The 72,089-nt window shown below is 40.8% G+C and overlaps 1 protein-coding gene and 1 non-coding gene across 2 annotated transcripts; one reads left to right on the top strand and one right to left on the bottom strand.

Annotated features, from left to right (window-relative positions):
• Positions 1-21,423: 21,423 nt before the first annotated feature.
• cdh6 (cadherin 6) lies at positions 21,424-51,266 on the bottom strand. The gene is made up of 12 exons (XM_017705978.2): positions 51,137-51,266; positions 38,978-39,323; positions 37,046-37,340; positions 36,650-36,769; positions 35,269-35,442; positions 34,186-34,373; positions 33,729-33,979; positions 31,369-31,505; positions 29,395-29,516; positions 27,174-27,288; positions 26,688-26,939; positions 21,424-23,798 (listed from the first exon to the last, which is right to left on the bottom strand). The coding sequence occupies exons 2-12, from the start codon at positions 39,191-39,193 to the stop codon at positions 23,287-23,289; spliced, it is 2,382 nt and encodes a 793-aa protein (XP_017561467.1). The 5' UTR covers positions 39,194-39,323; positions 51,137-51,266; the 3' UTR covers positions 21,424-23,286.
• A 14,552-nt stretch (positions 51,267-65,818) lies between these two features.
• On the top strand, positions 65,819-65,890 carry trnam-cau. The gene has a single exon. It is a non-coding gene; the product is annotated as a tRNA-Met (tRNA).
• The last annotated feature ends 6,199 nt before the right edge of the window (positions 65,891-72,089 follow it).

Below are 72,089 nucleotides of genomic sequence, written 5' to 3'. Positions count from 1 at the left end.
TAAAGCCAGTTTTTATTCAACTTGTAACTAATTTAGGAAGTAATCTTAAACCAAAAATTTGCTTGTTTGTAAAAAGTTGTTTCAGAGGGATTCGGTTCAGTATTTTGTGTCTCACAATCACATCATTTTAATAGACGTCAGCGTCACTAATTAATGACGTTCTATTAAAAGACTAGTCTACCAAGAGAGACGCTGGAGGACTTTCACCTGAAATGAGTTCATGAAGCCAGTCTTGTTATAAAAATGATAACAGGACATCAGAGCCAGAAATACTCTTTTAGTACTTTTGATACTTAAGTACATTTGAAGCCAAGTACTTTAGTACTTTTAGTAAGTTGAGGACTAGAGTAAGGACTTTTACTTTTACTGGAGGAATATTTTACCTTGGGTGTCTCTACTTTAACTCAAGTACATGATTTGTGTACTTTGTCCAGCACTGCTACTGATACACTGAAGTGCACAGCTAACCTTGTAGCATGAGTCCAGAGTTCCAGAGTTGCTTAGTAAAAAGAATAGCTGTAGTTAGAACCCATGGGTTTTGCATAGAACTATTTCATGCTTAAATGTTTTTTTACCTGGTGAAATGGTTCAGATTGATGGCAAATATGTCGCATATGGTTCTAAACAATGTTTTTCTAGCACCAAAATGGTACACGCTCGACATCGTTGCAATCCTTTTTGGTTTTATGTGGAGCCATTTTCAGTAGGTTTATAGATAGAACCATAAACAACACGCAAAAAGCAAATTCACCATGCAAGGAACCATTGAAGCATGTAATGGTTCTACATAGAACTCAGTCAAAGAGAACCATTCCCTTTACTGAAGAACCCTTAGGGTAGATCAGGAGTAGCTGTTCTTCAAGGATTTTGTGCTTAAATGGTTCTTTACATGGTGAAATGGTTCAGATTGATGGAGAATATGTTGCATATGGTTCTAAACAGAACATTTTTCTAGCACCAAAATAGCACTTCTGTTGTTACAAGCTTGACATTGTTACAATAACAGAACCCTTTTTGGTGCTATGTAGAACCATTTTCAGTAGGTTTATTTATAGAATCATATACAACACGCAAAGAGCGATTTCACCATGCAAGGAGCCATTTACGTGTGTAATGGTTCTATATAGAACTCAGTCAAAAAAAACCATTCCCTTTATTAAAGAACCCTTAATGAATAGCTACTCCTGATCTACCCTAACACACTCTAAACGTAAATGTTTTACAAGGGTTCTTTAGTAAAGGGAATGGTTCTATTCCAATGAGTTCCACATAAAACCATACACAACACGCAGAGCCATTTCACCATGCAAGGAAGCATTTAAGCGTGTTATGGTTCTATATAGAACTTATTCAAATAGAACTATTCTGTAGAACCCTTGAAGAACAGCTGCTCAAGATCTACCTTAACACGCTCTAAATGTAGGTGTTTTTGACAACTGTAGCTGCTATATTATTGCACTATGTTAAGTTGGATTAAGTTTGGTAAATTGATTACTCAGTGCAGGGATATAGCCAAGGGTGGTTTGGGTGGGTTGTTCAAAAAGACAAAGCTCCAAAAACTGCAAAAACAAACAAACAAACAAACAAACAAAACATTAAAATGAAGTTATGCTTTATCTTTACTATAAGTGCACAAACACTGTCCTACTCTACTGGGACTGAAATGGCCTTTTAATAACTCAACTAAACTTAAATAGTCGCTGTTTAGGTTATATGTTGATCACAGATATTATGGGTCATAGAGAACAACAAAAAAAGAAAAAAAAAATGAAGTGTTTAGATTTCTCTTCCCATAAAGGCGAATCTGTTAGCAGTTGAATTTTTTCAGTTCCACCATAGAAAAAGCAAGAAATGAATTAGCTATACACACTCACACACACACACACACACATCTTCTAAGCCGCTTTTCCCTCAGGGTTGCGGGGGGTGCTGGAGCCCATGCCAGCTGTTATCGGGCGCAAGGCAGGATACACCCTGGACAGGTCGCCAGTCCATCGCAGTTCTGTCTAAAATAACGTTACCACCAAATTTGCCCAAAATTAACACCCACCAAGCGCCAAATGCATGTAGACTTCCATCTAGACTAGCACTAAGCTAAGCTCAAGGCTATGGTCCTATATACTGGAACTGTGTCCTTGCAAGGCAGATGCTGCCCATTGTCAATAGCCATTCTTAGAAATGGGAAAATTTCAATTATGTTTGGATAGAAAAAGTGCTGGACACCGGGCCCAAAGAGGGTCAGGGAAAAGCACACACATGCCTTCTAAGCCACTTCTCCTGCTGGGTCGCAGGAGCCTATCCCAGTAGTCACTGGGTGGAACTAGGTCGGGCACAGCACAGACAGCTCAATCATATGATTCTGCCACGTGCCGTCCACGCCTCAGAGGAATGGCCGGATCTCTGGCTCACCTACACTGTACACTGCTCTTTGAGCTCCCCGTGGGGGAGCAGTCGTGTCTGCTAGCGGACCACCACCCTCTCTCAAATCTCCATCAATCTGCCTCCTTCCCAATGAGATTAGAGCCCAACTTTGATCTCTCGCCTCCTGAGGTTTCAGACCCACTTTGATGTGTTCCCTCCTTGTTAACGACAGAGGCGATGGTAGATGACAGCATCCCTTCTGGGCGAGAGAGAGAGAAAGAGAGAGAGATTGAGCAGAGGTGGGGGATGGTGGAGGGGGTTAGTGGTGGGTTGCAGAGGAGAGGACATGGATGAGAAATGCTCTCCGGAGTGATATAAAGCAGGCCAGCAGGACAGGACATCAGGACAGATTGATAAGTGCTCCTCTTTGCTCTCTTTGGGCACCCCCCACCCCAAAACCCCCCTGCCGTTACCTCTCCAACCCCAGGCATCTCTCTGCAGCCCTGTCCGACTGCTGAGGCATTTTCATGGCTTTTTGTGGAGATGAGAGATAGCTCCTCTCATTTATTTCATCTTCTATAGGAGATGTTTTAAGTGCTCCTCTGGGGCAAAAAGGAGCAGTGAATCCTATCTGTTTTGCCTCTTCTCTCTTTCAGGTCTCTGTACTGTCTACCTCAGATCTTTCTTGGCGTGGATATCGCTGGCTTATTAGGCAATCTGTTACCATGCTTTGTCCTCAAAATGAATATGGCTTTGGAAAAGACATATTAAAAACTATGACTTACAAGTTATTGCTTTCAAGCCAAGCAGCATCTTGTTTGCCTAGTATTAATGTTCAGATCAAGGTACTGTTTTGTTTCAAACCTTAGATCTTGTGGATTCTGAATGATTATTAAACGGATAGTTCTGGTCCTAAACTCTGATTGGCTGAGCCGTTGTAAAATCCATAATATATGCACACCTATGACTGCATCACAACAACTGAACTCTGAACGCCACATGAAAAAGTCTTGTTCTGTTAATGGAATAATCTCTGAATCTCATGCTGCTTGAATGGACTACTGAGTGTACTAACTTTTTGTTTAAATTTAGGGGCTGACAGTTTATTTTCTCAACTAGAACTAGGCTGGTCAGCTAGCTAACAGCAAACATGCTAAATAACTCCATCATTTATGCCACAGACTTGAATTAAAGTATGTACGGTACGATTAACTGTAATATGACCCTATTAAAGTCTAAAAAATGACACTTGAATGGACCACGTTTTACATGTCAGGCAGAATCCCAAACGACTCTGTATTCCCTAAATAGTGTGCTAGCTATGGAGGTTTAGACATTCTAGCCTCTACAGCCTAATAGTGCATCATTTATCGAATATGGATGTGTTTAAGTCCCAAATGCCTATTTATTAGGTATATTATGCATTGTTGGACTGCAGGAGCCAATATTTCATTTCCTACGTAGTGCACTATGTAGGGAGCAGGGAGCCGTTTGATATTCAGCTCCAGCACAAGAAGAGCGGGGAATTGGATTGGTGCTAAATAAGACTAGTGATGGTCATTTAGTGACCAAGAAGTACTTGGGTCATTAATCAGAAATGTCCACTTTAGCATTTACAGATATATTACACACAAAAAAAACAGGTTTGGGTTACAATTTATTTAGATTTTTAAATTTAACAATATGTTACACCTTCTTGAGCATCAATTTAACAATAAGGGTTTTAATCAATCATACAGAATTCCAAGCAACACTCTTATTTTGAAATAAAACTCACACAGATGACATCACTTGACTTTCTTTTACCTATTTTCTGAAGATCGATGAAGAAAAGCACGTGGTAAGTTCACTGTTTTAGTTGACGTCACTGGTGTGACTGACTGTATTTTTAACTAATTGTGAAAAAAATAGAACACAAATGGATTAAATTACTTATTTTAGTGGATATTCCATGATTGACAACATGTGGTTCGATGCTCTGTAGCAGCATGTTTCATTAAAAATGTCACGGGTGTTACCTTTGTTATGCGTAACACCAATGAGGATCGGTAACACCAGTGACACCTATGGAGAGATAGAAAAGTGGATGTTTCTGTAGAACTGCGCATTTATAAAGTGAAGCTTTTGCATTAAAAAGTGCTGTGTTATGTTCATTATATGACAAAAAGTTAAATTCATGAAATGACCACAAAAACCTCATTCAGCAGTCCACGGTTGCTTGGCGATGATGCCATACTCTAAAGGAACCACATTTATTGCTGGAATACTTATTTATGTTGATTATTATTAATATTGACTTAAATAATTTTCCAAAAGATTTTACTATTTTATGTTGGCTGTCTGGGTTCGATTCCCCTGCCGGGTGACCGGGGTGCTCTCTGTATGGAGTCTGCATGTTCTCCCCGTGTCTGCATGGGTTTCCTCCGGGTTCACTGGTTTCCTCCCACAGTCCAAAGACATGCAGTCAGGCCAATTGGACATGCTAAATTGCCCCTGGGTGTGAGTGACTGTCTGTGTCTGGACTGGCAACCTGTCCAGGGTGTGTCCTGCCTTCTGCCCAAAGACTGCTGGGATAGGCTCCAGCACCAGCTAAACCCCCTCCACCCCCCACCCCCCCGCGACCCTGACGGAGAAGCGGCTTAGAAAATGGATGGATGGATGGATGGATGTTGGCTGTGATTTTATAAAAGCAATAAGCCACGAGAGGCTGTGCGTTACTATGGTTTTACCACCAGGAGGGCAGTTTTAATCTGGTATCATGCTTCCCTGTGATAAAATTGCAGTAAAGCACAGCCTCTTGCGGCTTTATTGCTTTATTATACCATGTTTACATTTTGCCATTCTTATAAGGTTTGGACATTGATAGAAAGTGAAGCCCCAACCTGTTATTATGTAATAAGTTATCAATTATCATGTAATATTTATCTAATTATACATTTAATAGTAACACTTTATGTGCATGGTCCACTGCAGATGCTTTGTAAGTGCTCTGCATATCTAACATTCAACTAAATATCTATTACCTACACCTTGACATGAAGATCAGTGTTATTTGGATGGTCCACTGTAGATGCTTTGGAAATGCTCAGTCTGTCAACATTCAATTAAATATCTATTACATGGAACTGAACGTCAAGTTCAGTATGAAAGATTTCATTAAATCTAACCTTAAACATAACCCTAACCTTAACATTAAGGCAAAACATACACCTACTCCTAACCTTAACCCCAACCATACTGTTGTTGATACTCAACTGAATATCACTAGAAAGTTTGTTAGTAATTTATATATCTGTTGAGCATCTATAGGGGACCATCCGAATAAAGTGTGACCCATTTAACTAGCCCAACAAAATGATGGTCATAACACTTGATAATGTTTACACCACTAAAATGCCACGTGAACATATTTTGATATCTGTTGGCAGTTTCATTGATGGTATTTGATACACGGTAAATGCTCTTAGATAAAGTTAGTTTATATCAGATACATCTTGGCAGCAGGCGTCGTCATTTTCCAGTGTGCAATCCCATCAAAACAGGTGCAATTTTGTCATTTAAAAATGATCTGTGGCGCAGGGGTCATGCCGAAAGGCATCATTGCACGCTTGTAGAGCTGTGGCTATGGGTTAGCAGAGCAAACAGAGCAGATACACAGCTGCTGGCCACCTTCCCTTCACACAATATGTCTGAGTCCAACAGATGTACAGTAGGCTGGCCAAAACGACCTGCAGGAGTCCACTCTGCTACTCTGATCTTCTTTAGCATCTCTTCATTGCCCTCTGTGTAAAGCTTCAGGCTGTGTTCCTTAGTAACGAGGCTGAAATCCAGCCCATTCTCCAACATTTGTTTGTTTTTTTTTTTTTTTGGTTTTTTATGTTTATCTTCCACACAAAACGATTTCTCTGATATGTTTAATGGCATTGTTTTATCAAGGGAGTTTGCGGGTATTAGTAAAAGCATTCATTCTATCACTTTATGTAGCGTAGAGCATGCCTAATGAGGTATTTTGCCCACGGAGAGTTGGAAATTCAAATGTGGGTCTTTGCTGTAAGACAGTTTGGTGGAGAAAGTGGGACAGTAATGCCTGACAGTAGCAGGTTTTATTTTTTACTTGTCACAGTTCTTATCACACATATGTCTCAGAACACCAGTGACATTTTAAAAGCTGTTCAACTAAAGAATGGATACTTTACAAAATTCAGTGAAGCCAAAGACGTGACATGCTCTGTTTGGTTCAAGGATGAGAGGCTGGGCGGAGAAGTATTATTTCGGTGAAACAATGTCAGACTAACTTGTAAGTTATGGAGAAATCTAAGCTCCAGAAACAGAATGAAGCGAATGAATGTGGTTTCGTTCCAGAGATTGATGGGAAAATTATACATAAAAAAATAGAAGTTGGCATGGATATATTCTGGCACAAAGGCTTTGGTTAAAGTAGTCTGTTCAAGGTTTCTGCCAAACCCAGGGCAGCACAGGTGCCTTTTGCTACACATATTTTGGTGCACAAAATGCCTTTAGAGATAATTTAGTCTCAGTTAGGGTTTTTCATGTAGAAAATTTGTCCTGCACCTTTGAGTGATCTCCCATCTGCTTGGTTTGCTTTTCATTGTTAGCCCACTTAGACTAAATCCTCTGTTTTGGCAGCTTCTGGTTGGGGCTATAAACAATACCTCTTAGAGTTGCCAATTTGTCACCAAATATGGCAACTTTTGATAGTTGCTGTGGCTTTAACTAATTTTGCATCAAGGAACTGTTTTAGTTCCAGCAAAATAAATATATTTTTTTTAACATTAGGCTGAAATTGCCTGCTATAGTTTGTGCACACAACTCTTACCAGCCACATGTATGTACACACATATATATACATACAGATGTTTTTATACATGCTCATAAACATATATAGATAAGTATGTGGACACCTCTTCTAACTATTTAGTTCAAGCATTTCAGCCACACCCACTGCTAACACATAAAAAATCAAGCAGATAGCCATGCAATCTCCATAGACAAAGACTGGCAGTAGAATGGGTCTGAAGAGCTGAGTTACGTTAAACATGGCATTTTCATTGGATGCCACCTTTGCCACAAGTCACTTTGTGAAATTTCTGCCCTGCTGGGTTTCCATGGTTGAGCAGCTGCAGATCTCTACGCAGAATGCCAGATGTCACCTGGAGGGGTGTGAAGAACTCTGCCACTGGATTCTGGAGCAGTGTAAACATGTTATCTGGAGTGATGAATCATGCTTCACTATCAGAAAGTCTGATGGATGAATCTGGGCTTGGTGGCCTTTACAAACATTTGTGAAAGAATAGATCATTCTAAAGAATGACAAAAATCTATCTCTCAGTGTGATGGATGGGTCTGGGATTGACAAATCCCAGGAGGATGTCACCTGCCTGACTGCATTGTGCCAGCGGTAAAGTTTGGTGGAGGAGGGATAATGATATGGGGTTGTTTTCAAGGGCCCCCTAGTTTCAGTGAAAGAAAATCTTAATGCTTCAGCAGACCAAGATATTTTGAACAACTGTATGTTTCCAACTTTATGGTAAAAGTTTGGGCAAGACCCTTTTCTATTCCAGCATAATACAAATATTCGCAAAGCATTCCTTGATGTTGAGGCCTCGACTCTGGGGCGGACAGTCCATTGTTCTGAGAAAAACAACAGCTTCTTTGTTTGATTTCCTTTTCTCCGTAATGGTTGCTTGACAGCTAAACATGCTTTCAGACCTACAGAAGAACGCTTTCACTACTGCTTATCTACTGGTGGTCTACTAGGTATTGTAGGTAGTTGGTAGGAGTTTGATTTTCTCTGCATTTTTATTTTGGGAAATAATTAAGTGAAGTGGTCTCTGACTTCCTGCAATGTTTTGGTTCTGGAGATTTTCCATGGGAAGGTCTTGGCTACGGTGTTTTGCTTCATTTAAACCACACAGTTCGCTCTTCACATGTGACTTAGTTCATTGAGTTTTCTACATTGTCTCTTCCCCATGCTCTCAGAGCCCCTCAGAGTTTCTAAAGAGACAAAGTGATGGACTCCATGAGGTCTTACTCCGTCCCCTCCATCTGCAGATGAGATTATTAATAGGTTGCTGGCTTGGTTAGAAGAGGCTCTTCAAATGAATCAATGGAGCACTCGAAGGGCCTGCTATGCAAGTGGACCTAATGGCCAATCCCTCATCATCCATGTTAAAAGACCCCAGCTTCTGAAGTGAAACTCTGCAGATTGAGGCTATTTCGTCTTCGCAGTTTTCCGCAGTTTTTTGTCGTTTTTTTGTGGTAAAAACACGACACACGCTTTAGACATTTATAATGAGCAAAGATTTTTTTGTCCTTCTTTTTTTGAGAGAAATAAATCCGGATGTTGAATGAAACAGAACGAAACTCAAGTTTGTCCTAATGGGGTAAAAACAAACATTTCCAAGGGCATAAATGTCTGAGAAAAAGGGGCCTTCCATTTTGGGATGCTATTGCTAATGGACTTCGCTTTTAGATGCCCCCATCGGAATGCAGGTTCATCTTTACGGACACAGGGGAGACTCCACACTCACGTACGTCTCCTAAGTAGTCTGTGATCTGTACTCATCTTTTTTTCCCCCCACTGTCCATTGAATTATGGATATGGGCATCAGCTATGCTGGAGCCGGAGTGACCTCAAAGCCCATGGCCTCTCCGGGGTTGTTTCGCCGAGCAGGCCCAAGAGCCGGAAATCACATTCTACAGGTGAGGCTAGAGCACATGAATTATTCTGATCATTTTTTGAGGCGGGGGGGGCGGGGGGGGCTGAGGTGAGGTGGGTGGTTGTGGGGTAGAGAAATAAATGCAGCGGGTGAAATGAAAAGTGCAGAGTGAGAGACGCTCGAGAACTTGATAATCTTTCATTTCTCCTCATCCCGAGTAAACACAAAATCATATACTCTGAGAAAGGCAGGCGTATTAGAAAACCTGGCAACTACTTCACATTCTCAATGATAATCCACCACAAGCAATGACAGTGAGGCGGCTTGAAGTATTCCGCAACTCTGGAGTGCGTGCGTGAAGAAAGACGAAGAAAAAGTTCAGAGAGGGAAAGAAATCGATAGGCGCCTCTGTTGAGATGAACAGAATGAGAATATATCCCACGGTGAGAGACATTTTTGTGACCAAAAATAAATGTCCCTCTTGACCCTTTCATCTCAGGATGAGGGCCTGGCCCTTCTAATCTATTGGAGAACCATGTTAACACTTCCGATGTTCGTTGTTTTGGAGAAAGCTTTCATGTCTGCCCGCAGAAAGCTGTGTTTGCTTAACGAAGCTGCAAAAGTTCAAGAGTTCAAATAAAAGCCTGCATGAAGACGCCATTGATTTGAACCTTCTCTGACTCGCCCGTGAACAAAAGGCCAAAGCAGGAATCCAATGAGAGCTCACTACATGATGCCTCGTAGGATCGACGGTACCATGAGGTTTTCTCTTTGGAAGTGAAGGGTTTTTTTGGAAGTGACCTCACGTCTCCTCAGACAAAACCTCCCATGGCTGTTGTTGTGATGGGAAGGCTGTGGTCACAAGCTGAGGCACTGCAGGCCTCGCGAGACAAAACAGACATGGGGAATACTAAAGACTGTAGGTGTAAAAACGTATCGAGGTATTGATCTGAATGTAACGATTCAACTGTATCAATTCTGGAACGTGAAAACTGGTTTTCCAAATAAGGAGTCGATATTTCAATTCTAAATCTAATTGGCTGAGCCAGGTTGTAAAACACTTGATGTACAGTTGTACACAGAGGTTCTGACTGGTTGCTGCACAGGGAACAAGCTTATATATCACAGTTTTAGTGCACAATTTCTATTGATTTGCTGCCTACACACTGCAAATCAAGTATGAAACACTATATACACACTATATATATATAAACACTAAATACACCTAAAAATTAGACTTAATAATAATAATAATAATAATAATAATAATAATCAGTAAAGATTCTTAAAGATTGTAATCTACTACAAAGATATTTTTCCTTCATGCCACTCTATTCGTAAAATTACCCAAATTTTAGCAAAATACTCAAATCAGAATAAATATGATTTCAATATGAAGAAAAAAGCATGCCTATTAACAACAAACAGTACTGGTGAAAATGTTTCCAGGGCAGGTTTTGTTTCTTTCTCTTTGTCAATGAAGACAATAAACAAAACAATCTATTTTGGATGATTTAATTGGTTCTTTTGGATCTCAGCTATGCACGGCGAGCTTCACTGGAAAGAGGCCCTGAATATTCTGTTGTAACTCAAGAACCTGAACCAAAAAATACGCCACATAACTCAACGCACTACTCAATACTGTACACAACCATGCTGATGAGAAGTCGAGTGACTGAGTGCAGGGGTACGGGGGTTTGCACACAGATGCAAACGGAGGTTAAACGTCATGATGGCTGTCTGGCGCCTACCTCGTCGCTCTGACACAGGGCCATCCCAGCTTCGTAGCTTCACATACTGAGGAGCACATCGTGCGTTGTTTTGTTCAGATTGCTTCATCCTAGCGAGAGTTATTACAGAATATTTGGGGCCTCTTTCGAGTGAATCTCCCAGTACTTTTTCAAGAACTGTCCTGCAAACCCTAAAATCATCTTGCATAGTTTCAAAAAGTGCCCCTCCCCTCCCCTCCTCTCCAACCAGTGCGCATAGATAGAAAGTTATGCCAATGGTTTTTTTTTTCTTCATGCAGAAATTTTCACTTTCCTGCAACGCAGTTTTTCCGCTGCTGTTTGCTGGGAGTGATGTAGGTCTGTATTCTTGTTAGAAGGTGTAAATGGAGATGTGATGACAGGCTTTTTTCATGTCACAGAACATGAACCAAACCCGGCTCATAATGGGCGATGTCAGTTTGACAAGTTTGAGCATCAACCGCTACTGGTAGATGATTTTTTTAAATTAAGCACTGAAAATAAAAAGTAGTTGATTTGAAAGTTTAGAAGTTCTTAAAGTGAAAATATCAGATCGGTGATGGTATCACATGATATTCAATATTTCAATATTGGCATAAGAAAGGAAAAAATAATATTGTGCCACTTCTAATAATATTCAATTTGCACCGACCTGCCACCACATTAAGCAGACCTCCTTGTTTCTACACTCTTTGTTCATTTTATCACTTATATACAGTATATACTTACTGTATAGCTGCACAGTTACAGACTGTAATCCATCTGTTTCTCTGATACTCTGTTACCCTGCTCTTCAGTGGTCAGGACCCCCATAGACCCCCAAAGAGCAGGTGCTATTTGGGTGGTGGGTCATTCTCAGCACTGCAATAGCACTGACGTGGTGGTGGTGTGTTAGTATGTGTTGTGCTGGTACGAGTGGATCAGACACAGCAGTGCTGCTTTAGTTTTTAAACACCTCAGTGTCGCTGCTGGACTGAGAAAAGTCAACCAACCAAAAATATCCAGCCAACAGCGTCCTGTGGGCAGCGTCCTGTGACCACTGATGAAGGACGAGAGGATGACCAACACAATCTGTGCGGCAGCAGATGAGCTGTCGTCTCTGACTTTACACCTACAAGGTGGACTGACACGGTAGGAGTGTCTGATAGAGTGGACAGTGAGTGGACTGCTGTGTCTGATCCACTCATACTAGCACAACATACACTAACACACCATCACCACGTCAGCGTTACTGCAGTGCTGAGAATGACCCACCACCCAAATAGTACCTGCTTTGTGAGGGTCCATGGGGGTCCTGACCACAGATGGACTACAGTCTGTAACTGTAGAACTACAGAGTGCAGCTATACAGTAAGTGGGGCTGATAAGATGGACAAAGAGCGGAGAAACAAGGTAGATGTTGTTTCAGGAAAAAATATCCAGGAGATTGAAAAAAAATGTTAAAATAGAAGTTTAAATAGAAACCGTTTTGTGTTCCCCCACTCATCCTGAAATTATAACATATTCTGAAGAGTAGCTGACTTTTTCAAATTTCATAAAAATAAATACATTTTAAAAAAGTTCTATTCCAAGAATGACAACATGCCCATTTTTTGAGAAGTAAATTGCGGGGTCAGAGATTTATACCCCTGCTATGAATGTTCCTGACTGCAGCCTACCTGGATCAGTTATTATCCTTCTCAGAGCTAGTGTGGTTAATCCACCATCACTGACCACCTAGGATGAAGTGGAAAAAAAGGTACTGGAAATAAATATGAATGTTTCACAGAAAGAAAAAAAAATGTGGCAAAACCCCTGAGAGTAATTTACCTCCATCATCGTGGAGCCTGCTGGAAAAACAAATTACAAAAAAAAAAAAAAGAAAAATACAGTGAAAATGAAAATGTAGATAAAAGCCATTGAAATGAGAGGTGTATAAAATTAAGAGATAAATGTTCCAGGCCAGTAACAATGCAGGAAAAGGCGTAGTAGTCCACATTAATTAGAGTAATCCATCAAATGCGTTCACCATGACGCTGCCTAATGATTGCTTTGAGAAGTTTTAATGAGCACTAAGCACACTTACAACTTTGTTAGCTCAGAGTGTTGACGTATCACTCCAGCTGGTGCTCAGGAGCCTATTTTGAGCCAAAGCCAAATGTCCTTTATGCCGCAAAATAAATAGTCTCTTGCTTGTTAAATGAGTCAGAACTACGACAAATAAGCGAAAATGAGAGCGGCGCTAAGCGCAGTCATTCAGTGGATGAGTGGAAAATAGGATGTGACAAAATGTGTTCAGGACGGCATCGGGGACCCTTTACAAATAGAGGGGGAAAAAAAAAAAACGTTGGAGACTCTTTTGTACGTTTGCAGCTGAATGGATCTCTACGGAGGAGTCGTCAATCCCAATGCATTTTCTGTTAATAATGGCAAACGGCAAACCTTCGCCTGTCACAGACGACGTGACGGTGTGTGAAAGGAGGAAAGGAAATCGAAGCGCCAGACGAGCTTGATGGCTGCTTAGCACTGCTTCCCTGTACGACATGCCCATCGCAGATTATGGCAAAAAAGACAGCCGGAGCTAATAGAAAGTGACATAGCGTTTTCAGCATTGAGCCTTGATGAGTTTTACCTACAATCAATGGCAGAGCTGTAGAATTGACTTGATTCACGCGGCATAGACTGAACCACATGCACTCACAGCAGCGGCTCTAGACGGCGCTTAACTCTCAGTTATCTTGTGTCATTCCTTGGTATTTCGGTCAACTCCAATCACCATTATAAGGGTCCTTCTACAGAAACGTCCACTTTTGCAAGACTCATTGTACCGAAATGACCACAGAGCGCCACAGGAAGTCAGTCTTACCTGTGGTCATCAAACTCTATAACTCCTCCCTCAGTGTGTGATTCACAAAACTCAATACCAAACTGTTCATATGTGCCCTAATAATAGTGTGTAAAAACTCAGAGGGACAATATTTCAGTCATTTCAATCATTTTAACTGCTTTATACTAGATGTTTCATATTTACTATCACAGTCACCGCCACTGTACTATATTCATATGTACTTAAATCTTGTGTACATACTGCAAATTTCTCTTTATCTTTGTTTTAAATTATTAAAGTGTTCTTTTACAACTTTCTTTTAAAGTTCTTTTACATAAATGGCTGCAACTGTAACAACTGCAATTTCCCTCTGGGATCAATAAAGGATCCTGGTTCGGATTTTCTATCTGTCCATAGGAGTCACTGGTGTTACCAGTCCTAATTGGTTTTACACATGAGAAGTTTTTTAAAGAAAAACTGCATTTTACAAAATAACTGACAGAGCAGCAGACCACGTGTTGTCGGATTTATTGGAATATCCAGTACAATATGGAATTGAGTCCATTTGCGCACTGTTTTTTCACAATTACCTAAGAGTAAAGTGACGTCAACTTAACACTTCGCATGAAATTATGAGCTAAACGAGAAAATTTCTGATAACGGAAAGACACAGTGGACCCGCATTCAAGGCCTAACAACAGTATGTGCAATGCCAAGAGTTGGCTGGAGGGGAGTAAAGCATGCTGCCAATGGACTGTGTGATGGACACGTCTGGGTTTAGTAGATGCCAGGGGATTGGTACCTACTGGCATACATACTCCCAGCAGTAATGTTTGGTGGAGGAGCGATAATGGTCTGGACCCATTTTTCAGGGTTTGGGCCCCTTAGTTCCGGTGAAGGGAATGTTAATGCTACAGCAAACAAATGTTCATGTTTATGCTACTGAAAGGTCCTACTGGTCCTACTGGCTGACAATGCTGTCACATGTCCAGCACAAAAGTTCAAGCACCCTGGACAAATTATATTTTGTTGATTTTTAACATTTGATCAGTTTTCTGAACATTTTCATGCACAGTTTCTATGAATTTACTGACTAACGTATTGAGGAAAAAATGGACATATAAATAGAAATTTGAACAAGCTTCGTTTTCTGTTTTCATTTTTTCTATATGTTAAAAAAATAGAAATTGTGTGTAAAATTGTGCAGGATGTATTCACATGTTTTCAATTAAATAAACAAAACGTCAATTGACCAAAGGAGCTTGCATTTTTGCATATGACTCCAAATGCACTGTATTCATATGATGTGATCTCATGCAAACAGAAAGGCAAATACACAGCAAAATAATACAGCAACAAAAGAAGCACTAAATGTAGAGCGGTAGAGTGAACTGATAATCCATGCCATGTCATGCCTTAGAGATGGCGAATGATGCTGATCAGCACAGCAGCAGCCACCTTTAAACAGGAATGAATACAATTTATGGGAATCAATTTTTTTTAATAACGGACTGATTGTGGGGAGAAATTTGATTTATTATAATTCCAATTGAATTACTAAACCCTGCAGTTTACTAATTTGATATATTTGCGAAAAAAAACCTGCCAAAAAACATAACACGAGCCCAGAATTTGTCGACCTGCCAAAGCACGTTCTTCCCCACCCAGTGCAATTAGAATCTGCCAACTTTGGCAGGAAACTGCTCAATTTGGCAATATTTGTGTTCACCCTTAACCCTTCCTCATTTCCAACCTGAATGTGTGAAAGGGGCTTACGTCTTGATTTTTGGAACCGAGAATCTATGAAATCATTGGGCAAAATTGAATCGATCTCTTGGAATCACTTCCCACATTTTAGAATCTGAATCAACTCTGGAATTTTTGGAAGCAAACAGCGCTATTTATAGTCCTGTGCAAAAGTTTGTAAATCCCCTCTTGTGACAAGGTAATTTTCTTTAAGTTAAAATATGTTAAAACATCCTATATTAGAATATAAAATGTGCCATATCTTTTGCACAGATAACATTTTATGTTTTATTGTCCAATATGTTATATTCAGCAAACAAACAGCAACCATGCATTCAAATGGCAGGAAGTTGTGTTAATTTTTTTATTTTTTTTTATTTTTAGAAAACCGAGAAAACATCATAACTGCGGTGCCCAAACTTTTGCACATAACTGTATGTCTATATGACGCTGGAGGCCTACTCTACGTGGCAACTTAATGTAACATGTCCTTTTTATTTGAAGTATCCTGTTGCTCAAAGAGCTTGTGACATGGGTGTTCGTGATCAAGCTGCTGCATACAAGCCTAAGATGACAGTGATGTGCAATGCCAAGTGTCAGTTGAAGTAGTGTAAAGCATGCCATCACTGGACTCTAGAGCAGTGGAAACATGTTCTCTGGAGTGATGAATCGTGCTCTGCTATCTGCCAATGTGATGAACAAATCTGGGTTTAGTAGGTGCCAGGAGAAACCTACCTACTGGAAGCATACTGCCAACAGTAAAGTTTGGTGGAGGAGGTATAATGGGCTTGGGCTGTTTTTCAGGGTTTGGTAGTTCCAGTGAAACATAATGTTAATGCCACAGCATACAAAGCTAATGCTGCAGTGAGGTCCATAAACACATGATTAGATGAGTTTGGTGTGGAGGAACTCTAGTGGCCTACGCAGAACCCTGACCTCCACCCCAGTGAACACCTTTGGGATGAAATACATTGATTGCATGGAGCAGTACGTCTAACTAGATCATAATCACTGGGAAAGTGCAATAATAAGATGAAGCAATCACATGCAATGGTCCCACCTCTTTCCGCCAACAACAAAAGCCTTTTAACCCAAGCCTTTCTTTATCACCTTTCTACATACCAACTCCATCCTCCAGATAGCAACGTCCTGCAAAAGGCTTTTTTTCCCAGTTAGCCTTGTAGCACACCCATCATTGCTAGATGGCAGAGATAGTTTCACTTTAAACACTCTTGAAAATGGTTGATATTGTAGTGCTTTTGAGAAATGGACCCCAAATTCATGTTTCCTTTGCTATTCTACACCTGATTCTATTCATTAAAGGGGATTGACAGTTAGCTGCAGAAGCTGAATCAGGTGTGCTGGAGCATGGAGAGCACAAAATTGCTCAATGCTGCAGTCCTCCAGTGCCAGAGTCATAGAACCCGGCGCTGCAGCTTCATTCCCTCACTCACTTATTACTGAGGCCCAGAGTACAACTAACCTTCAATCAGCTTAGCATCACAGGGATTAACCACAGAGACATTTTTTAGCTATTGCTCTGTGGTCGCCACACTCTCATGACCATACAGCGTGGATAATCTTGTCTCTGGAGTTCACCCGTTCGCTGGCAGAATTAGATTTGATATGCTCTCGTGATCCGTAGACGTCAGGAGGGGGCGTTGAGCAAAGTTCAAAGCGAACATTATTTTACCTGCATTTCAAATTTCAACACGCGATTGGGTTGTGTGAGAACACGTGGATTGTATGGCCAAACATGAGTGGACACCCAGCCATCATATCTAACTGGGTTCGTTCGACATTCTGTTGCAAAGCCATGAACATTAATATGGATTTGGCCTCCTCTTTGCAGCTATAATAGCCTCTTCTAGGAAGGCTTTGCACAAGATTTGTGAGTGTGTCTGTGTGGAATATGCGCCAAGTCAAAAGAACATATGTGGGGTCAGGCAATGATGTTGGACGAGAAGGCCTGGCTCACAACCTCTTTTCCCAAATGTGTTCAGAGGGGTTGAGCTCAGGACTCGGTGCAGGCCACTGGACCTCCTCCACACCAAACTCTTCAAACCATGTCCTTATGTTGCTCACTTTGTGCACAGGAGCACAGTCATGCTGGAACAGGGAAGGTCCTTAAGCATTTGGTTGTCTAAAAGGTCTTTGTATGTACTGGCATTACTATTGTGTTCAGTAGAACGAAGGGGCTGAACTCAAACCCTGAAACACAGCCCCAGATCATCCACCAAACTTTACTGTTGGCACTATGCATGTCTGTAGGTTCTCCTGTCATCTACCAAACCCAGATTTCTCCATAATAGACAGACTACAGAGAACACGTCCACCACTCCAACCACCAGTCGGCATTGTGCGTAGTGATCTTAAATCTTTTTGCGCCATGGAAACCCGTTTCATGAAGCTCCTGAAACCTGGTTCTTGGGAGACTGCAAGGCTATGTGTTTGATTTTATACACCCGTTAGCAATAGGTGTGTCCGAAAGATTTGAACACAATAATTAGGATCGGGTGTCCCCATACTTTTGCCCGTATAGCAGATTTTGCGGCCTCCACTAGGGGCACTCTAGTGAAACTTCATTCAGTGTTACTGTTGCGCATTCAAAAGGAGGCCATTGGGGTTCAAGGGCCCTGAGCACCACAATGGAGTACAAGTTCAACTGGCAGGATGCATTAAAATTAAGCCCTTAATGCATTTGTACAGACAGCCAGGCGAGGGATCAGATGAGGCCACAGCGCCAGCGTGCATATTTGCTCTGTGCTCGGGGTGTCGGGGTGATTGAGTTAAAATGGGCGTTGTGTGAAATGTCACCATCTGCCTCGTGACAGCTGATCCCCAATCAATTTAAAACCGAATCCCCTTTTCCCCGTGCCTCAAATCCAGTAGCAAGCCCTGAGATCTCAATTATAGATTGGCCTAATTAGCTGACATCCTGTGACAGGCACAAGCCAGGGCAAGACTTCCAATCACAACCATAGAAATCAAGCCACAGCAATCATGTCTCGGTCATATCGAGGAATGATAGCAGGTTGACGCAGACAGTCTTTATAAATTTAAGCCGTTTTTAAGCGATACACCACGGCTCACTGTTTAAATCGTGTTACGGCCAAAGGAAAATGAATCATCCTTGCAAACCGGTCTGATGAGCTGGGGTTGTGAGAATGAACAAAACTTGCTGCGACTTTTTGCAGTTGTTGTATTTTTCTAAACTAAATTAACACTGACTGAGTACTAAGGGTGTAGTGATAACACTTTCTATGACTGTCATGTTTGTAAGCACCTACAAACACATTCATAACATGTTATAACGCGTTCATAAGGCATCATAAACATGGCTATATTTATAAAAATACACTTTATAGTCATGCTTATTATGCATTATGAATTGTTAGTATAAGACATTATAAGTACGGTTCATAACAAATTATAAGAGCTCATAAGCTGTATTTGTCCTCTCTAAGTAAAATGAAGTGTACTGGACTAAAGCCTCCTCCAGTGTTAAGACTGAGGCTTCAAGTTGAAGTATTTACTGAAGGATTTACTGAAACACTAAAACACAGTAAAGCTCATTACAGGCTTCAAATATCAGAGTTTAAACCAGAGCTGCCGTCAGTGTTTCACCCAATGTGGGAAAGTCAATGTACACCACTGTTAATGTGCACCACCGTTAGCCTGGCACTGACTTAACACTGCATATCCAATAGAATGCCAGCAGAAATGATCAGTGTTGCACTGTAGTGTAGTGTTGTGTTAGAGAGTGAAGGGTTCTAGCAGTTGACATTATAACAAGTGATTGAAATATCTACTATCTCACCTCTCCAGGCATTCACAGTATCTTCATGCTCAGTGTGATGTTCAGGTGAGGGGCTACTGGCTACTTGGTTTGCTGTGATGTAATGTAGTGTTTAAAGTGAGGCGCTGGTTTAGAAAAGCACTTTGTAGCAATGATTCTAGGCTGGATGGCCTGTTTGGAACATCTGGATATTCAGGACTGAAGCCCTGAAGATGCAGCTCTAACAGCACCAGCACTGCGGAATAAAACACTGGAAATCTCAGGGTATAAATAAACTTTCTATTTGTCTTCACTTCACACTCTCCAAGCTGGGACTGACTAATTTGGCTCTGACAGTATAACATGTTAATAACACTACTTATAATGCATTATATCAACAACTCATAATGTATAAAAAACATAGCTATAAAGTGTAATGCATTGTAATGTGTCATTTTTATATTTATGACTTATGAGTGCATTATAGCATGTTATAAATGTGTTTAAAGACGCTTACAAACGTGACAATCATAGAAAGTGTTAGAGGTGTAGTGCTGTCGATTATGGCTGCAACTCCGCTATATTAACACAATTTGCAGTATTTCTGCAGAACTAAAGTCAGAATTGATCAAAGTGGTGGTAATAGGGACCAGACATCCGAAGCCTCGAAAAATCCTTCACGAGAAAGTTTTTATCTTAAATGGTTTATCTTAAATGTGCTGCCTGTAACGCTGATTTACGAGTTTTGAAACAAGATTTTGTTGCATTCAAGGTGGAGCGGTACGTGCAGACATAGGGTGTGGTAAGGCAAAATAGTCCCTGAAGAAAACTCACTTGTTTCTCTTGTTTTACCATCATCAACATTACATATAACATCTCTGTATACCTGCGAGCATCACTGGTCATTTTTGCAAGGAAATAAAATGGCTTTATTTGCATTGTAGTCGCTACAGTGGCTACAGTTCTGGTAACACTTTATTTGAAGGCTACCTACATAAGGACTTCATGACGCATTCATAAGCACTGAATAATGTGTTTATGAAGCACTACTTGAACATTTATTAAGTGCTTATGTCGGTTCTCACAACCTGACATAAGATGTTTTATGAAATATATTACATTGTACTGACATAATATGAATAAACGTTGAACATATTTACAGCACTAAACATTTAAAACACTATACATAACTATATATGTCAGCATTCTTAAGACGTCATTGTACTGATATCAGGTTAAATATGCCTGGAAACCACCCCCTCTTCCCTCCATGGCATAGATAAGGTGATTGATGCAATTATGTATAGGGTTTAAATATGTTTAGTGCTGTAAATATGTTCAACGTTTATTCTTATTATGTCAGTACAATGTCATTTATTTCATAAAACATCTTATGTCAGGTTGCGAGAACCGACATTAGCACTTAATAAATGTTCAAGTAGTGCTTCATAAACATATTATTCAGTGCTTATGAATGCGTCATAAAGCCCTTATGTAGGTAGCCTTCAAATAAAGTGTTACCACAGTTCCTATCACCACCACTGTAAGGAAATCAGAGGTAATAAGTTCCTCTAGAACAGACATTTTCATACCAAGCCACTCTGAGTGACTCTGTTTACATGTCAACTACTGAATTATGCAGAAAGGAATTCAGCTGTAAGACAGGTTTCATTTAATATCTGAATGAAAGAAGTGTTTGTGTTATTTCTATTATTGCTTAGTTGAGCTATTGCGTAACATTTATTCAGCTTTTTATTTATGTTTCTGCTACAAGTTAATGAAAAAACATCGCTAATAATTCTTTTCATAACAAATACAGCTGGCAAATGCATGACAAGCCAGCATTTGGCCTGGTAAACAAATGTTTCAGCACAGACTGATTTCCTAAGTGTTATTCAAATGGCTTCACGTTTCAAAGGTTTTAATGACATAACTTATATATTATTAGCAAATATTTCAATACATTTTTGCTCTTTTCTGGTCTCTCATTCGCTTTCTGTTAATGATCAAACCTAGGCATCTGGGTGCAGCCTATCAGAGTGAAGTGGGCAGAGGAAAGCAAGCCTCCTGAAAACAACGGAAGCTATAAATATGGAAAACGTTGTATTATATACAGCTGCTGAGGTTATGTGTTTTTTCCTGCTTTTTTAAAATGGTTTTGGAAATGAAATCTGAAAGGTGATCTCTGACTTTCTCACAGTACTGTATAATTCTAGCTCTAGACATTTCCACGCCTTAAATATCCACAATTTCACTGAAACCTGATTTCAGAATCAGACAAAAATGAACTTGCTCATCTCAGGCTTTCTGTAAAAGAGAACATTTATTGTAATGAAAGTCATCCATCTGTACATCATACGAACTGGAACGAGTTTACTTTGAAAGTTTCACACCTCCACATTTAAAACGATACTATCGGACGTACATGTCTCAAGAATATTAGTCGTGTAATATAAATATTTGGTACAAAATGTCACAGGATTTAAAGCAAAGTAGTACATGGACATCTTCTACTCTCCCAAATCACTTCAACAATGCACTGTTTCATAGGACCACGTTTGTACAACAGTTAGCGTCGGTTTTTTTCCTTCTTTTTATTTATTCATTTCTTTATTTTAAACAGTATATCACCGACAAAGCACAGGAATATTATTGGCTGTGGAATCTGTATGCTGCGTGCACTGAAAACACAAACATTTACCTGCTACCTGCCCTTCTACTGCTTGGAGCCCAGTTCAATCATATATATATTTTAAAAATAACCTCTTTTCATCCCTTTGATAACTGAGGTGGTGAATGTAATTCCAGACTCATTTTGTGGCTGGCACAGAGGGCAAAATAGCAGGCGATGATTTATTTTAACATCCCAGTCACACTTCAACATCGGACTGCCGTGATTAGCATGTACTGAGGGAATGAATCATCTGTATTTTTATTACTTACAAAGGCTGCTGATAGTTTCTTTTTGAGAGCAGAACATCAGAGGAAAATTATATTATTAGAAAGTAGGGGTATGAATACAGCTTATAGCTTTTGACCTTATGTTTGGTAAATGAGTGTAAACAATATGCACTGATATTCATCTCTAAACTTTTTTCTTCTCCTTTTTTTTGGCTGAACATTCTGCATCTGATGTTGACATATTCCACACACATATGTTTGTAGAGTGGTAAATGTATGGAATGTTTAGTTTAAGTCATTAGGTAACTGTAAATATGTTTCTCTTGGGAGAAAATACATGTGGAGTAGTGCTAAGTTCAGGCAAACGTGTGCCAAAATGCAGCATAAATCCAAGTAAACCACATTTAGTGCCTATGACAGAGTAGATAATTGAAAGCTTCTGGCATTTTTTTCAGTGGATGATGAAAACCCGTGCCAATCATTAAACACTTCCCCTTCGGTTTCCGCTGCTTTGTCTGCTTTGAGCGCGGCGATAGATTAATGTGGTTCGTAATACATGAAGAAAAGTCAAAAAATATACATAGGTTTGACGGTAAACGACTAAACAGTGATCTCAGTCACTAACACCTGTCAATATACCATTTTATAACGAGCTGCCTTTCACACGCCAGCCTAGTGGAGAGTAGACCGAGTTGCTTTTACTTTAGTTCCAAACACATTCATGGAGAAGTTGGTGAGAAGGTTTTGGTCCTGGCTCTCCAGTTTGTGGTTCATACAGTGCTGGCTTCAAAAAAAAAAAAAAAAGCTTTTCAAGTTATGCGGATGCTCAGTGCTCCTGCTGATACGCTGCAAATGGCAGTTTATCTCAGGAAGGAAGTCTGAAACAGATAGTGCGCATTTTCCCGAAAGTACATTTTGCAGCGATACGAAAAGCAATGTGGCCAAGAAGCGTAAACATATTTCGAAAAAGAAACCCGGGATAATCCGAAAATATGCCTCGTCTTGATAACCTTCATTCCAAAGAGTTAGTAATATGCAGAAGTAAAGTCTGCGTAGACTTGCGTGTCATTTCCAGCTCCGTCTGTGCTGTCTTAATGCATCTGCCTTGCAGAGAGAGAACAGTCAGCAAACAGGCCCCATGGGGTATTTGACTGTCTGCTGGACGGAGTTGGGTGGAAAGGAGAAGGGCACTTCGTAAATAACTCCAGCTGTGTACACCACCTCAGAGGCAGCTGGTTTGCGTGGGTCCAGACGGCGTGGTGTCTGTTAGCAGTCCCAGTCGCTTTCCTCGCCCCCGTACATGTCAGCTAATTTGCGGAATCGGGGCCCCCACTCGCTGAGGTAGTTGTAGTCCTGCGCCCCTTCAGACGAGGCTGAGCCCAGCGAGCTCAGAGATTCGGCCACCGAGCCGTTGCCCTCATAGGCGTAGGTGGCCAGCGAGTCGTAAGGTGGCGCTGTTGGGCTGCCGTCATGCTCCTGCACCCGCTGGTTGATGAAGTCCCGCACGTCTGCGTTGTCCCGAGCCGATGCGGCAGTGGCCCGCCGCAGAGGGGGCGGAGGGTATAGTGGTTCTGAGGGCAGGATGTCTCGTCTCAGCTTGTTGCTCTCCTCCATGGCCTCTGGGTGGCGCAGCGCCCCGATGTCGAAGGCCTGCGTGTCCTCCTCCCCACCTCCTTCGTCATTATAGCTGACCACATTGTCCCTCACGTCCTCTTTGGAGATGATCAGAGGCTCTTTCTTCTTCTGACGCTTCAGGGCAGCAAACAGCACCACTATCACTGAAAAGAGAGAGTGAAAAATACACAGTGAGTAGAGCAGATAATGGAGAGCTGACAAGCATGTGCTACCCGAGCACTGAGACTTAATTTACAGTTTCGAGAGCTGGGCAGTGCAAGTTTTCAACCCTTTTTTTTTTCTGAAAGCTAGCTGCAGTCACTCAGTGATTTGAAGACTTAAGCACTAGATGTAGATTCGAAGGCTCTGAGAACCAGTGTTGTCAAAAAGAAAGGAATACAGGCAACAAGGGTAGAAAAATGTAGAGGGTTCCCATTAAGAGTAGATTTAATCTCTTATCACAGTTCTGGAACAGGCACGGTTTCATGCACATGTGGCGCACTTTAGCAATAACACACTCGTTGTGGTGGATGCGGTGTCACCTGCACAGGAGAACAGCTGCACACTGTGCTCGGGTAGGATCTAGCTGACTCTGACATGTGAACCAAAGCCTCTTTCATCATGTGCCTCCGCTCTGATATGGAAGAATAAAATGAAGCTAATTTAATATCACTAAGAATCATGGGGCCCAGAATCCAGAGTGCTGGAGCAAATGTACACATCAGTATTTTGAACAAATTGCTCAAATTTTGCTCTGAAATACGAAGTGATAGTTCTCTTTTGCTGAATTAATTTAAGATGGGTTTAATTAAAACTGGCCAGAAATGTATCCTTTATTATAAAATATCCTGAATTGAAAGGCTAACAACATAACGTTTATCAGTTCAACCACTGAAGCACGTCAGGGCTTTTTTTTTTTTTTTAACCCCTGTCAGTTTATTTTGCATTCAGACCAAACATGCACACTTCAGACCACCAGAAAAGTAATTAATCTAATGTTTCATCAGACAAAACCACATGCTGACAGGCAGACAGGTGAGAGAATGAAAGGAACCACTGTTTCACTGACAAACTGAAGCTGAAGGATGAGTGCTAACACTCGACACAGACAGATGGTGTGATGATCAGACTCCTGAAACTATTTATACAGTGGACTTTGACCAAGGAGGAAATGGAATTTTGATTGTGGTCCTCACAGGAGCACTTGGAAGGGTCTGATTTTTGATTACCACGGCAACAGCACACAGCATCAGGACAATCTCGTGCTACTGCAGTCTTACATAAGCAGTGGATTACAGAATACAGTCATCATGTTTTAATGTGGATTTAACTGTATTAGAAAAATTGTTAAAAGACCCACATGAAAAACTCCAATATTAAAGTTCTGTAATCTGTAGATTAAATGATGACAAATATCACCTGGCAAACTTGTTAAAGGGTCTATTTCCCAGGGGTGGGCAACATGTGATCACTATTGTGACAAATGACATTACAACAGGCCAAAATAAGCTTTTCTGAGCAGACTGTGGATATCTTCAGTGCTTAAAAACACACTCCAACTGCATGTTTGATTATAAAGAGACTACACACTCGCTGGCCACTTTATTAGGTTTATTAGGTATTGATAGTAAAAGGTTGGACCCCCTTTTGCCTTCAGAACTGCCTTAATTCTTCATGCCACACTTTCAACAAGGTGTTGGAAACGTTCCTCAGAGATTGTGGTTGGTTATTTGAGTTCCTGTTGCCTTTCTATCATCTGGAACCAGTCTGCCCATTCTCCTCTGACCTCTCACATCAACAAGGCATTTTCGTCCACACAACTGACCGCTCACTGGATATTTCCTCTTTTTCGGACCGCTCTCTGTAAACCCTAGAGATGGTTGAGTGTGAAAATCCCAGTAGATCAGCAGTTTCTGAAATACTCAGACCAGCCCGTCTGGCACCAATAACCACGCCACGTTCAAAGTCCTTTAAATCCCCTTTCTTCCCCATTCTGATGCTCAGCCTGCACTTCAGCAGGTTGTCTTGACCACCTCTACATGCCTAAATGCATTGAGTTGCGGCCGTGTGATTGGCTGATTAGCTATTTGTGTTAACAAGCAACTGAACTGAGGTGTACCTAATAAAGTGAGTGTAATTTGTCCTATTTTATTGAATTTGGGGTAGCATAGTATGTAAATTATTGAATATAAAACCTTGTATTCATTGTTTTTTATTTATTTTTTGCTATATTTTCAATTTTCTTCTCAATTTTAATGATGTCCAATTTCACCCACTAGCTAGTTGGCTAGCATCGTGTTGGGTGATGAGCCAGAGAGACAGTGCAAGGCCAATTGTGCCCTCTTGGCTGCATGGATGACTGTAGCATCATTGGGGATCGAACTCCCAATCCCCTGATGAAAGCTCATATGCTTAAACATCCCCTAAACATATCGTGACATATTGTGTATCATAAAAATTTTTTTGAGTATCATAATATTATTTTTTTTCTTTACTATATCCTGGATTGTAATTTTCCCTCCTGTGACCTAATTTTGACATTAGCGATGCAAAACAGACAAAAAGTATATTTTTTACATGATTATTTAACAGTTTTTAACTGCTTTTGAGACAGGTGTATATAAACGAGCTCTATTCTGACTGACTGTCCTGTAATGTCCCTCTTTCAAAAAGCAGTCTAGACAAAAGCACTTCTTATAACCTCACTGTGAGTGGATGGGGCTAAAGTGCTGTAGATGAATATGTGTAAAAGAATATCTCATTTTTAAACAAGTGCCTTTTTTATTTTGGGTCTGACTCATCGGCTTGTGATTAAATAAGGTACTTTTGTGCATGAAGGTATCAAGTATAATGACATTATTTTTTAGTTATCTGTATTTCCTTACTAGTACGTTAGTACATAATGAGAGCTTCTGTTTCAAAATGCTGAAACCTGTTCCCTCTCCTTCCTCCTGAATGTTACACCTTACTGGGGAAGAAACTCTTGCCATATATGGGTAGAAAACTAAAGGTGAGTCAGTGAGTGTGGAGTCAAAACAGAGGAACGTGCTTACAGAGCAGGATGAGGACGCAGAGAAGAATGGCCACCAGCGCTCCCGTGCTGAGCCCAGCCGAGCCACTTAGCGCTTCTGCATTACACAACTCCATGGTGCCGTCTCGGGTGCATGTACACACGCGAATGGTCAGGGTGCTTGTGCTGCTCTGCATGGGGATGTCCCTATCAGAAATCACCACAGAGACCAGGTAGGTACTCTTCTGTGATCGCCTGAAGCCTGTTCGGCGGGTAAAGATGCTGGCGGTGTTATCTGTGGGAGAGAGAAGAGCGCCCGGTTCAACAGCAGACTCAGCTGGGGTCACATGACAAAACCTCTGCTATATCTCAGTTTGTTTTGGTAATGAGTGCCGCATGCACCAGACTTGAGTAAATCTGCAAAAGCTGAAGGTCGGAAAAGCTGAGCCTCTGACCAGGCCCTGCTACCCGGCTCTGCGCTGACTCTGAGAAGCTGGCTTTGCCGGATTGTTTGTGAGAGGCCACTAACCTCCATTGTCTCGCACTGAGAAGTTGGCCCTCGGACTCTCCGGTGCCAGAGAGAAAAAGAACCGGTGCCCATCCTTGGGTTCATCCCGATCCACTGCTGTTATGGTTTGGATTTTCTGAAACAAAAACATTTTAATATGAAACACTTGAATGAGTTCATTCTGAGTTGTGTGCAGTCAAATGTCTTGTGGAGAACAACTGCCTTGATTCAGCTGAGCTGTCGCTGAAAGAGCAGCTTGATCAAACATGCTAACATGACAAGTGCTAATTTGAAGTTAATGGCCATCAATTAGTGTAACGACATTGGCATAATGGTAATTGGTAGATATGTGATGTTTGCAATATTAGCATTTTTGTCTGTACTATTACTAATTTGTAAAGCTTAAAATGCAAAAGTAACAAGAGAAGGAAAAATATTAATTATTAAGTTAATGAGTCAGTGAAAGCTAATGCACCAAGACTTTTCAAGTCATTCTGGACCTCGTCTTTCGGTCTGTCTGCAATTAAATTTTGACAGCAGGTATTTTCAAATTATTAAAAAAAAGGCTAAACATTAAACTTGGAGATAAATACAGATATATCAATGTTAGTGTTAAAGCATGCCAAGGCAATTGTTTTCCACAAACCATTTAAGTAAACTTAGCAAATTAGATTTTGCTGCAGCATCTCTCCTTGAAAATGTCTTTTTCTTGACTTTTACTGCTCACACATACAAACGCAGTAGCTCCTGTTGGGGGCAAGTACAGAGCAATTCAGTGATTGAGCTCAGAGTTGTCTTGTGCGGCTAGCAAGGGCAATTTGAGGTTAAATGCCTTGCTCAAGGGCACATTAGCAGTAAGCTGGGTCTAAAATTTAATCAGCAGTCCTCTGGTGTTTAGCGTGTTTCTGCCTGTCAGGCATAGCAACCGGCCAGACTCTTCACGTTCACTGGCCTGCATCCCTTACCTGTAGGCTGATAAACGTGGATGGAAAAGCATATGCAGTGGGTACCAAATCTATTTTTATGTAAATACTTTAAAATGGAATATTTTATATATTCACTGAGATGTAAACTCTTCATAATGATTTACTACGAAATGGTATGTTACATTGGTATAACATTCTTTCAGCCATACATTTTTATTTTTTCTCTAAGCTTCATTTATGACATTTGTGTAGGTTTATGTACCCAAAACAGTCATCATTTATTTTTACATTACCATTTTCTACCTCTCTTTAAGCCTTACAATCAAACTGCCAATTTTTGTTATTGTGCTTTTAAGAGTGATATATGCAAATGTCCTGGATGGCTGCCCTGTATTGTACTTCATTCAAAAAGCAATCTGGGCGGAAACACTCCTTATAACTTCAACATGAAAGGACAGGGCTAACACCTGGACAGTTGTAACATGTTCAATGATTTGGATGGGTGAGTGAATACTTTTGGAAATAGAGAGAGTGTGTGCGTGTGTGTGCATATATGTGTGTGTATATAAATATATATATATATATATATATATATATATATATATATATATATATGAATGTGTTGGTTTCTGTGGCATCAAAAGGCAAAAAAGAAAAATATAAATAATGGGTTGACTGTATGGACCAGAAAGTGAATGGTATGTTTTAAAACTTTAACCAGAGTTTACATACTACATTAAACTCTTATTTCTTAAAAGGTATGTGGCTACTATGTAACTCTTAAGTTTGGCTTAGCAGTTTTCCGATGAAGGTTTTTTTGTATAACGCTTCCTTTATGCGGTTATTTAGTAATGCTGCACTGAAAAGTGGAAAAGTGGATGGCAGATAGCAGATCTCTTCTGAGTTCTGAGGGACGTCATCCAGTGGGTGGGTCAGTGAGCTGTGTGATGACGGACAGCAAGGGAGGCGATAGGAGTCAAGCACTGAAGGAGAGGTGGACAGTTATTATAAAGTGCCTGTGATAAGTGACAGCCCCTGTCATCCGCCGCGACATATAATCTCATCAAGCATGACAGAAAAAGGCCCCGGTGTCTAATCCACGAAGGGGAAATACTCATCACTGATCTCTATCTCCATCCGGAGGCAGCAAGTCCCATAGAGGTCACAAAGTGTTCAACAAACGCCCCTGTTCTAAATCGACACACCAGTCTGATGGCCAAACTGCAGCGCTGATATAATTTTTTCCCATCGCACATCTAAATTGACGAGGTGGCCTGTGAAAAAAAATGTTGAAGTCCATTAAAATAAGCCTTTACCTGTCCAGATTTATAATTTTCACACACAAAGGTATCGTACAAGTAGGCCAGCGTGGGGGCGTTATCATTGACATCCAGCACACGGATATACACAGGCACTCGACTGGTCTGCTGTGGGTCATCTGCAAGGACATAAAGAAGCTCTGGTGATATATAGAAAAACTGGATGTTCATATTGCTTGAAGCAATAAGTCAACAGCAAGTTAAGTGCCAGAAAGTTTGTCTATTCATTTGACATGAAATCCAATTCATTCCTGGTGACCAGCTGTAATTCTGCTTATTTATTTATTTTGGGTTTAAAGATTTCAGAAATTACCGCTACTAATTTTCTGTCTAATATTTTCAAATTACACACCTACATTTGTCTTTAGGAACACTATGGCCTTACTCTCCTCAAGGTAAGATGACCGAAGACAAGCTCAGCACTATTTAATGAGTAAACTAGCTTGCCTGACATAATGCGCTTTAATTTGCTACTAACCAGCTCAGGCTACAATCTATCTAGCTCATGTTAATCAGGTAATTAAGGCAGTTAATCAGTGTTGGTTAGATAAATTCCAACTTTGTTTCTTAGGCTAACGCAAGCAAACTAGTACACGAATCAGCAAATGTGAAATAGTATTTAGGACAGAATATCAAACGCACAACCAATTATCCACTGAACAAAAAGCATTATGAAAGCTCTGAAGACATCCTGCTTTGAAATACATCTACATGCATAAATGAACAACCAACTTTCAAATGCTGATTTTTCTTGAATACTGAAACTGAGTACTGAATGACTTCAAATGCACTATGGCTTAAAGATAAGTCACACACATAAGCAACATAGCAGTATGACTGATAAATCACAGTAGTAATGCCAAGTTGCAATGAGTCAAGATCAGGATTTGCAAACATATAGGTGCATACCAGAGTAGTCATATATATATATACAATACAGTGCACAAGTCAGAAACCACCCTTTCATTATTTAATTTCCAGTTTAAATCATCATTAAGTAGAAGTTATTCATTTTTCAGCAGGAGAAAAAAAGCAAAAAGAAAGAAAATTACACTGAAGCCTTAGCTAAACATATTATACAGACAGTATTTAGTATCATTTATGATAGAATCTACTCTTTTTAGGAGATTTTAAAAAAAAATCCAAAGTTCTGACTTAAATGTTAGCGCACTTCTTTTCTCTGCAGTCCAAGGAATCCCAATTACAAGTGTACTTATTAGTCCATAAAACTTTCCTCCTAATCAGACACCCAGTTTCAGAATTCTAGAGCAAGTTTTTGTTTGTCCGTTTCCTTTTTTCAGTAACAGCTTCTTGACAGCTGCACATCCTTTCAGAGCCACACTGTTGAGTTGTCCTCCTACAAGTGGAAGGATGGACAGAGACACCATGTGGAGGTTTTCAGATCTGATTTTCTCCTCTCTCTCAAAGATGAACGCTTTAAGTGCTGTTTATCTGATTGGGACAGTTTCGTTGATCTACCAGATCTTGCACATTTGTTACTCACTGGTTTTAAAATTAAAAAACTGGCAGACCTAAAACGGCAGTAGGGAGCACATTGTGAAATTTCCTTTTAAATATATATATATATGTATAATTTTTAAATATACTTATTTAAATATAATTATTAACCTACTTAATAAATAACATATTTAATGTCTTTTTTTACTGGAACTTAAATAAATCAAAGGGTCATCTCTGAATTTCGCATGTACTGCATCATGAGCATGAGACCAGTCTGACAGCGAGAGATATAGTCAGTCAGTAACGTATAGCTGCAGTGTGTCAGTTTTGGAATAAACTCAAAAGATGCTCGTTCAGTCTTGACTCACAACAAGTACTGGCTTCGGATCCCAGTCAGATCTCATGGTTTGGGCTGGATCTGAGCCGAAAGCTTTTTGCAACTGGATTATAATGAGAAATCTTACGAGTAAACTGGAATCAACATGTTTACTGACTGTGTACATGACTTACTGAACTCTGCTGCAATCACAGAGATGTTGTGCCACGCAAGGTTCTCTCGGTCGAGAGGCTTCTGCAGGAATATAGACCCGTTTCCAGCATGCACGTTAAAGATCCGGTCCACGTCCGTGTGGCGATCAATTGTGTACCTGGAAATGACACCATTCCTTGAATCGATATCTCCTAAGCATGCAGGGATGATGCTGCAGTGATGCATGTTAAACAAAGAATGATGCTTTCTACTCAGTAATCCCACATTTGATACCAAACACAGGCAGCTCCGCAAAGGACACAAGAATCAGAGGCACCTTGTGGAGCAGAACTGATTACAAACACAGAGCCTGAAGCCCGTTCATGCCCTGTGCCCATTTGTTCTCGTTTCACTAGAAGCCCACAATATTGCTCCTTCAGACGCAATCATTCAGGGGGACTGTTCAATTTGCTAATTATCCTCCTTGATGTTCAGCAGGACCACGCTGCTTGTGCACACTGGCCCCGATGTCTCTGATAATTACCAGCCCTGAAGACCTGCTCCCTGTCTGCTGAGGCTCTTTAATTGCACTTCTTCTCTTTGCTCTTATTTACTGTGGTCTCCGGAGGGGAGGAAAAAAAGGGACCGTTTATTGTAGTGGTGAACCCACTGCATCAGCTTTATCATCTGGAGGCTTTGGACAGTGATAATATACTCATTTATTCTCATAATGGAAGCTTATTATGATTATCTCAATGAGAGCTCGCAATCGAGGAAGCTTTTGAATTAAAAGAGTGTACAGTGTGGATGAATTCAGTTCGTATCTGTGATAGCCTAAAACGCAAAGTGGGGCTCTACACTTGAAGTTCATAGGAACCAGTGAGGAGGGACGTTTGAGCATCTTTTAGTCTCAGATCAAGACTATTGTACCCAAGACTGAAATAACACTAGATGCAGTCTAAATGGTCTCCCAAGGTGCAGTGGAAATATATTAAGATGCTTTATAGCATGACCATTTGACAAGTTGGCCCAAAGAAGGCTAATAAAATAAAACAAAATAAAATATATTTTATTTGGTACATCTTCCAGTTGATTTTGTCTTCTTTACTTTTAACTGTATACCTAATTATGCGTCCACTTGTAATATATATATATAACATTCAGTGTTCTTCTGCTACTGTAAAACCCAATTTTCTCTGGGGAGATCAATAAACTACACCTACATTACTATGCAAAAGTCTTTTAGCTTTTCCTTTAATTTCCAGTCAAAACGGCCAATAAATAGGGATGCACCAATACCACTTTTTCCTCTTCCTATACAGATATCTGTTCCTTAAGTACAGGCTGATACCACGAGTACCAATACGATACTAACTGTATCTAACCAAGATCTAAAGGCTATCCTTACTCCAAGATATAGGCAGTTCCATCCATGTGTTCAGTGCCTCAATAACAATCGGGACTAAGATTAACTCGGACTGTAACTGACTACACAGGGGAAACAAGGGATTACGTCTGGCTCAACCATTCAGGTATAGAGGGCTCCTGTTAATGTGTTTTATACTGTTTGTATGTTGCGTTATCTTGTGTATTTGTGACATAGCAGTGAAACTTATACCCTTCGAAGAATTCCAACTGACCCGTCACCCGTTACTATTGCCCTTCCATAAAATACTTATGTTACAGACTTTAACATTAGCATTTGTACTGTTGCTTGTCAACCCACACCACTACCACGATAAGTTCCAGCTACTGGCCTGCACACAGGGGCCACTCAGTGGGGCATATGCACATCAAAAACTGCTTTGTGGTATCATTCATAGGTATACACAGGGAGAAGTCTGCAAGGTAGCTGAGCTGTTTGGGTAGTTGCTTATGTGAATGCTACTGTCTCGAATAACAAAGTCAGTGAAGCTTTTGGGAATACCTTTAGTTTGGAGGACAGAGCTGGAACTTGTTGGTTTTAAGATTAGAATGTTGAAGCGGCGGTAGAGTGTACAAAGTTAAAGAGTGGACAAATTAAATATTGATATTATATTTAGGATATGGCGTTATCATATAACTATCTGTTAAATATATGTTTATATATGTATATGTATTTTTTCTGATGACAAACGGATAACTTGCACTTAACAGATGTTTTGACTGGGAATTGAATAAATTAAGTCTCTGACTTTTGTTCAGTACTGTATCTACACAACTAATACAACTGAAAAAGCTCTACAAAGATGTTAAATGAAATGCTGATGTTTGCTTTTGTTGTAGTTTCAATAATTAGATTTCTTCCTTGTCTAAGGAAAAAGCTCATAGCTGAAATTATGTGCATGTGCAAGGGGCTGGAACACTGAGGCCTTGTGTGGGCGAAGTAGAGTTCAAGGATCCTGTAGTATGAGCTGCTTACTTGACTGGGCTGCGGCGAGCATCAGGGTCCACAGCGCTGACGGAGCCGATGGCAGTACCCACGGCTGCATCTTCTTTGACCTCTAGGATGTAACTGGAGCGCTCAAAGCGAGGAGGCTCGTCCACATCCTCCACATTGACCCTGACTGTGGCCGAGTCTTTGGAGTCCACGCTTACGAATCGCGGGTCTGGGTGGGTGTTACGCACCTGGATCTGCAGCGTGTACGACTTCTTTTTCTCATAATCAAGAGGCTGCAGAGAAAACATGATCACAGAGATAAACAACCCGCCCACACTGTGTGCTCACTACAATATGCAGGACCAGTGTGTGGGACACACATGCGCATTTCCCTGTTGAGCCAAACTTCAAGTAACCAAGCTGAGGTAAATCATTATTTCACAGCATGGATGCCTCTAATGAGACTGCAGTATATTCAAGATTCACATGAAATCTTTACCTTCTTGACAGTGAGGATGCCTTCCTGGGTGTTTCTATCCGTGGTTACATCAAACACATCTAGGCCATCCCCGCTGGTCAGAGTGAAAACCATCTCAGCGTTTCTGCCGATGTCGGCATCCACAGCTCGGACTCGGCCCACCACTTCCCCAGCTTTGGCCAGCTCAGGGATGCTGAACTGGTAGATACCTGATGGGAGAAGTTCACACATCTTAGCTGATCTGTGCAGCACACCTCTTGTGTACCTTCCCTATGGGTGATGAAGTAGTCTGTCAATTCTTACACTAAAGTCTTCAGCATGCATACAAATCTCGTCTTGTAAGGTTTTCACCTAAAAACCAAACTCATCTGATGTCATTTCAAAGTTAAAACAACATAACAGACAATTAACAAACAATTATTTCCATCCTTACTAAAATGCATGGTAAACAACATACACATGTCAATCAGATATTATTCTGTTCTGATAGAGCCTTTCACATTTGCATGCAGAAAAAAGGCAGAGGCAAGAGGCGGGGGGTCCAAGTAAAGTAAAGGCACTAAAGAATGATCAAGCTTAGCCTGCTCTGTCCACTTTAATCAGGATTACCACACAGACCTCATGCACTTTGGCGAGGCCAGGATGGCAGCTTTGCCCTTAATCATGGCCCACTGCAAGATGGTCCGTGACAATGAATACAGCCAAGTTGCACTTTGCTACAGTCAGTGCACGTGCTCTATTTCTGCTATTGCCAGTGATATGTGCTGGTACTTATGACCTGTATTTATAGAGAATAATAAAATACAGGGTAGGGATCAATTATGAAACTATGTCTTGTTATTATGCCGAGTTCATTAGGGTTCAACCTAGATTGGCAGTCTTGATCTAAAAAAAGCTCTGTTTTATCTGTATTCCATTTGCTAACACCAGTGAGCATTTGACATAAGTAATGTATTTGTGATATTCAGCCACTCATTTGCCAAAAAATTCATGACTTGCAATGAGCTTAAATCATTAGCAAACCCCAAAGAGAAATGTTTCGTAAAAGTAAAAGTAGCATTATACTGTAATTCTTTACTGTCGAGGTGTCTGCTGCAGCCTTACTTTGTGAGAACTGTGGGGGGTTGTCATTCACGTCCGTGAGGGTGATATTGACTGTAGTGGAGCCAGTTAAGCCACCCCTCTGGCCTCCCATGTCCTTGGCTTCAATCACCACCTGGTAATGCTCCCTCTGCTCCCTATCCATGTCCGAAGGCCCCAGGGCTGTCCGGATTATGCCTGAAGGAAGCAAAAGGAGATTTAAGAGTTTTTTTTGGCTGATTGTTTCTCTGATATCCGCACCAGTTCCTGACTCAGAGAGATTAACTACATTGTGCTGTATTTTCTGAAAAAAACAAACAAACAAAAAAAAAAACTTCTAGTCTGCAGAGTGACGATCATTGTTATATGCTATGGATAGAGTTTTAACTCACACTTGCTGTACCATATGACAATAACTGCAGTGCTATGATGCTCTGGGGCAGCATGGTCAGAGTTTTCAGTAGCAGCAAAAAACCTTGTTGTGTTGGAATAGCACGGAGCTCACTGCAATCACACACTCCCTCATTTTGCCTTGGAGATTGAAATGGGTGTATACAGCTGCAGGAGGTGAATGAACTGAAGGATAAGGACTAGTGTTGCACAAGCTTGGATTCACAGCATATCACCTTCTGGTAACAGCCAAGGGATGTCTTTATTACTCTAACACTAACTGTTTCAAAAACTTCCTTTCTTACTAGAAATCGAGTGCAGCACTTGACAAGAGGGACTGCAAATGGTCATAAAGCTGCCGCAGATAGGCGTTAGTGCGATGCATCTGCTGTGTCTCATAACTGTTCTGGCCTATATATACACACGAGCACAGAAAAAGGGCAAAAGGCAAATCCAGTAATTCATATATAGCATGATGCCCAAGCTTTTCTTTTTCTTTGAATGGCACAAACATTCCCAGATTAACCCTGGACACTGAGGAATATCCCTTTTTTCAGCCCAAAGCTCTTTTAGGACTTTATGTACTCTAATGTGACATGGACATCATCATCCATGTCACATCTGGGCTAACCCCTATCAGTGTTAAGCTGGATGGTAATCTGCCACAGGAGCTTTTGTGTTTCAATTTCGCTTTTGTTTAAACAAAGACCTCTACTGGAGATATTCCAGGGCGCACATTAGAATGATTAAACTAACTGTGAGTTTGCACGGCTAAAATGCTCAGGCAGGAGGGCCATAATGCCAACCTTCTACATTACCATGCTCTCTCTCTCTCTCTCTCTCTCTCTATCTTTAATTCCTTCTCCCTGGATTCTCTCTCTGTGCAATATTCTTTGTCTACGAGTGTGTGTTGAATGTATTTCTCTCTCTCTCTCTCTCTCTCTCTCTCTCTCTCTCCTCCCTTCTGTCTGAGAAATCTGATAATGATATAACAGATCACTTTGGACAGTCTGACCTGTGTTTGACTCCACCGAGAAGTATGGGTGACCCTGGCTGATGCTGTAGACAAGTTTTGCACTCAAGCCAAACATTTCATCATCTGCGTCATGTGCTGTGACCTGAATAACAGAGGTGCCTGAGAAAAAGAAAAAAAAAAAAAAACAGCATGAAAGTTACTAAATGACTCAAATGCATACATCAGACACTGTTTTCTAATAAAGCAGTTACATAAGTTGTAACTTGGATTTAATGACTTACTGATTGCTGTTGCAGAATGCAAATAGCAAAACCATTACAATGTATTTGCTGATTTGATACAAAATCTCTGACTCAAGACATGAGTGACTGTTCAAACCAATAAAGAACATTTACGGAAAATGCACTAAACGAGTATGCCTGAGCTGAATCATACCAACGTGTGACCTCTCGGGGACATTGGCTGTATAAACCTCCTTCTCGAACTTCGGCTCGTTGTCGTTGATGTCATGTAGTTTGACAATGAACTCTGTCTCTGGTTCCAAGGGGATGCCGTTCTTCTTGTTGACAGCCTGGGCTCGGAGAGAGTAGTATGGCTTCTCCTCTCTGTCAAGACTCCTGGTGGCATGCAGATCACCCGAGTTTGCATCTATCACAAAGATCGTCCCAGCTCCTTCGCCTGTGAGCACATACATCACCGTGCCATCTCCTCGATCCAGATCAGAGTGAAGCTGTGGAGGAAAGGTCATTCAAGCAATTCATCAGTAACCCTTAGATCAGTCTTTAGTTGATTTCACTGCTCAAATATGCATTACATTCAGTAGTCTGGAGCTGTCTTGGTAGGAACAAGACAATAAACTAAAAGCTGAAAAAGAAAATACTACGTAGGTTTTACGAGGGCAATACGTGAAGATGAGCCCTAACAAAATTGAAATCTGATTGCTTATCACATGAAAGTAAGACACATCAAATGTGCAATCAAGGTGAATACATATTCATTACAAAGAGAGGCATCTCCACCTGCTCTCTCTATGTGGAATGAGCTTTCTTCTGAAATTCATTTCTGAATTTCATGAGAAAAATCAAAAAGCGTTGTCCATTGAATCCCAATAGAGGCATGTTTGAAATACATGCTGCTATTCCATATGACAATTGACATTCGCTATGTTAGTCTGATATATACTGTGGAGGTTTATATGATTGCTTTAAACAATGACCCCTGATGAAAGAAAAGAGGAATTTAGTCTGCGTTATGTTCACAGTTCAAGTAGTTTTATTGAAACAAATCTTTGTTTTCCAGTCGTGTAAAACAGGCATGAAAAGGTTCATCCATAACTCCTTAACCCCAGCAAAAAGCCTCTCTGAACCCCTTTTAGAGTGTGCACAACTCTCCTCTATAGTCTCTTTTTCAGCTTAGGTTTGCACTGAGCATGGAGGTTGCGTAAAATCTGTGCACCCACCGCTCCACAAGAAAACTCGATTGCATGCTGACCCTTTGCAAAGCATGGAAGCACAGAGCAACTGTACTTTTTTTATTATTTTTTTTAATCTATCATATATTCTAATCTTTGATCCTTTGTCCAGACCCTTCTGCCTCTGGGGGTGGGCAGCACAGTGAGGAAGCTAAGGCCTTCTTTTTCTTCTTAGTCCTTATCTCCAACCTGACAAGAGCCATGCTGGAGAACACTACCTTCACCATTCCCACACATTTAATCTTCTGCATTACTAGTTATTAAGAGACGACAGGTGAGAGAGAAGAAGAAAGATCATGAAACTGTTCCAGGACTCCCTCAGCAGACATATTATTATTGTGATTCTACTTAGACATGTACCATAAGACTGCGCAACATAACGTGTGGTATCGACATGCCAATGAAAAACGCAAGACTTTACTGTGTTATTCATGAGTTCATGCTTTCCAAGTAGTTCCAGCCAAAAAGAGTGCATAATTAGTCCTGTTTACCAGGATTCAATGCAGCACAGTGTGTGAAACATTGAGCACAAATAAGTAAATTCATGATATTTACACAGTGTCTGTTTTAACTCATCAGAAAAAAATGAATATCATGACATATCAAGTATTGTATAAACGTTCTTGAAGTGTCGTGATATGACATTTTGCTATATTGCCCGCCTCTACTTCTTAAGTATACTGGCACATAAATTACACCTGCACATGGCAAAGCTTGGAAAACAGCTGGATCATTGTACCATCTATTGTCTACATATCTGAACAACCTCTGCTGAATAAGCCGGCATTATGCTTGCTTATCAAAGTGCAAATCATGTACATTTAAATCAAATAAATTAAACACAGCAGAGTAAACTGTTTTGCAGAGTATGCAGGTAAGCATGAATGGTTTCCTACCTTGCCAATGTACTGATTATCCGTGCCAGTATATTCCTCCTGGAGAAAGAACTGCTTCCACATCCAGCCTCTCTTGAAGCGTCTCGGAGTCTCCACATCTCTTCCCTCTTGCGTTACTCTTGCTTTTTCCAACCCAACGGTCCCTTTTAAAAATGCCATGGCGTCCACACTCTGTGCCGCCCACACCCATAAGAAGCATACGGTCCAAGTTCTCATCTTGTCTGATCTCAAGGTAGCCTGCAGTTGTCTTTTGGTCCTATCTGCCCTGTTTAAAGCCTTGTCTTGTGGAGGCGTTTGCCACCCTCATAGTCCTCCCTGCTGGCAGCTGGCAGCAGACATGGGGTACCTGTAAAGACAGGGAAATCGAGTTATTAATTGGGTGGAAGCTTCAGATTGAATTAGCCAACAGCTAGTGCGAATCCTTTTTCTTTTTTTCTTTTTCATAATTAGAAGCAACCGTATCAAGACGACAACCATCTGCTAATTAAAAGACATCTCTTAAAAATATATATGATCGCAACTTTGCAGGACTTCTGAGTGACTCAGGCTCTGATATCTATATAATTGGTGTCCCACGATTTAGAGAGCGTGAAGTGGAAAGTGAAGGCTTAGACCAGTGCTGTTCTGCAGGAGCCCGTTTAGCACAAGCACGATGAAACTCAGATAAGCTTTCTCTCTCTCTCTCCCTCTCTACAGCCAGCCATTAGACCCTGATTCCAAAAATACTGCAAAAAAAGGCCAATGGCTCTTGCAAATCTTTTATCAATTAATCAATGCAGGTCCACTCTAACTGCCCTGCTTTAAAGCTCAAAACACTTATGTAGCAATTGGGTTAGGAAAAAAAGACGAGAGAAAAAAAAGGTTCACTTGGACACAGAAATGTGTTTACTTGTAATACGTGGTGGACAGTTTCGTCATTTGGCATGGGGAGAATAGCATCGTTCCACAGCACTGACCCCTCCAAATGAAAGCCAGAGAGACAAAAGCATCCTGCCACCACATAATAATCAGCAATCACCCCGTTTCCTGTTTCCACATCAATCTTAAGGCTTGTCTGCAGCCCAATGCCTGGCCTTCCTCCCTTTCACTCTTTATCGAGTAGATTGCAAATGTAATTGCACTGGGTTTGGGAGGAAGGGAAGATAGCCATTCCTTTCATGAACTGCTTTTAAGTGCCTTCAGTTTTTGATTTACTATATTGCCTGTGACATTTGCATACACATCTCCATCAATATAAGAAGACAGCAGGTCAGTGTGTCTGTACAATGTGAGAGAAAGAGAGGTGCTTAAGGGCCACCAATTCAGCTGAAAAAGCATATTAGTACTGCAGGATTTCCTCATACATACATGCACACACTCTTTCAATGCTATTGCCATTCTGATGTAGGTCTCTGTTGAGCTTTCCATTTTGTTCAGCTTTATGAATTGGCTTAATTGAATAAGGTAACAATAGATACTGGGTCATATTGATTTGCTGTCAAACTCAATGAGCTTGAATGTACCATGGGACCTCTAGAATGTACATGTGTGTAGTTGTGGGTGCGTATAACAAAGAAAGAAATAAGGAGATGTCGGCTCTCCCATGTCTCACAATTCTAGTTTATGGAGGCTGGTCTTTATAGATTTTTGGAGTCCAAACTCCAGAGAAAGGGCTCCTGGAGCACATTAGTCAAACTCAGGGAGCCATTTCGCACAGCTCTATGACCTGGCAAATCCCCTGACACAGTCCTGCCGGGGGAAGTCAGCTGGATCTAAAGCGGTTTTGTTACATGGCGTGGCCGAGGGAGCAGACACAGCTTCCACCACAAAATGTCTCCCCGTTCATTTATGAGCCCGACCCGCTGCGAGGGAAGCAGGCGAAGGAGCACAGAAGCTTCCCTGCTGTCCATAAACATAACTGCACAGTCTAGAAAACTCGACGTGACACCTTGACTTCACACTGTCCATCATTTCAGAGCTCCTAGCACAATTCCACGATGAGGCAGGATGTTTGTGGGTATGTTCTGACACTACAAGCGTGAAAGGAAATAAATAAAAAAAAACACACCAGCGTCAAATTAATATAGGCAGTATTAGAAGGTTGTTCAGAGCACATTATATATTTACATGAGTTTCAAATGTATACTGTAGATCAGAGGTCTTTAATTAAAATCCAATAAGGTCCAGTTAAAGAAAAGGTCCTCAAGCAAAGATCTGGAACGTCATAATGTCTAACTTGCGTCATGATTCAGTGCCATGTACTGTAAACTGAAGTAGCCTAGTAGGTATATCAACAATTTATGTAGTCAACAACTGATTGTCAAATCAAATTAAGCATAATTCAGTGATAATTCAACAACACGTTGTCAGTTTTCTCATTTTAGAGAACACCTTTTATTCTCTGACTGCCTGTCACGCCTTGTCTCTCGACCTGTGTGTGCGTCACTCACTGGAGTCTCAGTGCTCACTGTAATGCACTGATCTGACTGACTGATCTGATTCGCCGTCACGTGTGATATTTACAATGCATGCGACTGATCTATGAGTTTCAAGGGCCACAAAAACCGTACCATAAAGGCTAGAAAGGTTATGCTGATTTAAACAGGACCACCTGGTCGACATTAAATGATTCTCAAAAGTTTAACGATTATAGGTCCAGGTCCACATAGGACAGCATGTGGGTCCGGAGTCTGCCTATTACTGACCTCTGCTGTAGATGCTTTTTATCCATTACCTTATACATTACAGTGTTTAACTCCAAAATTTAGTGTAATAGAAAAGGTCTTTATGTTATTTCTTTAGAATGATACAATTATGTTTTAACATAGGCCTCATACATTAGGACTCTTTCAATAACAAGGATAAATCTGGTAACGTGTTCACAGAAGACACCGAATAATTAGCAGAAGTGATGGCTGTTTTCAGAGAACTTAGCATGTAGTCTGACCTTGAGACATCAGCTGTTCTCTCTTTTTTTTTAAACGGCTTGTTTTTATCCATTCTCAAAGGCACAGTCCCCTCAGAGTCTCTTGGGACTCTGCAAGACAGAGTTGGGGGGTGTACGAAAGGACGGACAGGCAGGGGTTTGGGGGGGGGGGGGGGTGGGGGGGGGGGGGTGAGGGGGGGGGGGTGGGAACACCTGTGGAGGACACGGGGAGCCAGCAGGACAAGGGGAGTGAGCGAACAAACGTGCGTGTGTGTGTGTGAGGCAGGGGCTCTAAGCGTGGCCCTTGCTGATAGCCCTGCCACACAGCAGACAGCACAGCACTCCTGATGAGTCCCGCAGGGGCAATTAGGAGCGAGAGAAGAAGAATGTCAGCCACGGGCGGCGACAGGTAACAAGTTCTGCTGCAGGAAGTACGGCGCAGCAGAGCAGAGAGCAAGGCACAGCCAGCTAACACCAACACACTGTCTCCCAGTTCCCCCATATAATGAATAAGGCACTGGACCACTGCCCATTAACTAGATATACCCGGCTCTTGGGTTTTTTAAATAGGCCAGTCATGTTTTGCATGCTAATCTTACATGATAACGGCGCTTAGGATAGTGGTGGCTGAATAAATGTTTGATTACACTGAATTGATATTCGGACGTTTTTTTTTCCCCCCACCGGCACTCTATTAGAAGATCGGTGGAGCAGCTCTCATATAGTGGCTGCATCAGTGAGCTCTGGAAATGAAAACAGTGCGACCGAACCCCCTCATCTCACTTGCGCAAAATGGAAGGAGACACATGCCATGTTGGATTGTGGTCGGCCCCTCTCTCAACGGCAAGCAGCAAGGCAGGAGAGGCAAAGTGAGGATCAGGTAAAGGCAAATTGAGTCTGGGTGGCACACTCGAGCTGATCAGAGCTGATCCTGTTTCCATTCTGTGGACTAGCTGGCCAAGCAGCCAATTCGTGTCATTCCCCAGGGCACAGTGGGTAATCGATACCTATCGATCCGTCTGTTTGGGGGAAAAAGGCTGTCTAGACAGCTGGGTTTTAGGATGCTAAGGTATCACTTCTCCTGCAACGCTCCTGGAGAATGATGATTGATTTATTCATCTCACTCATAATTTTTCCATATCGAAAACATCCATTCCACGTCCATTTATAAAAAGCTATTTATTCCCATCTACAACCAGCCCATATACAATTACACCCCTTAAGAGGCACAAGGAATCAGCGGTTGGAAGACACTGAAAGAAATCTGCTTCAGGTCATGTTCGAAAACACAACTGACCCAGTCCACTGGATAAACATAACCATAAGCTTCACTTCATGCACTTGGGCATAGCGGCAAGTGATAATTCTTTCCTTATGACCACTTGTTGAGGCACAGCGAAGTGGAAGAAGCCTGAAACATGTGACACATTGGCTGCTGATACTTAATGCGGTGGGTTGCCATACCATGCAAGGCGTAATCCTGCAGCCTAGGCCCCTATTAGACACAAGAGTCCCCCTAGCCTCCCCCACTAATCTCTTGTGCAACATGTGCGCCTTAATCTCAACAGTAGGACATAATGGATTCAAATGTTGGAGTTCCTTATATATATATATATATATATATATATATATATATATATTTTTTTTTTTTTTTTTTTTTTTTTTTGCTGAATGGGATGGCCATGTGCACCAACACAATTAGTGTCAGGGAGCGCTGCCCAGACCAGATGGGACCTCTTAATTACGTAATGCGAGAGGCCATAATGTGGTCTGGAAGCAATACTGTGCCAATGACTCTGCTTCTTCTGCTCAGCCTCAATGGAGGCGTAAAAAATGGCAAGCTTTTTAAGGTGCTGTCGTCTTGGAGCAGGCTGCTTTGTGAATTAAACAAAGCAATTCAGCTGTACGTGCTAAAAACCAGTGGTCCTGAAGACACCATTCAGGTATGCGACATTCATTCGCTCGTGAAGGGACTCAACCACGGCCCGCAACTCACTGCAGCCTGAGTCTCCATTGTCTCTCCATGCACACTATTCAAATAGAAGACACAAAGCACCTGTTAACCTGGGTTTGTGTGTGGCACTGGCGTTTACAGTCCCGTCTGTGAGTTTCCTCTGTCATCTAGTGCCTGTATTGTGGAGTCTTTGTTTGGTTTTCCCTGTGTGAGGGGAGGAGACGCCATGAGAACTGAAGCTTTCGGCGTAAAGAACTCTGTGGGAGCTCTCGGGTCAGCAGTTTCCCCTCAGCATTGTGGTCGAGTACTGGAATGCAGTCCCCCATTGCAATGCAAATGCACCTCACTGTGTGCGAGACTGGCTGTGTTTATGTGTGCGTATACGTGTGTGTGTTTGTTTGCTTGTCACTTCCACCTCACTGACAAAATACGCAGATCAGAAGCCCACCCTGCTAATAGAGTTGTTGATGCTATAGTCAAAGTCAGGGTGAACTTTTCGCGCATCATCGTTGATATTTATTGCGTGTTTTTCCCACAAGGCCTTTAACAGCCTGACAGCACCATTAACTCATCCACAGACTCAAACCCATCTTGAAACTTTGGCACTTAACTTAGGTAATCACAGCAGACCAGCACTTCAGACTGGCAGCTCCATAACTATCACAGCCTCGCAATACATTTCAATTTGTGGGGGAAGATTTACATGCAGGTACCCAAATGAAAAACCTCTACTCTGAGTAATAACTCAGTATGTGCTTATATGCCTGCACCCTCGCCTTGTACAGCCTTTAAAATATGTGTTTCTTTTTTCTTTTTTTTACAATCAAGGTAACAATGCTTTCATTTTAAAAGGTCAGGCTAAGTCATCTTGATTGCAATCACAACATCGTCTGACATTTTGATTCTGCTCCTTTGCTGGTATTAGAGTTTAAGCTGCACAACAAAGAGAAAGGGAGAGGTGGGGGGGGGGGGGGCATGTATCAACAAATTAATCGATAATGACATTTATTGACATTAACAACCACAGAAATAGAATTGAAAACCCAAAGCTGTACAGCTATAAATAAATGAAGGCCTGTGGCAGCATCTAGGAATTTTGTAGAATTAAAATATGACTTTGATATGATAAAATATGAGGTTGTTCGAGGAAAAAGGAGAAAGAAGTTAAAAGACACTGATTAAACCGATTTTTTTCCTTATTCTCCTTTTCCCAGCTCATCCTCCGTCTGTAGGCCATAAGGTGCCGTAGGACTGCTGAACTTTCTGGCCCGGGCTTGTCAGGTTATTAGTCCACACGTGTCTTGCTGCTCTTGTACAAAAGAAATGGGTTTGTTCTTTTCACAAGGGTCTCTGCTTGGCTTCCATATGAAGTGCACAAACCATACAGAAATCTGAACACATTGGTTGAATTCACTGCTGAGTGTGGCTGGAGCACATGACCTTTCTGTGGCCACACTCGGCTGTCCACTGCAGCAGCAATTCTCCTGCGAATAGGCTTTTGGCTTAGAGCACCATCAGTATGATGGATTTTTCACAGATAGAAAATAAGTAAACACAACCCAAAAGTGCCAGGTCACAAGCAAGACCCAGGCCTCCAAAACGGTTACAGGGTTAAGATCATGTAAACTCATGTACTCCTAGAGATAATGTTGATCCAATACCCAGTATCGGTACAGGATCGAATCTCGGTGGAAAAAAGAATGAATCCAGTTCAAGTGTGATGTGATGACAACATCAGCAGCTAAATGTTACACCAAAAAAGTTCCAATTCCTTTAGTTTAAATAGTCTAAATGTGCACAGTAAGTCATACTCTGATATGTCTGTTTATTTCTTCCTTTAGGGCAGTTCAGTGTCATGAGCGTGGTGCTTTAAGATGACCATCTTAAGTGGCATGGGTAAATTAAAATAGCTCAATTTAACCTCTTATTCTCCTGGGTACATTTTGTTTTGTCCATCTAAATTTATGTGACCAAATCGTAAGGCAAATCGTTCAGTAACTGCATTAAATAAATGTAAATGTTAATTTTCTTTATTTTTTTGTAAAAGATCCCCTAAAATTAGAAAATGTGTTTTATGATTACACATATTGCTATATGCTTACAATCTACTGCTGAATGCCAATAATGGAGATATGAGGTTTTGTTCCGACAGCAATGATATATATATATATATATATATATATATATATATATATATATATATATATTTAAAAACATTAGAAGTAAGGATGTTTTTTTCCTTCTCCTGTAAAGTTCTCATTTTGGAGATACAAGGTTTTGTTCCAACAGCAGTTTAAATTACATTACCCATCTATTTGACTGGAATGAAGACTCATACGACACCCATGTTTTAAATGTAGCTTATGATATATGAAAGTTATGAAGAATATGATGAAGTGTGTTTTGGAAGCATCAGTGTTCTCAAGGAGTTGAAGAGGTTAAAGCCGATAGGAAAAATCGGACCAGAATCTACATCAAAAAAGAAAAAGCGGTACTGTGCAACCTGTAATACTCACTCTACCATCTTGTGATACCATCTCTTTACTCTGATGGCTTTGGAAATCTGTTTTTTCTCAGCCTTGACATAATATAGGAGGTTCACAAGAAACACTGCATGTCTGGATGTTGTGTCACTCTTGTGTAACAGACTTGGCAAGCTCTGCTAGTGAGTAATTTGTGTCTACTGATCCACTCTCAGTTTAGATTGACTTGTGAAGTAAGAGAGAATAATCAATTGAAAGAACAAAGACACCAGAGGAGCAACCCAAGTTAATGGCGTTAGGCCATTATCAGTTTATACCGAATGTGGGGAAACGAGAACACGACTGGAAGTTTTCCCAAATATAGAACCAAAGGTGATTCTTGACAACTCCAACTGTGGGAGTCATTACTTGCAGACATTCTCAGTGGGCTCTATTACTAATGTTATCAGCAGTGAGATAATAAGGCATGGAAATTATACCATACCACCAAGGGTTCAAGAAATTAATGCCAAGTTCGCTGCACTTCTGCAGCATTTTTGAATTCGATTATTCCTATAGCCATGCCTTTCCAGCAATCCAGATACTGATCTGTAATTCTAAAAAAAGGCAAACATGCGAAAATGGGGAAAGATAGTGGTTTTAGATGGTTTGAGTGGATTAATTAAGTCCAGAAGAAACGGGTGCGTCAGCTTACCGTGTATCTGATCACATCAGGGGAGACTGTTCGGTTCAGTTACGCATTCACAAGTGTACCATAAATCAAACCATCTATGAGGAGTAAGCCAGTTCTACAGGCCAGTGTCTTCAATCTTAAAATGACAAGATCAAGGTGGCTTCCATGATAAGTTGGATAGAAAGTGGTTTCCTCTGTGACTTAAAGCAGGAACATTCAGAAAACGCCTGCACACAAGAGATAGAATCACACTGTGGTTCACACCCATGGAACATGTGCACTAGCTGCAACAATATGGTGCTTAATCAGTGGTTGACCTTCGACGGCAGGGTCACGGCGATTACTATGTAAAACCGAGATCATTAGAGGTCACCTTCACCATGTGCTTGACGAATAAATCACTTTACCACTAACAGAGAGGCTGAAGATCTTCTGACACACCTCGCTGGTAGCAAGATGTCTCCACGATCAGTATTCCATCTGCACACACCGCACAATTCACAAAGAGAGCAGGCCGATCCTTATTTATTCTAATGCACAGGCCCTGAATGGCAGAAATATTCATTGTGCATTTAAAATTCCGTTTTAAGTTTGTTTTTCATCATCCATGCCATTTTTTCCCCCAAATTCTCCCTCCCTCTCTGTGATCTGCCCTGTCATCTCAGTCACTGTCTGATGTGAGCTATATGGAGCGCATCCAAAGCTGTCTCACTCTGTGGCTATTTCTTCTATAGGGATGACGGGGATGGCAGAAAGAAACAAGGCCCACGATCAGTGTATCTTAAAGAGCAGTGCTTCATCGCTTTAGCATCGGCTCTCTCCATCTTCATCATGTTGCATTTATATTCTTTGAGATCTAAAAAAGACTTTAAAATAAACATTTTTACTCAGAAAAGTTTCATTACTGGGGGGCCCTCAGGCTAAGCTTTTAGTGCGCCGACCAAAAAAAATAGTAGAAACGCAAGCCCTATTATGGAAATCATTCATATCCACTTATGAATCCAATTACTAAGCATCTGTGTCTTAGTGAATTACTAAATAAAGCCAAAAGTACACAAATTAGCCAACAAAAATAGCCCCATCTTCTACAAAGGGATTAGAACGAAAAAAAACAACAGATGGTATAAATATTTTTTAAAAGAGTTTTGGACATACACTCCCATTGTTTCCAAATCTGGACACATTTAAAGACCAAAAAAATGCTGAAATCATTCTCTGAACATGCTGAAACTCTATCTCTTTCTCTTGAAACTGCAGTTTCTTTGAAATGGCTGCCTGTGTTTTCAGCAGTTCAGCTGTAACTATCTCAAAGTGCTCTTCTTTGACATTGCGATAGCCATGAAAAATTCCATTAGTGACGTAATGGCACTACACATGGCTTCATAAATCACTCTGGGGTGAAATTAATTACAGGCGTCTGCTAATCAATGTTATCCAGCTCCATCTCCGGCAGCAAACGCAGCTGACTATGGGCCATTGTCGTGTCAGGTGACAGCGGGCACTGATCTAATTAGCATACAAAAGTACGCAAAAAGAATTTGCATACAGACATCTTTTCAGCTTGGCTGACTGAACTCTAAACTAAAAAAAAAAAAAAACTAAACTCCTCGTTTACATAACAAATAAAAGGCTATTTTGAACATCTGAATGATGCAGGGTTGTACTTTTAAAGTTGTGCTTTCCAGTCCAGGCCAAGACAGAATTAAATGCTGTGAGGTGGGGCTCTACTAAAGGTCTGGAAGCACACTGCTCCTAAAAAAGTCAGAGGCGGTACTGTCAAATTTCTTATAAATAAAAAATGAAAAATTTGAAAGTTATACGAAACGTCATATCAAATGTTCCAAAGTGAGTGGAAAGAAACAGCAGCCTGTTTTCATTAAATAGCCATTTTAAAATGTCAGAATTCATTAAAAGGATCCAAACTCATGTGTAAAGTTCCTGTGGGAGTACGTAAACATGTTTATATGTATGCACTTATTTATTTAATTATTATACTAAGCCTTTTGCCAGCATTAAACATTAAAAAGTGTAGTTAATAACATTATCAGCATGGTCTCACAGTCACGCAACATGTTATATTTACAAACTCGTTTTAGTACAAATTTTCATTTCGTCTGCCACACATCAGATACTTTCTTCCAATGTAATTTGAAGGAACATGTCTGGGTTTAAGCCCCACACTCAGGCCATAAAATAAACTAATAAGAGTTAAACGCAACCCATAACTAAATGACGGACATATATGTTCACCCCCAAAAATGAGCTGAGAGTAAAACCATTTCAAGCACATGATTTGATTTCATAAATGCCTTTTCCCTCTCCATTTTTCTGGAAAACAGCAGTGGACCAGAAAAACTGAAATCCAGAAATAAGCATCCCCATTACTTGCATGACCACCCCAAGCATGAAATAAAACCACAAGGATCTCAAACCCAAAATAAAACCATGAACATCTCACACTTGAATTATTACCATGAACATCTTAAACCTGAAATACAACTACAAACATCTCACACTCAATTACCATGAACAACTCAAACAAGAAGAACAGCCATGAACATCTCAAACCCAAAATACTACCATGAATCTCTCAAACCCAAAATACAACCACCAACATCTCAAACCCAAACTACAACTACCAACATCTCAAACTCAAAATACAACTACCAACATCTCAAACCCAAAATACAACTACGAACATCTCAAACCCAAAATACAACTACGAACATCTCAAACTCAAAATACAACTACCAACATCTCAAACCCAAAATACAACTACCAACATCTCAAACCCAAAATACTACCATGAATCTCTCAAACCCAAACTACAACCACCAACATCTCAAACTCAAAATACAACTACGAACATCTCAAACTCAAAATACAACTACCAACATCTCAAACCCAAAATACAACTACGAACATCTCAATCACAAAATACAACTATGAACATCTCAAACCCAAAATACAACTACGAACATCTCAGTCACAAAATACAACTACTAACATCTCAAACCCTAAATACAACTACCAACATCTCAAACCCAAAACACAACTACGAACATCTCAAACTCAAAATACAACTACCAACATCTCAAACTCAAAATACAACTACCAACCTCTCAAACTCAAAATTACAACCATGAACTTCTCAAACTCAGAATTCAACTACCAACATCTCACACGCAAATTATCACCCTGAACATCTCAAACGAGAAGAACAACCATGAACATCTCAAACCCAAATTACTTCCATGAATATCTCACCGCATTTACCAGCACAGCCAGCCATGAGTACAGTCAGCCTTTCAAACCCACATTACGGTATCTTCTTCATCTAAAGACTTTCTCCCTGAACATTTATTACCAAAGACATGTGATAAAATATACCAACAGCAGAATTAGCATACATTTCCCTGGCCTACATCCAGGCAGCAGGGCCAGCCCTGAAGCAAAGACGCTAAATAATAATACGGTGAAATGCATTCCTGTATTAAAAGCTGGAGATTAGAGATATTGCTGACTCTGTGAGAAATTCACTCAGTTTTTATTCTCTTTTTCAGTCTATTCCCTCTCAGGGGATCTGCTGCCTCCATCACACCGCAGGCAGCACTAAACTTTCAGCGCGGCAGGTTAATATTACTGGCCATAATTACTCGCACAAAAACAAATGAATGTGCAACTCGGCGACTTAAACGGTGAAAAAGACCCAGCGTTGTAAAACAGGGCTAGGCTAACCCACACGTCTGTCATTACCCCCAAAACACTTTAATATTGCTAGGTTAACATCACGTTCTCCACACATATATATAAGCTAGCAAGTTAGAACATGAGCTGAAAACTTAACTAAGTAGCTGTTAATGTTGATAAAAGACAGTCATACATTTTGTCTCATATTTGTACCAATAAAAGAAGTATAGTTAACATCTTCGTTCCCCGTTTGGTGAAGTGAGTAACGCTATCTCCCTCAGTGTCGCGTATAACCGTTAACCTCAGGCTGCAGTCGGACTAATAAAGTGATATTAGCCCACAAGGTGAACGGAGGCGTATTAATGTAGTGTAAGATATTTAGTTCTTTCAAAGTGCAGGACAAAAAAAGTGAATATAACCCCCAAAAATTGAAATAAAACCGAAGGAGTCTTACCTCAGCGTCGAGCAGGCGACCGTTACTCCGAGCTGAGAGGATGCGAGTACGTTGGGTGCGCGAGAGAAACTGTTTGAGAGAGGGAGTCTCGCGCTCTCCTAGCGACTTATCAACGAGTCGTTCATTTCAACCGGATCTTTCGTCGCAAATTGCGCGAACCGATTCACGAGTTCACGCTGAATCGCACTGACTGAAGAGACCCCTAGTACAGCTCGGATGAAACTCTTTCACAGCTTAACGTCAGAAAACGAATGTTTCACGTGATGGCTAACGGACATCAGACTGAATGGATATTAGAATTAAGTCGAACCGACTGACTGCAACTGACTCACTTGATGAGTCGTTTCATGTGGAGGAGGGGAGAATGAAGTTTACTTAACTAATCACTTTGGACTCAAACTCGCTCTCAGAGTCGAGTGGAGGGAAGAAGGGAATTAAGAAAAATCAATCGATTGATCATCGTCACAGAGACAAAGGTGATGAGAATGAAGCTGACTTGACTCACGAATCAATGAGTCATTTACTCGGACGTTCGATTTCTCAAAGCTGTCACTTCGAGAGAATCGGTTCGTTTAACTGAATCGAAGTCTCCACCCCGTCCCACCCCCCTCGCCGTCGTCCTCCCACCGACGCGTAGCATCACCGGCTCTTGGAGCCGAACGCGAACTCCGCCGCTGACTGGCTGTGGTTCGCGCCTCCACAGCTGAGCTCCGAAAATGAATCCCAAACCGTGGCGTTTCTGTGAGGAGAATTTTGGAGAACGGCCTCTGATTTAACTTATGTAGGCTCAGTTGGCCACGAAGAATTACATTAAAGCGGGATTCTGTCGATTTCTCAAACTTAATTCGTTTAACTTGTGAACAAAGTCACTCAAAGTGGATGTGAAATGTTCTGGAGAAGCTTAGCTACCAACAGGAAACTGAAACTGAAACTGCTTAAATCTAATCAGTTTAGTCACCAAGCTCAGACTAAACTCAAGACTGAAGCTTGTTACAGCCTTCTGAAAAAAACCTGTTGAAACCACTAAGTGCTTCTTTTGCTCACTGATGGTTTTGTAATGTGTTTTGGCTTTTCTTAATGGGTTAATATCACAATGTTAAGGCTCCTAATGGTTTAACAGGTGACCAACAGCTGATTCTAAATGTATTTGATGGTTTCCTAATGGGATCTAAAGGTGCTTGATGGAAAACTTGTGATCTCCATTGGAAACCATTAAGCCAATGCCTATTAAACAGCAAAACCATTAGGCTTTATTCCAAATGGTTTCTAATGATCCTTTTTCAGCAGGGCAGAACACTTTTTAAGTATTTGGTTTTAATGTTCTGTTTATGTTGTTTTATGCAGTGACAGGCACAGGGACACGGGAAGTTGTGTTAAGTTGGGTGGGCTGAAATTTTAAGCAATACAGGGTGATTTGAAAAGATCCATCCGATTGCCATATTTTTACAACCGTGAGGCGCCCATAGGAACCAATCACACTCTAATTGAAAGAGGGGGTCATAAAGTTCCTGCTTTCACTGGAAGATGGCTCCTTCAGGAAGAAAGGAGATGGAGACCTCTGAGCAGAAAGCGCCCTGGGTTCTCCACTTCAATAGGAGTGAGTCAGTCATAACTGTACAGCTTGATTTTTATGGGCACTGAAGCTTCAACAGCTCAGAGCGTTCGCTGTTGGTTCCACAACACTGGATGATCTCCGAAACCGCACTGAAAGAGCCACGAGAGCAGATACACCCAACATGCTCAGTCAAGTATGAGATGAACGATCTCCTCTGGACCCTCTTATTACCTTCTTTTGTGACTGTTGATGAAAACTCGTCAGACAAAATATTACAGTGATGGTGGTGAATAGTGAGGAGACATATGTCTGTTTAGCGGTCAGCTAAAGCATTTGGGAAACTGAAACCGAAACTGCGCTGATAAAAAGCAGGGGTCGCTCTCACAACATTCATAACTTCAAGTTTAGTTTTGTTTGACTAGTTTTGTTCACTTCTGGCCACATGATTTCTCTCTGTGGTAGACCCACGACCCACACTAACTAAACCCACAGCCTTACACATTAAAGCAAAACCAGCAAACGCACACATATTAAACTAAACATCAACATCAATAACAACAAATACCTCTTTCGAGGAAAGTTAGTGCAGCTTTGCACCCCTTCGGTAATGTGGAGCAAGTGGCAGATGCCACGATAGTTTTGAGAAAGTTTTAGCCTAAAAAATATTGGTAAAAATCATGCACGGTGGACTGATACACGCAGAACTTTAAGACTTGTAGGTTCACTGCTCATTTTTTATAGACAATAAACTGGTTATATGTTCCTATCACCACCACTGCAAAGAAATCAGAGCCCCAAATTTCTCTACGATTAAACATTTCAAATCAAACCAAGTCTGAATGGCTTTGAATGAATGTTTACATCTCAGCCATTGAATTACACAGAACATTTGACAAATTGACAAAATTCCCCTTTTATCAAAATCAGGATTGGGCCTAAATGGCTCACCCTGAGATTCCAGTATATGTTTTTCTTCTGTTTTTTTCTCTGTCTTTCTCTCTCTTGGAAAATCCATAGTCCTCAAGTCCACTCTGAGAAGAGAATATGATGAAATATTCAATCCATATTCTCAAGCCTCAGTGCAGGGGTGAGGTGAAATTTTGCCCAAACAGTGGCCGGCAGTCAGGCTGGAAAAATTCATGCGATGGGGCCTGCTTCATGCAGGGCGATATGTTCACCTGCCTCCTTCACTACTCTCTCCACCTGTGAAATTGTGTGTGATGGTGGAAAAAAAAAAGAAATCCCTATCTAATCTAGCTTCCTGCCTGCCTCCAGTGCTGGAGATTCATAGTCATGCAGAGCGCAGCGGGCGATGCTGAAGGTGTTGGAGCCCTCCGTGATGAAGGATGTCAGCGGCTCGGAGGGACAGGGCACCGTGGGTTAACAGAGCACCTGTGCATTGCCATGCTCCATCAGAGGAGGGGTGTTGGTGGGGTGCGCGGGGGGTCTCAGACACTCCATATGTTTCAGGTCTCAGCAAGTAACAGAGCTGATCTGAGGTTCGCTAGGATTCAAGTCCGTGCATTAGGATATAGTGCAGGATAGTGTGGGTTAGGCACAGGAGGGATTTCCCAGGCATATGATATATCATCTCCAATATGATAACTTTTCAGGAGAAGGACTGTCTTAAAGAGGAATTCAGTGGTAGAGATGTAAACAAAGTCAGAGTAGTTTGATGTGAAATGGTTGATTGCAGAGAAACTTACCAACTTGTACTTCTTTACAGTGGCAGTGATAGGAACCAGGGGTCATGTTGTCTGCAACTCAAGTACATCCAAAATGAGCAGATGACCCTCCTGAGTTTTTGGTAAACCTAAAAACAAAGTTTCTTTTAAAGACTACTTTGCATTATAACACCCTACATTTACCTTTCCACATGAATAATTTTTTAAAAATATAGTTTGGTCCAAAGTTTTCTTTCAAAACTGTCTGAAAATGAGGCTTCAGGCCTCAGGCAATGCATATTTCCTGTATTAATTGTCTGTGGAGGGAGGTTTCAGAGTCCTTGAACATGTCAGACGTCTGGTTCCCATCAGCGCTGCTGTGAAAATTTGGGCTTGGTAAGTTTCTCTGGAATAGAACATCTCACATCAGATCTCTCGGAATAACTTTGTTTACATATTAATGATTTAATTATGTAAGATGTGTGATAGAAAGGTGGGAGAAACAATGGAATTGCACTTTAACTTTTATATGTTATTTTTTTTCTGTAATTTTGGTTTATTTCCATCGGTCCATTTGTCCTGTTATGCTCATATGATATATAGGACAGCTGGTGCTTTCAAGCCATGTAAAACATTAAATAATACATAAATGGAATTTGTAGGTTTGGGTTGTTTACTAGACTCACTTTCTTCAGTCTGTACTACTGATGAGATTAATTACAGGCCATTCTACGGAATTCTACTATTAGCCTTAAACACCCAAACATTCAACAACATGTGACACTGTTTGCTGCTATCTAAGTTTACAGTTACACCATTGACTAAGGCAATCTTTGCTGCTGAGGACTGTGTGCTTGTCTGTCTATTGTCTGTTGTACTACACTTTGCAGAGTTTATTGTAGTGAGAACTAAACTGTCTGCTGGTCTACTGCTGTTGCGCTGAAGGGAATTTCCCCTGCAGTTTCCAAATTTCTGTATAATTTAGTGGTTAAGATATAAATACAGTCATTCAGAGTAGTTTGGTGGGAAATGCTCCATTGTAGAAAAACATACTGGGTCAGAATTGCTCACAGTGGCGGTGATAGGAACCAGACATCTGACGTGCTTATTGCTCCTGAAAGCTACATGGCAGGAAGCTTTTACACAAAATGATTATGAGTACATTGCCTGAAGTCTGAGATGTTGTTTTATGATAGGTTTACTAGACGTTTGTGGCCTAAGATGTACTTTTGTAAATGGATTTGTGGTGAATTTGTGGTGTTGTGAGGCAAAGTAGTAGCCAAAGAAAACGTACTGCTTTGGATTTATCACTCGTTTACCTTTATCAACATTAAATGTAAAAACTCAGGTTGGGTATAGGATCACTGGTCATTTCGGACAGCAAATAAAAAGGGGTATATTTGTGTTGCAGATGTTGTGACCTCTGGTTCCTATCACTACCACTGTAGGTAGGTTTATTTACAATGAATCATTTCACATTCAATCACTTTGAATGACTTTTTACATCTCAACAATTTAATTATGCAGAAGTTTTGCTTTAAATGTAGCACCATGCTCCAGAGGAGCTGTATTTTAACACAAGGCTGTGATGAAGAGTGACAAAGTTATAATAAGAGGTTGATATTTTGTATTACTGCTGAACGTTTGCCTGAAATGGCAAAATACCATCCATGTGCTTCATTACTTTGCACATTTAAGCTGCAATTTGGTTGCTGTACTGTCCAGTTCTCAGCATAGCTTGGGGCCTTAAACTGTACTCTTAAACATCCAGCCTTAAAGCTGTGGGCTTCCCATTGAGACCTGCTTCATTTTTCACAAAAGAAAGTCCTGCTGATTTTCCCCACATTCCTCACAAGTAGTGAAATTCCTCTCGGCCTGGAGGTGCTTCATCAGTGGGGTGCATTATAAAAGCACCGGGACGCCTGATGTAAGTGCCTTTTTCAGTGAAGGCATGCTCATTGCATGGTTCACAGGAGTCTAACAGTCAAACTCTGATAAATTTCATGCCACACCAAATATTTAGCCACCAACTGCTCCAATTGTTTTTGGCAGAGTCCATTTGTAACAAAGTGTGCTCACCATGGTTTAGCGAGAGGCCTTATGGAGCTGGAATGGGACCAAATTTTGCTCGGATCTCTCCAGAAAAAGTCATACTGCAGCTTGAGCACAATGGATGTATTGGTTGTGATGCAATTGTGGCACGACTCAAGCTCATTCTCTGACACTGCTGATGCACGTTGCTCTTGCTGACTGCTGACGCAGCCGAAAGTCTTGCTCTAGTCAGCGTGAGTCAGTTGAAGAACGCTTATTTTGCAGCGAAAAAAAGGAGGACGTGAAAGCCAAAAAGCATTCATATCATTCAAACCTGATTTGAAGAGATTGCATTAAGGCAGAATCAACCGTGGCACAACCTAAATGCACAGGGAGTAAAATGAAAAGAGTTTGAGGTTCTAAACGCACTAACCCCCCTTTTTTTAGTAGAATCCACTCATTTAATGGATTTGAGAAGCTTTAATCTAGCTAATACTGTAAAGCGTGTAGATTGCGTACTTCCAAAAGAAGCCTAACAGTTCAACATCTCGAGCTAAAACCCCTCTGATCTGCGCGCGTTGGACGCAAAGTCGCATCTTAGTACAGATTACTGTGGAAATGTAGAGATAGGAATGCGCAAGGCCCAGCGGAGGAGCTACATGTTCCAAGTTAACAGCCAATCTAGCGGCTTGGCAGCTTTTTCCGGTTTATATTGCTTTAAAAACTATATATCTAATCTAAGCTAGATGGGACACGGACACGATGCACATTCCCTGTCAAATATATGAAGAAAAATGGCATGAGGACGGCGAACAAGGACTGTGCGAGGGAAGAAGGAAGATGCAGAGCGCCGTCAGAAATGTCAGCGGTTTGAGGAAGCAAATAACCCATCTACATGCTAAAAATGACTGTTGTTTCTTTTTCTAATCCAGGTCTGCCAATGCGAATATTTTAGAGGATTCTCCGAAGCTTAGGACAACACGGCTTAATCCGCTTTAAATCAGAAACAGCATATTGGCTGGGGCTTATTTTTTTATTATTTTTTTTTTCTCCTATCTTCTACCCAAGACAGAGTCAAGGAGCAAATGAAAGATAATAAGCAGCCCAGATCTGTCACGAAGCATTCACTAATTCAATGAAAAACATAAATGGGGGTGGGGGGGTGGGGGGGTTTGGGGGGGCGCAACTGCTTGCTTAGCATCATATACGACTCGACTTACGGACATGATTTTGTGTTTTGAAAAGCTTATGTCTCTGAAACAGTGCATTGTTTTTTAAAGAAATAGCTCAACCAAACGTGCCAATGCAGCTAAGAATGAATGTAAGGCAGCGGCAACCACTTAGCATTTGCCTGATGGGTCATATTCATTAATTGTTGGCAACATTAGCAATTTTTTTGACTGACCATTTCTAGCGGTCCATTTTTAAGGAAATAAATGCACAAAGTAAAGGCCATATGTCCGCATGCCATATGACCAATGCCACATGTTTCCAATCCAAGAAATTTCCAGAATGTTGTAGGAGGGAAGACAGGAACCTCCAGTGGTCCAAGACAAAAACTATGCGGTAGAGTAAGTGAAGATAAACATGACGCAAAGTAAAATATGATCTAGGCCTTTAGTTTAAATCATGATTGTCAAAACTCTAAAACTGTAAGCTAATGGTGGTGCACACTTCCACTTTTAGCTGTTGTAGATTAGCTGTTCTAGACATGGATAGTTGAAGTTTGTAAAAAAAAAAAGTCCATATATATATATATATATATATATATATATATATATATATATATATATATATATACAGTGGGTTGCAAAAGTATTCATACCCCTTGAACTTTTCCATATTTTGTCACATTACAACCACAAACATAAATATATTTCACTGGAATTTAATGTGAAAGACCAACACAAAGTGGTATACAATTGTGAAGTGGAAAGAAAATTATACATGAATCAAAACATTTTTTACAAATAAAAAACTAATAAGTGCGACGTGCAAAAGTATTCAGCCCCCCTGAGTCAATACTTTGTGGAGCCACCTTTTGCTGCAATTACAGCTGCAAGTCTTTTAGGGTATGTCTCCACCAGCTTTGCACATCTAGTGACTGAAATTCTTGCCCATTCCTCCTTGCAAAACAGCTCAAGCTCAGTCAGATTGGATGGAGAGCGTTTGTGAACAGCAGTTTTGAGATCTTGCCACAAATTCTCAATTGGGTTTAGGTCTGGACTCTGACTGGGCCATTCTAACACATGAATATTCTTTTTTTTAAACCACTCCATTGTAGCTCTGGCTTTATTTTTAGGGTCGTTGTCCTGCTGGAAGGTGAACCTCCGCCCCAGTCTCAAATCTTTTGCTGACTCCAACAGGTTTTCTTCCAAGATTGCCCTGTATTTGGCTCCATCCATCTTCCCATCAACTTTGACCAACTTCCCGGTCCCTGCTGAAGAGAAGCACCCCCAGAGCATGATGCTGCCACCACCATATTTGACAGTGGGGATGGTGTTTTCAGAGTGATGTGCAGTGTTATTTCTCCGCCACGCATAGCGTTTTGCATTGTGGCCAAAAAGTTCTATTTTGGTCTCGTCTGACCAAAGCACCTTCTTCCACATGTTTGCTGTGTCCTCAACATGGCTTCTGGCAAACTGCAAACGGGACTTCTTATGGTTTTCTTTTAACAATGGCTTTCTCCTTGCCACTCTTCCATAAAGACCACATTTGTGTAGTGCACGACTAATTGTTGTCCTGTGGACAGTTTCCCCCACCTGAGCTGTGGCTCTCTGCATTTCATCCAGAGTCACCATGGGCCTCTTGGCTGCCTCTCTGATCAGTGATCTCCTTGTTCGGCCTGTAAGTTTAGGTGGACGGCCTTGTCTTGGCAGGTTTACTGTGGTGCCATACTCTTTCCATTTCCGGATGATGGATTGAACAGTGCTCCGTGAGATGTTCAAAGCTTGGGAAATCTTTTTATAACCTAAGCCTGCTTTAAACTTCTCCAAAACCATATTCCTAACCTGTCTGTGTGTTCTTTGGACTTCATGATGCTGTTTGCTCCCCAATATTCTCTTAACCAACATCTGAGGCCGTCACGGAGCAGCTGTATTTGTACTGAGATTAGATTACACACAGGTGGACCCTTTTGAGTCATTAGCAGTCATCAGGCAACTTCTGAATGCAATTGGTTGCACTCAGGGAAAAGGGGGCTGAATACTTTTGCACGTCGCACTTATTAGTTTTTTATTTGTAAAAAATGTTTTGATTCATGTATAATTTTCTTTCCACTTCACAATTGTATACCACTTTGTGTTGGTCTTTCACATTAAATTCCAGTGAAATATATTTATGTTTGTGGTTGTAATGTGACAAAATATGGAAAAGTTCAAGGGGTATGAATACTTTTGCAACCCACTGTATATGTAGAACAGGCACTAACGCATATTTTATCACATTTGAATTATATTTTTGTATTTTGTCTATAATGTTTATAGTGACTTTTTCTATAAAGTCCCATAGAGCTGCCACCACTGTTTTCCATTCCTAACAACTAACTGAAACTTGCTTGAGTTGCCTGCTCATATTCTTGGTCAATGGCATACATATGACTTGCAGGAGGCCAAGAATGACCTTTGTTCTCACAAAATTGCCCCCAAGCTTTGTAAATCACACCATGATTGACTGATTTCATTGTCAGTTCCTAAGCACTTTTAGGTGTTTCTTGAATTCAACCTAATTGTTTCAACCAAAAAATAAATAAATAAATAAATAAATACAGCAATGTATATTTTCTCATTAGGCCTTCTGAAGGCCAAGACGGCTTAGGCCTTGAGGGTTCCCCACTGAATTTCACTTCAGCTTGATTCAGAATTATTTGTGACATGGAGTTACATGGAGAAATATGACATTTTAGTGTGGAAGTAGCTTTAGAATTTAGTTTTGGGTAAAAATGAAGTCACCATGTTCAGGTGAATTGTTATGCTTGTAATGCAATTTATAAATCAATAATATAAAGAAGAAGACCAGAGTCATAACGTGGTGCGCTGCAAGGCATAATGTTACATAACTTCAGTTTATAAGGATTTCTTGTTTATGACAGTGAGGGTTTCTAAGTTCGAGTCAAGTCCCCTGATAAGATTGAAAACTTCTGAAAGCTGCTCATTTGCATGTGTTTTTGCAGCGCTGCGTGATAGGGGGGGGGCTGAATTCCAAATATCCACTCCCGGAGGACCTCAGAGTCCCCGGTGTGAGTGGTCCAGGCTCTAGTGAAGCGCAGGGAATCGGTGGAAGCTGACCGGCCTCCACGAGCAGAATGAGATTTCTGGTGTTGGCAAGAGAGCAGCTCCCAACGACCCAGGGCAACATCTCTCGAGCGGGGGGAGAAATTTATTAGACGGCCCTCTCAATAGACTTTGTCACGTTGCGTTTGCTGGGCGACTATGGAAGGAGTGTGTAGGGGGAGTTCAAGAGAAAACGACAGCCGAGAGGCATAAAGACTTAGAGACTGTCTGTTTCAAGTCAGTACGTTACGAAAATGAAAAGGTTGAGTAAAACATGCTGTCGGATGGTGTTCTATGCAGGGTTGGCAGGAGAGGCAGAGTGCTGTGCTTAAGCTATATTTATGGTATTTTAAAGTGTCAGAATCCAAAGTACTTCTCAAGATAAACTTAACAGCACATTGTTATTTAGATTCTAGAGCTCTTAACATTAGCCCCCATTAGCCTCTGACTGTTTGCTTCAGATAAAGATGCTGGAAAGTGTTATAAGCTATAAGCTATTTATCAAGCAATTAGGCAAGTTAGGGAATTTGCAGTGCGATTGTTAGAGATGCTGAACTAATCTTGTTTGTGTTTTGAATGGGAGCGACTCATGTGGACCATGCGATTTGTACAGCCATAAAGCCTAGAAGGCCTTCAAATACTGGTAAAAACTGGCTGGAAATGGACTAATCTTTCATGATTTATGTGAAATGGAAGAACGAGCTTTTGGAGTAGTTAGACAGCTCCTTTTGTCAAATGTCCATTCTTACTATGGCTGGCGGTGCATATGATCCAGGCGGATTAATGACCCCCCCTCTGAACTCCCCCAGATGGACAGAGTCTGCTCTGTGTTATTAAATCCCTAAGCGTTTTCCTGCACTGGTCATCGTTGCATTTAGAAATATCTGCGCAGACGTATGCTAGATGTCCACTCTGGATAAATGTGCCATGCATATATGCCACTTATGGAATATCGCATAGGAAACATCCCAGCGATCTTTCTTCAGGCCCCTCAAACGATCGCACAGAAATCTGGGGCCGGGCCACTAATCTAGCTGCATTACTCTTTGCCAAGGGATTACGGAGTGACAATTTCAAGAGGAAGGAAAGATGTAATGCCCTGCTTAAGCTGCCGGTCCTATTAAAAGCCAAATTGTGCTGTGACATCAACACAAGCGCTGCTTCAGTTGCTAAACATTTCATAAAGTTGACGGATTTTCCGAATGCAAATAAGGATATTTGTATCCCGTCCCTCAAGAAAATCACTTTTCACACCCGCATGGTTCCATCTCTCTCTGAAGGGTTGCGCTTAAGCGCTCCGTGTTTTTTATTTATTTTATTTTTTTTTTTAAAGAAACTGCTGAGGCCGTCGGGTTGATTAATCCCGGAGGTATGCTTAAATCCATCTCCAAATTAGAGAGGCAAAAATGAGAAATTCTTTAGGCCTGAGTGCTGCCTGCTTTAAAGTCTTTTCAGGTGTCAATGGTTCACAAAGCCACCGAACTTAATCCCCTCCTTATTTTTTTTTTTTTTTTTTTTGTTGGAGCAGCCCAGAATCTGCTGTTAGGGTCTAGGACTTAGGTAAAAGTGGAAGAGGAGGGTAATGACCCACAGAGCTTTTACTTCAGACAAAGGAAAAATAATTAGGGAGTTGGGGAGGGGGTGGGACTTAGGGGAGCGAGTCCAAAGAATACATTGCAGGTGAAATGAAATGACTGGAGAAGGGGGGGGGGGGCTGGCAGATTAAAACCCATCTTAACCTTTAGCTATTGTGGAGGCTTTAGGCAGGGGAAAATAGAGGAAAGAAAGAAAGAAAGAAAATAGGAGGAAAAGGCACAAATTCACGAGTCACTGCCTTATTTTCAAACTGCAGGAAATCCCACAAGGCTGGCAAAATAAGTTCAGTCCACAGTAATTAACTTTGGCGCAACCTTTGGCCGGAGAGCGCAGCCGACCCTGCAGTTCTTTTGGCACTTTCTGCCAGCCCTCAGTATCAGGATCCCTGCAGACCAGCTTCCCTAATACTGTTACAGAGACTGACCACAGCCACTGCCACTTTATCTTTCGCTTTGAAAGTAGTTTGAGACTTGATCAAACTTTATCGCCGCAATATCGCAGCATATAATGACGAAGCCATATTTAGCACTAACAAGGATTAGCAGTAAGTAGAAGTACAAAAAGCAATAAAAATGAGTGTGTTGTGTGTTTGGGTGATGGGTATTTTGTGGCGTTTTCCCAGTAGACCTTCCACAAGTCACCATATGTCGCAGCGCCTGCTGTTTGTCTTGCACTTCTTTAAGTTTGAGCGTGCTTTTACATATAACTGCTTTTTTGGCACCCGTCCCACCGTCGAAGAGCTGTTGCACCTTATTCAGCCTTGCAAATAAAATTGCATGTCAGGCAGGGACAAGGGAAGTAGGGTCGGGGAGAGTAGGCTGCAGCATCTGTAACTGCTAAATATGATAGAAAATTGAAAATAAAAGAACTTTAAAAGAATTTAATATGGGATTATGTGAAATGCCTATTGCCTTATAATGCCAAGCATTGACTTTTGTAACTGCTTTTAAGTAGTTACAATTACATGGGTGACACTATAAAGCAAGAATATATGAATTCATAAAATCATTGTAAACACTTATAACTATACCTACATATTACACTTTGATACAGGCTTTAAGTGAAGTTAAGTACTAATATGGTTTGGGTTGGATTTGGTTTGGGGACTTTTGTTGGGTTCAGGTCAGGTTCAGACCCAAAATGTAGTAACGTGGTTCAGATTGGGCTCAGAAAGAATTTTGTCAGGCTTGGATCGAGTTCAGACCCAAAGCACTATAATGTGGTTCAAGTCAGGTTTGGACGGAAGTTAGTCGGAATTTAGTTTTGGATTCAAAACGTGATAAAGAGAGTTTAGAAGTTGATCCCATATGTGTTTGGCAGTCTTTAAGGAAAGCTGCTAAAAACTAAAGACTACAACTTAAGCTGAATAAAAACCAAAGTAAAACTGTTTTTTTTTTAAAATCACCCTTAAAAGTGAGTGAAATTAAATTGAAATCAAAATGCAAAACTAAATAAAAAAGAATTTTGAAACTTAAATAACTTTGATTTGGTCAGAATTTTGTCCAACTTAGTTCAGGTCAAGTTCAAATAGAACTTTGTCAGGCTTGGGTTGAATGTGGACTCAAAACACTATATTGTGGTTCAAGTTGGGTTTGGACAGAATTTTGACAGAATTTAGTTTCGGACCCAAAACATGATAAAGAGAGTTTAAAATGTGTTTGACAGGAAAGGAAAGCTGCTAAAAAAAATTTATAAAGACTACAGCTAAAACTAAATAAAAACTAACCTAAAACTATTCCTTATTACTAAAAATAAAATAAAAATTTATAAAAATAAAACATAATTCATCTTTAGAAGCTGCGATGGACTGGCAACCTGTATCCTGCCTTCCGCCCAATGACTGCTGGGATAGGCTCCAGAAGCAGGAGAAGCGGCTTAGAAAATGGATGGATGGATGGATCATCTTTAGAAGTAACCGAAACTAAACTTGAATCAAAAGCTGCAAAATGCAAAACTAACCAAAAATGAAATTTCTAAATTATCATTACCCTGATTTAGACAGAATTTGGGCTTGGGTCGGTTTTTGCTTCAGAATGTAATGAAGAGTCGAGGTGGTTTTGGACAGAATTGTCTTGGGCCTGGGCTGAGTTTGGACTCAAAATGTGATGCCATGTGCTGGTTTGGGCTTTGACAGGAATTTTACGCTTTATATTTAGGTTCGGACCAAATTTTCCAACCCAATAACAACTTATTGCCAGACCCCATAACAGCTGAAATAGACTATGGTTGATATAAGCAAAGGGCCTATGCCTTGCATATCTGCTACTGAGCTATCAAGCCTGCTAGCACCTGTGTGCGGTCAGCAGGCTGATTCATCAGCGCCATCTCTTTAAATGAAACCTCTGGTCTGGATTAATCCCTGGCTGTAATCCCTGCTAACTCATTAGTGGAGCATGCATGTTTCAGTGTTACTCACAGGGCCTATACCGTGCCTGTGAAATTGTTCCAACTGAAACCGCCACTAAATCCCTGTTGCCACACGAGTGATACTGGCACATCTGAGGCAATGCTACATACAGTACAGTGTGTCTCCAGTGAAATATTGCAGATGTGATTTCTGATGCCATGGGCGTACGTCTGCCAACCCTTCCCCCCACCCTCCACCCCTCCAACCCCTTATGAATGATGACTCTCTACTGCAGATCTCTCGCACACTGCAAAATTATTCTTGCTGCCTTTTCCACTGTGATGAATATGAAAGCTGCCGTGTGATGTACACCTGATCTAGCAGGGTCCCTAACCCGTTAATTATCGCTATTCTTCAGGGATAATCTGTCAGGTCGTAGGGGGCGGGTGGCGAACCATCAGCATGGACCATCAGCTGTAATTTCTGATTTATGCAGGGTGAATGTTGTGTTTAGAAAAAGAAATGAGGAAATGGTAGCGATCCAGAGTGCTCGTAGGATATAATCTAGCTCGCCGTGAGTGCACTGACACTGTGATTAAAGAACAATACGGTACCTGTCAAATGTGGACACGCCTACGTTTAAATGAATGCATCTTCAATCTCAAAGAAGTCCAATTTTCACAATTGCTGCATAATTGAATCTTTGAGATGTAAACAACATCATTCAGAGTGTGAAAATGTACATTATATTGTATTTACTATTGTTTCATTTACTATCTAAAAATGACCAATGAACCTACAGAACTGTACAAAAGATTTAGTCCATTTTTCTGGACAGTAAGTGCGTATCAGCTCAAAAGAAACACTCATATTACACAAAAGAAAGTGCATTTATGTGTGTCAGCTGTTTAATCATTTCAAATATCTCTACTTTTAGCAGCCCTGTATACTTGTAGTTATTATCCAGTGCCTAGTGTGGCTACTCAATGCTTTATTATGTTAAAACAAGTGTGCTGGTGATGTTGATTCTACTGTACTTTTTTATAAGTTAATGTGGTCAAATAAACTGTCCTTCATCAGATTGACTGGACTCTGTTGGCTCTCTGAGTATGAAGTGTTTTAACTCTGTGTTGAGCTGCTAGCGAGCAACAAACAGACAGATGGGAACCACCTGCTGTAAAAGCAATTCACACCTCTCCACAAAGACAATCATGAGCTAGCAGAGTGGTGCAGTGGAAGCGTGCTGGGCCCATAACCCAGAGGTCGATGGATCGAAACCATCCTCTGCTAGGTGCTGCTCTATATTGGGGGCAGTCATGGGCTGGAGGTTAGGGACCGGAAAGCAGCACATGAATGAGGTATCCTTGAGCAAGAACAGACTTTTGTTGGGTTCAGGTCAGTTTCAGACCCAAAATGTGCTAACATGGGTCAAGTCAGGTTTGGACGGAATTTAGTCGAATTTATTTTCATATTAAAAACATGATAAAGAGAGTTTAGAAGTGGATCCCTTATGATTTTGACAGTCTTTAAGGAAAGCTGGTAAAAACTAAAAATAACAGTACAACTGAAAATAAAAAAAAAACATTCACCCTTAAAAATAAGTGAAATTAAACTGAAATCAAAAATCAAAATGCAAAGCTAAATAAAAAGAAATTTGTGAAACTATAATAAGCCTGATTTAGACAGAATTTTGCCCAGCTTAGTTTGGGTCAGGTTCAAACAGAACTTTGTCAGGTTTGGGTCGAATTTAGCCTCAAAACACTACAATGTTTGAGCTAAATGCTTGAGATTTGTTTATAAGACAATTCGATTTTGTTTCTGGGAGCTTCATCAAGCCTAAACCCAAAAAAATCAGAATCTAACATAGAAGATTTGGATTTGTCAGTCAATGCATAATCCCATTTTTGCTATTTTGCTATTTTACAGGCTTTTTTTACAGTTTTTACAGTTTTTTACGGGTTTTTTTTTTTTCTTTTTACAATTTTACTATTTTTATAAAATGTGGGAATCGCCAAAATGAAAGCCTTTTGACTGGTAGACGACATTCTATATGGGCATTTCTATTCTATTTTTGATAAGAGTCTTCAGAGAAGCTTTTTCTCGTGCTTTGCACAACATGCAGCAAATCGGGTTTCATATCATGATGCCACCGGCACAATGGCATTCTCTGTATTATACATTGTCTTGTTTTTCCATTGTTTGTTTCCTCAAGCACTGGCGCTAAGATCCCATCAGTTGAGCTGAAAGTTTCCTGAGGTACGCTGATCTTGCTGATCACCGGGGGGACTTCACTTGGGTTGATAACTCTACACGCTTTACTGTTTTTTTTCCTCTCTCTTTTTTCTGTCTGTTAACTTGAGAAGAAAACAGAGAGGGAAACTTTTTGGAGTTGAGCAGGATGAGACAGGCTGATTTATCTGCTGCTGTGAAGCTTTTTAGCAAAGGGAAAGGAGAGATTCCCTCCTGTCTGATTTGTCCTCCTGCATGGAGGCTGATAGTGAAGCTGGAGGACAGGGTCGGGTGAGGATGGCATGTCTGAGGTTCGCTATCAGCCGTGGCCCTGTTGATCTCCCTGTCCTTTCAGCCCCCTGACATGTGATTAGCATTGTTTGCCTTATCTTCACCTGATTGCTCAACAATGGACCCTGTAACATGGGGGTTGCCAAAATGCTATCATCTACAGAGGGGCAGCAAGAGTTCCTATCAAAATATAACCTGAATTTAACACCTGCTTGCTGCAGTTTAGTCACCACATTTTAGCACCTTCCTGTGTGTTTGAACCGTAAAACACCATTATATACCTTTTTTTTAAATTAAAACATAATTTGTGCTAATATTAGAAGATAGTGTTGTACTATGATTTGAATTTGATTGAAACTTTGTTTATAGTATGTAAATAGTCTTATTTTGCTAGTAATTTGACAAAAATGCTTTGACACTTTAACATTAAAAACATGAAAACTCTAAAACATGTTTATATAGCGTGTAAATTGAATGTCAAGGTGATTTATTATGTAGCCCCATGATAAATACATTCTGCACAATGCAATTATATAGTAATTAATGTATAGTGACACTGTAATAGAGTGCATTGCTCAAAATAAAGGGCTCTTTGTTCAAAGCCACAGAAAATACACTTCAGCTTCCCTAATAAACCTTTAAATGGGTTCTTTAGAGAGATTTCTGTATTTGAGATGTGTGAGTCGGAAGAACCTTTTTAAAATCCAAAGAACCTCTACTGTATTGGAGAATTGCTGTAGACCCTTTCCATTATATGAAAGTTCTTTGAACATTTAGAACTTTGCCCCAATCACAAATCTCTTTTTTGAACTTATTTTTTTTAAGTCTTTTAAAGAATTGCTCAAAGAATCCCTTGTGACACCTTTTTTTAAAGAGCACTATCAAAACAACAATAATAACTCTAGACATCTAAGGGATAAAAGTCAAAGCAAGTATGGTGCTCCTTCGCTTCTGCCTTGAATAAGGCAAATGGAAGCAAACGAAAAGAGATCTGAAGTGGCTGGTATAGACTGGGTCAGAATGAATGTAATTCATTATGCACTTAATATTAATATAGTTGTGCAATTTAACACACAGAATGTTAAAACTTAACCCTCTTATCGTGCTCAGGTCTTCAGGTTTCAGTGTTTTCAGAATACCATTACGCTTTATAATGTTTTCATGACACTTGGCTTCATTAACAGTGATCATGTAAAATGAAGACGATCAACTTTATTGTTTTCATGAGGTCTTAACACCATTTTGGTAGAAAGACGCATTGCATTTGAATCTGTAATCCAGAATGGCAAAAGACTGGGGGCAACACAGTGTGGAGTTTATTACAATTTGTAACATTTTACACACACACAAACACACACACACACACACACACATTTGTTTCTTCAAATTGTGGGGACATTGCAAACACTTCCATTAATTTCCTGGAGAAATAACCAAATCATTACCTTAACACTTTAACTACCTTAACTACTACTAGCCTAATTCTATCCCTTGAGCATGAGGAATTTTCATCTGAAGAGGAAACTGATATGCAACAAAAAAAAGGAAAACCAGATGGACCCAGACTCGACCCCAGGGCACACAAAATAATTAAGAAAAATGAACAAAACTGTTCTAGTTTCATTTGTAACATAAGGCTCAGTTTTGACTTCATGTGATGTCAAACACAAATTAAACAGCTGTATCTTGCACACATGCTAGAAATATGCAGTAGAATTTATGGCTTCTACTTAGAAAAAACTAAGTCCCCCAAAGTCCAGTGACACAGTGGGTAGTGCTGTCGCCTCACACCGAGGAGGGCTGGGTTCAATTCCCCGGCCAGGTGACCGGGGTTCTCTCTGTGTGGAGTTTGCATGTTCTCCCTGTGTCTGCGTGGGTTTCCTCCCAGTGTCTGAAGACATGCAGTCAGGCCAATTGGACATGCTAAATCGCCCCTGGGTGTGAGTGACTGTCTGTGTCTGCCCTGCAATGGACTGGCGACCTGTCCAGGGTGTATCCTGTCTTCTGCCCGATGACTGCTGGGATAGGCTCCAGCACCCCCAGTGACCCTGAGGGAGAAGCGGCTTAGATAATGGATGGGTGGATGAAACCCCCAAAGTGCTCTGAAATGTGTTTTGTTACAAAAACAAATGCCTTTTTTTAGGGTAAATAAGGTAAATTGTTGATGGGTAAGTAATTGCAAATAAGGCTCAAATGAACTTGTTTTGTGAAGATTTAGCCCCACAGAATGAAGACTGACCTGCAGGCAACAACAATGTAACAAATGTAATAGGAGGGTTAACATGAAACATAGCTAAGCTATACTAAGACCCCCAAGGGTTAAAGGACGAGGCAGATTATCCGTGCAGTTGCGAGTTGTGAGTTGCAGAGGTGCTCTTTATGTAGGCTGAGCAGGATCTCCTGCCCTTCACGCACACCGCACCAGCTAACTGCCTGCGGATGATGCAACTGGCAAAACTCCCGAGTTTATATCTTCCATTTTAAAGCCTCCGTGCCAAACTCCCAGTGAGCTAAACCATACCGAACCGGTGGCATACGGAGGCAGTTTTATTGGCCGCTGTATGTGCAAAGACTATTCCTCACAGACCCAAGTTAACTTCAGAACTTTGTTACACTTTGATTGTTTATGCTGACTTGTTGGCTTGTTTTTTGGCAGCAAATGAATGCGCTCATTGCCAGAGCATGTGCAGTCTGATAGCATATCAGGCATGTCTGCACTGCCTGAGCCAATTCTATATGTTGAAACAGCATCAGTTTAAACTGAATCCTTAGTGCAAACTCCTTCATACATGCCTGGATTTGAGAGCGAGGGAGCAGATAAATGAATACATACAGTCGCAGGCTACAGTTTTGGCTCCCTGGTCAAATGTCCTGTTTTCTTGACCTCTATAATAAACACACTTCTCCACATCCTTTATGTTTCCTGATTTGAACGTAATTCACAAAGATGAATTTTGAAAACGTACCATCATTTTTTTCAATAGGCCACAATTTATGTTTATATATGATTGGTAATCCAATTGCTTGCCGACTAACACAGGCAGGGACAGGTACTGTGTGCACTGTAAACTTAAAATTAGTTGACAAAAAAAATGATGCAAACTTTTTGCCTCATAAAATGAAGAGACTTAACAAGTTTAGGCTTAAGTCACTCTATATTTGAGTTCTAGTCATTGTCTGAATGCCAGGGATCTACACTTCCACCGCAAGTGACTCGGAGGTACTTGGGGTATTTAGTAAGGCATAAATGCAGGATCAGAACGGTGGTTTTCTGAGCTGGATTACTGACCGAATCAGGGCTAAAATCTACACACAGTCACTCTGAACACACAGGGTAAGTCCTGATGCCATTTTGCCATATGAAGTGATCTGGCTCTGTATTTGTGCTGTGTTTCTGGGCTGGGCTAGAAGTCCACTATAAAACGGCTTTGGGTTCTAAGGGTTAACCTCAATGCAAAACACCAGCGTGAAAATGACAAAAGCACATAAAATGCTTCCAAAGTTCACATTTTTTTGCATGTATACATGTTGTAACACAAAAATATCACAATTACGCAAAGAGAAGCGATGAAACATTTGAAGGGTTAATTACCTAAAGCTGACAAAACCTCTAAGAGTGCTGGGAAGCTTTTTGGGCAATTTTATGTTTCTGCCTGTGGTTTGGTCACATTTTAAGCTCGGATTATTTCTGCGTCTTGCTTATTTTCTTGAAACGATAGCCTTTTGATGTTGAGCCATCCACATGTGCCAACCAACCTTATGTTGGGGCTGGTTGGCCAAAGATTTTATTCATTATTCATTCATTTTTTAGGCAACTTTCGTTTGCTGCTAGTTGGAATATCCTAATGTAGAGTATGTCTGGGATATACAGCAATCCGTAAACCAACCCTGCTCTCCCTTATGTGTAAGGAAGGCCAGTAAATGCTCATAGCTGACCATGACGAGCAACAAAATCATCAGGTAAATTGTAAAAACTCACCAAAAGGAATGTAACATGATTGTCTACGATCTATATTTCCTCCAGATATTCTATATACACTGCAGGAAGCAAAGAAGCAAAGAAGTATCTAATTCGAGTAACAACATAAACATCCAACCAAATCTCCCACAGCAGTGAAGCACTGCAGTATTCCCAACATGGCATGTTTAACTAGCGTTCTCCGGAGTAGATCCTTCTAACTAATAAATCAATAAATTCCGCCCTGATGAAGACAAATATCAGATGGTAGATTTTTGAAGTGTCATGTTTGATTAGTGGAAAGGCCCTCTGCAGTGAGCATGTTTTGCCTGTCCAGGCAGCTGTTTCGCTGGCCTCTCACCAACAGCATCCGAAATGAAGCCTGGACTTTCAAGGGACTTCAAAAAGAAGCTTCAATGAGAGATGTCTGTAATTACCCCCATGTCTCCTAGGAAACTGTTTGTCAGGAGAGAAGCCGGATTGATTTTAATTTTATGGTCAATATTTCACACTAGACGCAAAGTCAAAACAACAAGATGCATATCTTGCTCAATGAACTGCTAGCAAAAGGTCATCGCAAGCAAATCGGAAGGTAAACAGCTTCGTTTCTCCATGTGTCTCCGGTGAGAACGTGGCTCCTTGTATCTGATTAGTGTTTTGAAGACCTTGTAAGCGCTTATGCTTTTGCCTTACACCAAAAAGCTTTGCAAGTCAGTGGTCATCGCTTGTTCAAGTTCATTCAAGGTCTAGCATATGAAGATCACCATTGGCTTTGCTACTGGCAAATGCGGCCAAGCAGAACGTGGCACAACCTTTGGTTTTTGGTTTTTGCTTAAAGGATTTGAGCAAGAATAAGCTTCTTTTATATTATCTGCAAACAGCCTGTGCATCTCTACTACACAAAGAACTTAAACTTTGTTAACAGCACCTTCATTTCATGAATAATTCATCCAAAAGTGAGTTACAGCTTACCCGATAGGCAGGTCAACTTGTAATATACAAAGGGGGTAG

Source organism: Pygocentrus nattereri, chromosome 19 (genome assembly GCF_015220715.1).
Source record: "Pygocentrus nattereri isolate fPygNat1 chromosome 19, fPygNat1.pri, whole genome shotgun sequence".
Lineage (NCBI taxonomy): Eukaryota > Metazoa > Chordata > Actinopteri > Characiformes > Serrasalmidae > Pygocentrus > Pygocentrus nattereri.
The sequence above is the reverse complement of the archived record's forward strand: the minus strand, read 5'-3'. Positions and strand labels throughout refer to the sequence as shown.

Excerpts from the sequence above, each read along its gene's own strand:
- cdh6 (XM_017705978.2), bottom strand. The coding sequence starts at position 39,193 with ATGAGAACTTGGACCGTATGCTTCTTATGGGTGTGGGCGGCACAGAGT. Across the intron at positions 31,506-33,728 it reads GCTCGCCGCAGCCCAGTCAA|GTACACAATTGATCGCCACA; the intron begins GTAAGCAGCTCA and ends TGTCATTTCCAG. Across the intron at positions 26,940-27,173 it reads CTCAGTGCGAGACAATGGAG|ATAACACCGCCAGCATCTTT; the intron begins GTTAGTGGCCTC and ends TCTCTCCCACAG.